The following is a 72,089-nucleotide window of genomic DNA, read 5'->3' on the forward strand; positions in this document are numbered from 1 at the left end:
TCTTAACAACTATAGGGTCTTGCCAAGTGTAGAGGAGACAAAACAACCCACTAGCACATGGAAAGACCGACAGGGTAAAGTTATCATGCACATGTATAATGAGATTTAAAATTATCTATAATGACATAGTGTGAGTTTGTGTAGCCAAAAACAACTAACTAATTGCATGGCCATGAAGGTCCAATAGTGCAAAGTAATCATACATTTGTGTTATGACCCTAATGGGGTTTGTGTAGCCAACACACGATAAGACACATTAAAACCCAAGACTGTAAAAAAGTATTCTTCCTCGTGTATAGTGAGGCCAAACATGACATTTATATGACCTATTTTGGATTTTTATATCCAAAACAACCCACTCACACATGAAAAGCCCGTCAAAGTCCTTTAGTTTAAAGTAAACATACCTTGTATCATGAGGCCCAGAATAACTTGTTGTGAACTAATGATGGGTTGTGGTCCCAAAATAACTCATTAACACATTTCAAACCCCATTAAGACCCAAAAGTGTATAGTAATCATACACATGTATCATGAGCCCCAAAAATGACTTGTAATGACCTAATTAGGTCCTAATGTGGGTTTGTGTAGCCAAAGCTACTAACACATGGCAATGGTATAAACTGATTGTGCACATGTGTAAGACCAGAATGACGTTTGGATATAATATAAGAGATGAAATTTTAGTTATTTTTCATTGTTTTGATAATAATCGAAACATGAGAATCAAAATAAATTGGATTTAATGTTCATGTAATCCAAGAATAGGCAGCTCAAATCAGTTGTAATCCTTTGTTTCATTTCTCCAAGGTCGAATCAGATAAAGAAGATTCAACTGGATTCGGATGCATCATCACTTTTTGTTATATAAAGGTTGAAATATTGTTAGTTTGCTCAAACTGCCGGGGTTAAAGTTGTAACTTTCTTAGTTATCATGTGTCTGATGTTAGTTTGGGCTAAATGTGTAGAGTCTTGTATTTTACAGGGACTGAAAGTGTAAATAATAGGAATCAGGTTGTTAGTAGTCGTTAGGATAAATTTGGGGATATAATCGCTAATTAGGGCTTGGTTTTGTATTCGATTTTCTTTCTGTATTTCTTTTGGTTTTCTTTTCATTCATAATGAAAGATTGATTTCTTGTTTCTTGTTCATAAACATCTTATTTCTTGATTCAATTCATAACAATTGGTATCAGAACTTTCTATGCTCGATCCAAAATTGAATCAGTTTCTTTAATCCGCTGCAATTGATCAAGATGGTCTACCTCGAAGTTCAGTCTTGAAAGTTTGATGGTCGAAACGACTTCAGTTTTATGGCGAGTTAAGAGGCGTGCTCTTCTGGTTCATAATGAGGTAGTAGATGCCCTAAAAGGTGAAGAGAACTTGCCAGAAGATTTGAATGACAACGAAAAGAAGGAGATAATGGAGAAAGCGCATAGCGAGATTGTTCTAAGTCTCGGAGACCATGTGTTGAGTGAAGTATCGAAGGAGACCACCGCAGCAGGGATTTGGACCAAGTTAGAGTCGCTATACATGACCAAATCCTTGGCCAACCGGCTGTATTTGAAGAAAAGGTTATATACCTTCCATATGTCATTTGCAAAGACCTTAGAAAGCCATATAGATGAATTTAACACTTTAATTCTGGATCTTGAAAACATTGAAGTGGAGCTTGATAATGAAGATCAAGCAATAATATTCCTTACATCTCTGCCTTCGTCTTATGAACACTTTGTGGACACCCTCATGTATTGGAAGGGAATCTTTATCCCATGGAGGATGTTCTTGCAGCACTCAATTCAAAAGAAATTGAACAAGAAGAATGAAAATCAAGATGAAGCAGGGGTGGTTTGTTTGTAAGGGGAAGAGCAGGTCAAAGAGATCAGAAATTCGGTGGCTAAGGTAGGTCTAAGTCTAAACCAAAAAAGGGTCATGAGATGTTATATCTGTAACTCAAATAAGCATCTTAAAACGGATTGTCCTTAAAGAAATAAGAAGAAGAAGTTTGACCTAGTTCTTCTAAATCTCAAGGTAATATTTCTGCAGATGAATCTTTAGATGGTTATGATAGTGCATAGGTTTGTGTGGTATCAATGGAAAGGGGTTGTAGTGGCTGGATCTTAGATTCACGGTGTTCTTACCATATGACACCTAATAAAGAATGTTTTAAGAGTTTGAAATTAGAGGATCTTGGTGTAGTTAAACTAGGTGATGACAGACCATGCACCTTTAAGGGACATGGCATAGTAGTTTTAAGATTGGATAATGGTACAGAGGTTGAATTAGCCAATGTTAGGTGTATTCCATCTTTAACCAAGAATCTCATTTTATTAAAGGCTCTATGGTTATGCTTTCTGTTACTAGAGGTGAAAACAACATTTATCTGTTGGAATGGTAGTGCAATAGTTAGATCAGTTTCTGTGACAAGCGGGTAATTCTGTCAACACTGCAAAACTTTGGCATAGGAGGCTTGGTCACATGAGTGAAATAAGCTTGATAGAGTTAAAGAAACAAGAAGTGATTACTGATATGAAGAGTTGTGAAGTTGAGTCTTGTGAAAACTGTATCTTAGGAAACTCTAAGAGGGTAAGTTTTTCAAAAGGAAAACATAAGTCCAAAGGCATTTTGGATTATGTTCATGCAGATTGTTTTGTTGGGACCAACAAAACACAAGTCCTTATGTGGAGCTTCATATTTCTTGTCTATTATAGATGACTATTCAGGAGAGTATGGGTCTATATCTAAAACACAAGTCTAATGCATTTAATATGTTTAAAGATTGGGTAGTATTGGTTGAAAATCAAACTGAGACCAAGGTAAGAAATTAAGAACTGATAATGGCTTAGAGTTCTGTAGTAGAGAGTTCAATAACTATTGCAAATCTAAGGGCACTGTTAGGCATTTGTCAATTCATGGTACTCCTCAACATAATGGTTTGGTTGAGAGAATGAATAGGACCCTGTTAGAAAAGGTACGATGCTTGCTGTTGATGGCCGGTATGCCTAAAGGGTTTTGGCAGAAGCTGTGAATCTGCAGCATACCTTATTAATAGGTCACCTTCTACTGCAATAGATATGATGGTACCTATGGAAAGGTGGACTGGGGAAAAGACAGATTATAGAATTTTAAGAGTTTTTGGTTGTTTGGCTTATTCCCACATAAGTCAAGGGAAATTAGAACCAAGAGCTCTCAAGTGTGTCATGATTGGGTATCCTGATGGAGTAAAAGGGTACAAATTATGGAGAGTGGATGATGGGAGTCCCAAAGTAATCATTATCAGAAATGTTGTTGTTCAAAGATAGTGTTATGTACAAAGAGGTAATTGATGAGGCAACTGATAGTCAAGAAGGTGACAAGGGAGTTCAGTTTGAGGTGGAGCCATTGCCTAGTGTGAATGAACAAGGGAGTTACAAGTGGGTCTGTAAATGATGGAGATAGGGGTGTTTCTGAAAGTTCTGGGAATACCAGTGATGGTTATTGTGTGACCAGGAATAGAGAGAGAAGGAATGTAATTCCTCCTCAAAGGTTTAGGGATTATGAAGACATTTCAGCATTTGCTTTAGCATAGAAGAGGAAGAGAGTTCAACTGAGCCATTGTCTTACTCTGAGGCAATTTACTCAATTGATAAAGAAAGGTGGATAGCTGCTATGCAAGATGAAATGGAATCCCTGCACAAGAACAAGACTTGGAAGCTTGTTGACAAGCCCAAGGATCAAAAAACTTGTGGCTTGTAAGTGGATATTCAAGGTCAAAGAAGGTTTGCCAGGTGAAAAGCCTAGGTACAAAGCTAGGCTGGTGGCAAAAGGGTTTACACAAAGGGGCTGGAATAGATTATAATGAGATCTATTCACTTGTTGTAAGACATGCTTCAATAAGAGTGATACTTGCATTAAAAGCTGTTCAAGGATTAGAGTTGGAACAGCTTGATGTGAAGACAGCTTTTCTTCATGGCAATTTGGAAGAAAAGATATATATGCATCAGCCACAAGGTTTTCAGGTTGAAGGGGAAAAATGGTAAAGTCTGTCTTTTATTAAGATCATTATATGGATTGAAGCAATCCCCTAGACAATGGTACCTAAGATTTGATTAATATATGGTGTCTAATAGATTTAATAGAAGTGAATTTGATAGTTGTGTTTACTTCAAGGAATATGAAGTAGGTAAGTATGTTTATCTACTTTTATATGTAGATGATATGCTAGTAGCTTGTAAAGATAAGCAGGTGATAGTTGGTACTAAGCAGTTATTAATGAAAGAATTTGACATGAAAGAACTTGGTGAAGCCAAGAGAATATTGGTCATGGAGATAACAAGAGATAAAAATCAAGGATTGTTATACTTAACCCAAACTGCTTATGTTAACAAGCTAATGAACAGTTATGCAATTAGTGATAGTAAACGTGTTACTACACCATTGGGCCTGCATTTCAAATTGTCTGAAAGAGATTGTCCTATTTCAGATGTGGAAAAGGAAAATATGCAGAAGTTTCCTTATGCCAAAGTGGTGGGAAGTTTAATGTACCTAATGGTCTGTACAAGACCAGACATAGGATTTGCAGTAAGTATGTTTAGTAGATATATGAAAAATCCTGGTGAAACTCATTGGGAAGCTGTAAAGTGGATAATGAGATATTTGAATGGTACTAAAGAGGTGGGGCTGGTTTTTGGAAAAGGTTCTTTTGATAAGGATGTTATTGGCTTTGCAGATTCAGACTTTGCAAAAGATTTAGATAATGGTAAGTCAATGACTGGATATGCTTTCAAAGTTTGGGGTTCATTAATAAGTTGGAAAGCATCTTTGCAACATATTGTTACTCTTTCTACAACAAAGGCTGAATATGTTGCTCTTACCGAAGCAGTAAAAGAAGCCTTATGGCTTAAAGAGTTTATTTCTGAACTCAGGGGTAAAATGGTCCAAGTCACAGTTTTTTGTGATAATCAAGGTGCAATTCAGTTAACAAAGAATCCAGTGCATCATGAAAGGACTAAGCACATTAATGTGAAGTTTCACTTCATAAGGGATGTGGTAAGATCTAAATTGTTACAAGTGGAAAATATTGATACAATAGACAATGCTGCAGATGTGTTTACCAAGATTCTACCGGGTTCAAAGTTCAATTACTGTTTAGAGCTTCTAAATGTTGAACTAACATGATTAAAAGGTGGAGATTGTTATATAAAGGTTGAAATATGTTAGTTTGCTCAAACTACAGGGGTTAAGTTGTAACTTTCTTAGTTATCATGTGTCTGATGTTAGTTTGGGCTAAATGTGTAGAGTCTTGTATTTTACAGGGACTGAAAGTGTAAATAATAGGAATCAGGTTGTTAGTAGTCGTTAGGATAAATTTGGGGATATAATCTCTAATTAGGGCTTGGTTTTGTATTCGATTTTCTTTCTGTATTTCTTTTGGTTTTCTTTTCATTCATAATGAAAGATTGATTTCTTGTTTCTTGTTCATAAACATCTTATTTCTTGATTCAATTCATAACAACTTTTATATTAATGTGATCCAAAATCTATTATGTTGTTCATAATGAAAGCACGTGTGAAGACAACCTGCTACGTGATTAGAGAATCATAAACCAAAATACTTATTACAGTACAACTTAAAAAGGCAAGTCTGATGCTACTCCGGAGGTTGGCGTATGAATTACATCTTTCACTTCATCTCATTACCGACCATCTATTTCACTTAGTGTCACTCCATTATTTGATGATGGGCAAATTGAAACAGAATCAATTTCACTTCCTTTAAAGAAGAAAGCAGGTTTTTTTGGAGAAGGTAGTGATCCTTCACCAGCCAACATGGAAACCACAACCGCTGTGGAAGGTCTATCTTCCACTCGATGTTGTACACATAATAAACCAATGTGTATTGATCGCAACACTTCATAAGTAGACCATGAATCACCTAATGATGCGTCAGTTAGATCAAGAGACTTGCCTTCTTTGTAAAGTCTCCAAGCCTAAAACGATTAAATTAGTAACCAACAAACATCAGTTCAATTCAACAATAAAATAACCGTATTCAACACACTTACATGTCCAAGAAGGTTAATATCATAGTCATCTTCATGAACAAAACCTCTATTTTTCTTTCCACTCACAATCTCCAACACCAAAACCCCATAGCTAAAAATATCTGACTTTACTGAGAACATGCCATTTGCTGCATACTCTGGAGATATGTATCCCCTGTGTAGAAGGTACATGTAACACCATGAAAATGATAAATAGGAAAAAGACAAATGGAATAAAATAGAACAGAAAGTTAGAGGGATTCTTACAAAGTTCCCACCACTTTTTTTGTATTTGCTTCACTCTCATGTCCTTCAAACATTCTAGCCAAACCAAAGTCTGATATTTTTGGATTCATGTCACGATCAAGCAAAATGTTTCCTGCTTTTAAATCCCTGTGAACCACTCTATGTCGGGAATCTTGATGAAGATAAAGAAGACCTCGAGCAATCCCATGAATAATGTTGAAACGTTGTGGCCAGTTAAGTAATGACCTCCTTAAATCATCTAAAGAATATTAAAAACAAGAAAAAAAAACAAAAAAAAACTTAATTTAGTATATTATTTAAAATGGCTTTTCTTCTCTACTATATAAATTACTTTTGTTGATTTGAAAGAGAACCCAACCAAATATAAACCAGTCTAGGCTTTTATTAGGCATGTATTCATAAACCAGCATTGTCTCCTCGCCTTGAATGCAGTATCCTAAGAGCTTGACCAGATTCCTATGCTGAAGTTTAGCAATGCATAAAACTTCATTCTTGAATTCATCAAGCCCTTGTTTAGATGCCTTTGAAAGACGCTTTACAGCAATCTCTTGTCCTTCTAGCACACCCTGGATGATTTTAGCATTATTAGGCATACTGTTTTTTCACCTGTGTGGTTGATGTTTATAGTCATGCCCTGTTACCTTATACACTGGACCAAACCCCCCTTCTCCAAGCTTGTTGTCGATAGAGAATTTATTGGTTGCCCTAGAAATTGTTGATAAACTAAACACTGGCAACTCTATGCTTCCCTTCCTTCTGCTACATTTTTGATCTTTTTCAAGGACCTTTACTGTTGCATGTAGAAATATAATAGGTTGAGACAAAACTTATTTTTTTTTTAAATCTGATTATGTGCTATTAATTCAAAAATTTTCACCTACCTTCTTGTTCTACATCCGGTCTACCCTTTCTCTTAATCCAAGTGCAGGTTGCTAATATCACAAACAACCCTGCTGATGTTGACAAACTGACTGTAACAATTACACGTCTTTCTCTAGAGAATCTAGAACGAATTCCACGGTTTCCATCATTAACCACAGTTGACGAATTAGCTGTAACAATTAAAAAGTTATTAACAAACAATACACTGTGAAATTTTCAATCCAAAGAACACATGTAAACTCAGTTCATTTAGTTTGTAAAATCCAAAATAAGACCTTTAAGCTTTAAAAGCTTAAATAACAACATAATCAGCTAAAAATGCTTTCGCATAAACATGAAGTGATGTATTAGCTTACCTAATAGTTCTGAGGCTGCCAGTCTAACATAAAGATCTTGCCCATTTAGTTGGTACACTCGCATATCAATCAGATCACCAAACCATAACAAGCATCCAACTCCACCAGCAGTCATGTTTGGATTGGCAAAGGCAGTGCATGAGCAGTTACTTTTGCAAGTCATCTCACATTCTTGAAGGCTTACATTGGTATGAAACAAAGCATTCTGAGTTTCTGGCAATTTCATGCTTGACAACTTTAGAAATCCCTCCTTGGGCGAACAATCCAAAGATGTAGTTCTTCTACAACCACTACTCCAATTATTATAAGGAGTCAATTCTTGTTTATAGTTTCGTTCAAACCCTTTGAAGCACCCACAATTCGAAAAACTGACAGCATTACAGATTCCATATGGGCCGCATAGTCCATAACTATCACAATTATCTGAGGGATATGAGAAATCCTGCGTCCATCCTTGGTTATGCATGTCCAGATGCCAGATCTCATACTTCCCACCCGGGTCAATATCAGCCTTAACATCAAAGAGTTGCTCTTAAAAGTTAATTCAAAATACGTCTCATTCTCGTTGGCAATCATATGAGCGTCAAATATATAAACCGGGGTAGCTTTATAGCTTGGCTGGCCGGCAAACGTTATGCCATTATACGGCCCAAACCTTGTTTGAATAACAGAGCTTTTTCTAATATATACTTGCTGATAGTTACCCTTAACCATTGAATACCTGATTGTATACTCACCTGGGGAAGGATCATCGACACTCCTCCATGATGTCATGTACATCTCTCGTCCTGTTATGAAGTTCTTCCCCAACTTCATTCCTGGTAAGTAGGTATCTCCAGGGTAATCAAAACTTTGCCAAATGAGAATATTGTTGTTGGTTTTACTTTCATGCTTGATTACCAGATTACCCGTATCCAATAGTTGTGCTAGGGGATTGACATTTGTACCAGACGTTGAGGAGTTGGATGACCAAATGATAGCACCGCCACTATTGAAAAGAGACATGATCCCTTGGCTGTCCAACTTGACCATGCCAGAGGAATCAGTAAGTGGTGTTTCCCTGTTAGCAACCCATGCAACCGTATGAGGTGTTGTGTTCTTATACCATATGCCCAGATATCGATATTTGGAACTGCCTGGGCTAAAGAAACCTAGCTCGAATTTTGCATTCGGTGAAACAATGGTGTCACTGTCTAAGAAGTTTTGATTCACAGTTATGGTTTCTAATGATAAACTAGAATTACTTAGCATGAGAAAAAAGAAGGTAATAGAAGGGAGTAATATTATGGTTTGATTCATAGCGATGCACGGATTATTTCAAGTGTCTTCCTCACTACTTGATTGAACATTTATAGGTACATCACATATGTAAAACCAAATATTATTGTCTGGGTAGACGATCCTTCATTAGTTCAACCAGGAATGAGATTTCCCAAATAAATGCAAACTAATAGTTTACTATAAAAGAGACCAAAAATAGCCATCCTTTAATGCTCTCTCAAACCAGAGTCTCCTTCATTAACTCCAATGAATATTCGGGACCAATACACCTAACTCAAATGCCACATAATCAATCAATGTTGTCCTGAGTTACATAAGAAAATTAAAAAAAAATGTTTTTGCCTAATTTCATTGGCAAGTATCAAACCAGGTGTCAAGATCAATGCCCCCTCCCCTCCCACACGTCCGAAGCTCCATAAATATTTTGAAGAATTGGCCAAATCTGAGTCTTCCCTTAACCAGAGGAAACTTTTGAAACTTATCAATCCGACTTAGCTTCTTGTTTGGGGCAAGAGACCCAGGTTTGAATGTTGCAAGTGACTTTCTCTAAATGGGTCAAGCCTCAGGCTTACCCTCTATAATAAACCTTGATTACCATAAGCTAGTTAACGACTAGTAAACCTTTTACAACATACGTAAGATGTGTTGGTGTGTTTATTTATAACAGCGTTTCACAGTGAATATTTTGTTATTTATATTGTTCAACGTCATTTCTTTTCGTGGTTCAACGCTATAACCGCAGCGCACAAGGTGAGTTTATGTTTATATTTTGACTTTGTTTTATAAAGTTTCGAGAACGTTAATGGTTTTTCGTGATTTAACACGCCATAACACACGCACATTAAATACTTGTTTTTATAGTCTTTTTTTTTACCAAAAGAGTGTTGGTATGGAAAATGTTTACCAAAATGATGTTCATTAAAAAATATTTAAATATTTATCAAAATGTGTTGGTGACATGTTTTTTATTTCTCACCAACATTCTTTAGGGTAAAACTCTCTCTCTCTCTCTCTCCCTCTCTCTCTCTCTCTCTCCCAAGACCACCACCATAGCCGCCACCCAAACATGCCCTTTTCTCTCGCCCAGTCACCAAAAGTAGTCGTCAACCCTGGTACGTTGCTCATCCATGGGCAACAGCTTACAGAAACATCGTTTGCAACAGTTTCTTGGACAAATTCGGGAATCGTAAGGTTCAATAACATAGGGCTACACTATACAAAACCTTTAGACTTATGGACACTTTTGATTTTGAAACCTCTATGACCTTTGCGGCCACCAACAGTAGCTCAACTTCGTGTATTAGGCTTCGATGCCTCAGAGGAGGCGGTGGAACTCATATGCAGGGTCCTCTCCGAGATTTTTAGTACCTAGGCCGAGCTGAAATAAAAAGATCCGCAAGCTTTAATTAATAACGAAAAAATTGCGTGCCCCATCCGGTGGTGCGCCTCGCACACCCCTGGGCCGCCCCTGCTTATATATCTGGTTGACCATAAGTCAAAATAAACTACGGATTAAGAGAGATGCTAGGAGTTTGTGGGATTTCACCACCAATTGATGGATTCATAGTAGGAAGATGGAGTGGTTGTTAGAGTTTGGGATGGTAATATGGCACATGTTTAAGACAAGATTAAACTTGTTAATCATGTCGTCTTTAACCTATTTATGGTGGTTCTTGGACTCCCTAAAATTAGAAGTAGGGTATGGTGGCTGTTAGTGGCGGTGATTGCTGCTTATTGTGGTCGGTTGATGGTGGTCAGTGAATCGTGGCTGCAAATTAATAGAGTTTACATCATTTAAAGGGGTTGTGGTGTAAGGCCAAAATGTTGTGACTTGCGATATTAAATTACGAAACCTTATTTACGATCAAGTTAATAATTTATGTTGGCGAGAAACCGAACACGAAACGAGGGCTTTGGTACGCGCGTTTAGCTTCAATGGGGATAAGGCTTCTAGAAGATACGGTGTTGATGAGTGAGTGTAAGTAGGTTGTTTCCAACACCATGTTTATGTGGTTTCCAATTAAACGAGGTGGGTAAAAATTTAATTTTACCCCATCCCCACACTTGAGGTTGACATTGTCCTCAATGTTTAAAATTTTGCAATAAAAATATATTATGGAGGATGGGATTAAAATTGACTGATTACAAATTTTAAAACCGAGCTTAATGTTATGGTCCTAAAAATTATACAACTATACAATTACACTTTTAACAATAAAACTAATAAAACAAAGAGAATTATAAAAACAAAATCACCTGATAAGAAAATAAATAACTCAAGTACACTCGTGCTTACACTAAAGGAACCTGGCTCCTCGATTCACTCAACACAATCTGCAAACTCTCACACGTGTAGAAGCATGCTTCTCACAACTATTAGGATAGGTCTTTTAAACCGTTTTCAAAACAGTTAATTTTAATTACCAATCCGAGTTAAATAAATTTCATAATTAAATTGGTTAAACGAGTAAAAATGTTAAAAAAACCTAACTAACTTTCGTAGGAATCACGATTGCATTTAGCATATGCAACAAGCCCTTTAAACCACCCGGTAGCCCGGGTGGACGAGTGAGGTCTCGTGAGGGTTCATAGGAAACTACACCCACAAAGTTTTAAATACAACATAATATACACATACCTGAATACAAGGTCTTCGGCCAGACTATACCTTATGGTCGTTCATGGTGGTCTCGTAGGGTGCTTGCCTCCTTCCACTCCTAAACTTGTTCCATTCACATCATTAGTTTTATTCCAGACCAGATCATAAAATTTGCAAGTTTCTTTGTAATAGTCATACTCCAACGATTTCTTGGCCTTTTTTCTTCTTCTCCTTCTTAACTTCTTCTTTGCTTTCTCTTCATTTAACATGTCAATCAAAAACATTCTTTCTTTTCTGTTTGATTCTCCTTCTCAGAAGACCCACACTTGTCAGTTTTATGACTAGATAAATTAGAAAACAACTTTAAACTCATTTTGTTTCCCCCAAACCTCATTCTAACAGTTCCCTCAACACAATTTATAATAGCCTTTATTGTAGCTAAGAACGGTCTACCCATAATAACAGTCGTTTGTGTACTCTTTAATCAATCAAGCACGAGGAAATCCACAGGATAATAGAATTCACCAACTTTTACAATCACATCCTTTACAATCCCCTAGGACACTTAGGAATTTGATCAGCCAACACCACTATGGTTTTAACTTTTTGTAGTGGCCCAAAATCATACTGATCATACAAACTCCCCCGGTTAAATACTTACAAAAGATCCAACAAAGCCTTATCTAATTTAAAATCACCTATTTGTATTGAAATAATAGGTGTTTATGGATCTTGAAGTTTCGGGGGAAGGGTACCCATCAAAACGGCGTTCACACTAGCAGTTAGATTAAGTTGTTTATGAAACTTGTGACATCGTTTGTGGGTACTTAACTCTTCTAAACACTCAAAATGATCAGGACTCGCTTTAATTTGTTCAATCAATAGTTTATTTATTTTCACTTTTTCAAATTTTCCCACTTTTCACCCTTAGGTGGTTCCCGTTTACTTAAATTTTTGGGTGCAAGTAAAGCTAAGGGAAATAGAACTTTAACATTCAAATGACTAATTTTAGAAAACATGCTATTCGGATCAATTTTAGACTTTGTAAAACTTTTAACTTTCTGATCATGTTCACCCTCACCCTTAGATTCAATTATATCATTCACCCCACCCTCAACACATTGTGGTGAATGAGTTTCAACAACAGAAATTTCAGAAAGAGGACGAGTACTTACCTCATTTATGTGGACACTCGTTGTGTTAGAGGATTTGTGAGTTGGGCATATATGAGTATCACTACAAAGCTTACCTTGATCTCTTTTGATGATTATCATTTCTTCAGTTAATTATCCAACCTGCTGTGACAATGCCTTAATTTTCTTATCTCTGATCTCGTTGCCTTTCTGAGTATCCATCATTAACTCAATAATTGTATCCAATTTTTCATTGATGGAGTTATTATTCGACCCATGCTGACCCGTTTGCCTATTCCCCTGATTCTCAAAAGATCTTGTTTTCTGATGCGGTGATGCGATTCGTGGGGCTTTCTTTGGTACTATAGGCACAAAATGACTGGAAACTCCTCTAACTTGGGATCTATGATTCGCCATAGACACTTCATTCATATATTCATCCAGGCCCTGTTGTCCTCCATAATTGTTCTGTTGAACACCATTATACTTTTGCTGACCAAACTTGACCCGACTCTGACCTCTTTGATTAAATTGTGGCATTAAAGGCACAAACTCATCAAACTCATCATATTCATATTGGTTTTGGGTTTGAGGATGTGGCAGGTCAAAGTTTGAAAATTGTTGATTTTATGTGAATGGCGGGTATAATGGGCTACCTGGTGGACTTTGATTACTGTAATAACTCATAACCGAACTATACGTATGCTGCCGACACTATAATAAGTTCCTGAACAAGGAAAGGCAAACAATACCAAGTGTAATACCGAACTTAAACAAAAAGAAATAATAAGAAAAATATTTTTGGATTTTTTTTTTATAATTTTAATCAAACAAGCAACGTAACACTAAACGCGCTAGCTCCCCGGCAACGGCGCCATTTTGATGACCATCGTTTTAGTCATTCAAAAACGCAATTAAACTAAACAGTTAGAGTAAGTAGGGTATCGTATCTACGAGGAGCATGTGGTCAATATTACACTTTTTGTGTGAGTTTTAAACTAAAATTAACTAACTTAATGTGGACAAACAATGTCAAGCAAAATTTGAAGATTGATTTTAAAAACAATTTAAAAAAATGCAACCTCGTCTCGGTTTCAGGTTCTAGATTTCACACAAAACTCGTTTCATTAATTTGACACCACATAAACATGGTGTTGGAAAGTCGGTTAAAATAGGTGTTAATCAAAATAGATATTTCTCATCGGATCTAATATAATTCAATTATCATATTTATTAGTGTAAATCGACCTACACTATGTCACCCAACAAGCTACTAGGTTTTGTCATCAACTGATCAAATTGCAAAGCAAGGATTACTAACACATGCAAATTGTTTAAATAAACCAACACATCAATATGTTCATACAACGTTGTTAATGTCAAGAACAAATACAAACATGAATAAAATTGAGAAAAGTGTTAAACCCAAATGAACCGTTCACCCGGAGAAAGTTACAACGAGATTAGCCTTGCATGGTCATGATTATTTCTTCTTGATTTGCGTACTACATGGCCAAAGAGGCAGTTGCTCTCGTCTTGCACTACTTCTGCCCTACTGTCGTATGATGTCCACTCTTTCCCCACCTTGTGCCTTTTTTTCTTGTGAACCTAATACTTATTGAAGCCCACTCCAAAATTGTGTGCATACCATTTGAGCCCAGATTTGTCACATTCGTTAAACGAGCTCACGGCTGTTCACGAGCCGAGCTAAACCGAGCGAAGGCTTGCTCGTTGCTTGGCTCGTTTACAACCGAACCGAACTGAACGGCTGAAATTTGAACCGAGCGAAAACCGAAACAAGCCAAATTCGAATCGAGCATTTTTCGATCGAACATCGAGCGTTTTCGAGCATTATTTATTTCTTTTTCACTTTAAATTTTCAGAACAACTTAGAAGGTTGTCAATACTATATTTTAAAAATAAATTAATAGTTTTTAGACAAACGAATAGATTGTAAATTTTTATTAAACATAAGTTTGAAGTGAGATATAATGATCATTTAAACAAACTTCAAGTATTGTAAAAACTTGAAGCTAACCAATAAAACTATAAAACTGACGAAACATGAAAACTTTAAAGGGGTAAAAATAATTGTAAGCTTATATTTATGTGTTTTGTCTATATATTTGTATATTTGTTTATATATAATTATATCTAAAATAAATTAAAAATATTCGAGCCGAACCGAACCGAACCGAGCAGACCTTTGCTTGTTGTTTGGCTCGTTTACAAACCGAACCGAGCAGAGCGGCTTGTTTTCAATCGAGCGAAAAAACGAGCGAGCATTTACTGAGCAATTTCCGAACGAGCGACGAGCGAGTTCGAGCGACGAGCAGTTTGAACGCCTAAGCCCACCTTAAAATTCTATTTCATTATAGAATATCATTATCATTCTTTTCTTTTCCTTGATTTGCACGTGGACACATAAAATCACTTGAATTCCTTGTTCACCTCAATTTCGTAAGCGTACTGCACAATTAAAACACAAACAATATATTAATCATTCTTTTATAGTAGCACTTAAATAGAATGTGGCTACTTTCATTATTATTATTATTATTATTATTATTATTATTATTATCATATAACCTACCATATATAAACGACTGAATATGATACAATCTAACAAATACATATACTAGAAATGCAATATTATTAACAATTAGTCACAACCAAACACTCATTCATCAGGTGTTATACATTCTAACAAATACATATACTAGAAATGCAATATTAGTGACAACCAAACACTCACTCATCAGGTGTTAGGCGGTAAATAGGGGTTTTATGTATTATTGTATGTGTGTGTTTTTCGTGTAAAACTGTAAATCACCCACCCAAGGGGAGCTCACCTTGGGTGTGGTCGGTTCGTTTGACCTATTAATCTTTTTACCGATTACAGGATCGTTCGTTATCTATATATGTTATCTTTATTTTGTTTGTCCGATCGTATGATTTCACACACCCGTCTCGAACGTTTATAAAATGCAAAATCCGTTCGCCCGTTAGATTTGGTCGTTTCGGACCTACATGTGGAAGTATGAGTTAAAAGTGATTAGAATAATAAATAAGTAAAAAAAAATAAAAGACAATTTTACCTATGACTTAATGATTAAACTTAATAGAGTTAACAATTTAAGTGTAACTGGTAAAAATTGGAAAACCTCGATGGTCTAAATGCATAATAAAAATCATGAATGAAAGTCACATTGTTAACCAAACCTCGTGAAAGATTTTGACATTTTACTCAAAATTGTAATAACAACATTAAATAGTTTTAGTATATTCTATTGCTATAGATGATAAATATGTATATTTTGTGACACTGTACTAGGGAACAATATATAAATCACAAATTAACCATTTATTTATTGCAAGAAACTGAAAAATTCAAACGCATGTGGTGGAGTGTCGTGTCGTGTCACATTTTGCTATTTGGTTCAAACCAAGGACCTTTACCATCTCATGACTTTTTGTACTATTCAAAAGGTCAAATGTGTCAACTGGTGACCTTCCAATACTAGCCTCGATCATGTGTCTATCATTTCAAACTTTTATAAAAGTCTTAAAATTAAAAAATGAAGGTCGTTTAAGTTCGAGCCCAGGCTACTTTATTAAAAAAAAAAAAGGAAAAGAAACAACCTTTTTGACCCGAGCTCACTTAAGTCGGGCTCTATTCGAGGTTTTAGCAAGCCAAACTCAAATAGCTAATGAGTCATTTACACCCTTAAATCACGGTCATGCCCATCTGTCTATTGGTGTATGTTTTTGGAAATGATTATTGAATAGATTTATTGTACTTGGGTAAAATAAAAGTTTAATTTCTTGTGATCATGTAATAAACATTACGTTAAAGATTCTGATTTCATAAGAGACAACAGTGTAGATTAAGATGCTTATAAATAAATAGGCTGTCAAAGAACGGCTAACCACGATATTATAATATAGGAATATTGGATTTTAATAATCCCTAATAAATGACATTGGCCGATAATAATCCATATTCGTTTTATCGCCACTGACGGTCCCAAATTCAAAAAATTTGGCCCCCAATGGTCCCCCGTTAAAAATGACTTAACGGCGTTATAGTTTTTCCTGAATTTCAAACCAATGTTTTAGGGCTTTTGATCGTTAGGAGGATACGAGTCGATCGGTGTAAAACTTAGTTTGAAATAGTGCTTCAAAATGACGAAACAATGTTTCAATTCGGGTGTTTGAACTTACAATTAACCAAAATCAAGTCGTTTGGATCATTGTTTCAAGCTAAGTTTTACACCAATCGACTCGTATCCTCCTAACAATCGAAAGCCCTAAAACACTGGTTTGAAATGCAGAAAAAACTATAACGCCGTTAAGTTATTTTTAACGGGGACCACTGGGGCCAACTTTTTTTAATTTGGGATCGCCAGTGGTGATAAAACGAATAGGGATTATTATCGGCCAATATCATTTAATAGGGATTATTAAAATCCAATATTCCTATAATATATAATCATGTATTGACTGACTGGGTCAACTTTATATCAAGAGTCTACTGAGAAAGAGAAAATTAATGAATAACTAACTTATTGATCAGAGGCCAATGACACAAGTATGGAGAAGCTAAATCTTAACCAGCTTTCACTATGTGCAGGTATTTTAGCCTCCCTCCTCACAGTTTGTGCTGCAGTAGACACCTTAACAGTAAACCAGATCATTAAAAATGGGGATAGCATAGTATCAGCTGGTGATAATTTTGAACTGGGATTTTTCAGCCCCAACAGTTCGAAGGATCGGTACCTGGGGATATGGTACAAGAGGATATCATTTGGTTCAGTTGTATGGGTTGCTAACAAAGGAACTCCAATTAAGGATTTGTCTGGTGCGTTCAAACTTGGTAGTGATGGAAGGTTACTGGTTCTCAGTGATGGGGGTGATACCGTAGTCTGGGCATCTAATTCGGCAAATTCCAGTAGTGTTTATCCGATGGCACAGCTTTTGGATACTGGGAATCTTGTTGTGAGGGATGCACGGATTGTTGACCAGGGAAACATCATTTGGCAAAGTAACCCATCTTATGATGCTTGTGTTCGCTCTGGAATTTGTGGCGCATATGGAACCTGTAGCAATAACAAATATCCTCAGTGTAGCTGTTTAGCAGGTTTCAAACCAAGCCGGCCAAAAGAATGGGAGATAGCAGATTGGTCAGGTGGGTGTCAACGAATACAGCCATTAGATTGCGTTAAGGATGCCTTTAGGAAAATTTCAGGTATCAAATTGCCAGACACACGGAGTTCATGGTACAACTTGAGTATGACACTTGCAGAATGTCAAATGGCCTGCACAACGAATTGCTCTTGTACAGCTTATGCAAATCTGGATATCCAAAGCGGATGCTCGCTATGGTTTGGTGATCTTGAAGACCTAAGAGAGAATAGTGGAGGAAGAGAGCTATATGTAAGAGTGAGCGCCTCTGAATTAGAAGGTAAGGATTGACCTTAAGTAAACAGTTAATGTAGTTGGGCCTGTAAATTATCTTCAACCTTTTGAAGATATATTTTTTAAATTTTTGCAGGTACCCCGAGCTATGAGTCCAGGAACAAGAAGGTAATCAAAGTGGTCTTGTCAACTTCAGTTACTTTGCTTGTGGTGTGCCTGATTCTAGCTTTATATATTTGGAGAAAGAAGAAACGATCTGGCATGCTGAGAAAAGGTTAGGAGTATGAGTCATGTTTGTACTTCTATAAACTGTGAACAGCAGGAGGTTTACTATAAGGAAGGCTAATTATAAATCGCTTTGTAGGTACACAGGCGCAGACGCTCGAGGAAGAGTATACCAATGAAAGCCAGAAGGAACCTGCAGAGTTGCCATCTTTCAGCCTCTTCGGTCCAGTTTACAAGGTAATTAACTTATGTCAGATTGTCAGACCAAGCAGTAGTCTTTCTGTCCCAACTATATGCAGCTAATTCCTCTACATGATCTCCAATATAAATTCAAATTTAAGCAAAGTATTAATCCAAAACGACTTCCTTTCCCGTTAAATTTGCCACTACAATTTGTTAAAACTTTTTGAGCTATGTAATATTGTGGGATTAATCTTACCACCCATATATAATCGTTAGGGTGTGTTAGAAGGACGAGAAATTGCTGTAAAGAGGCTGTCAAAAACTTCAAGCCAAGGGTTTGACGAGTTCAAAAATGAAGTAAGATGTATAGCTAAACTTCAGCATAGAAATCTTGTGAAGCTTCTTGGCTACTGCATTCAAGGAGATGAATTCATGCTAATTTATGAGTACATGCCCAACAAAAGCCTCGATTCATTTATATTTGGTCCGAATCTCTTCATATGTTCTTTATCACAATTTCTTAATTGAACAATTAAGTAACTACCATGTGCACACTTCATGTTTTAGATGATCTTTGTGCAGATGAAGTGAAAAGTTTGATGCTTGATTGGCCTAGTCGCTTCCACATTATCCATGGAATTGCTCGAGGGCTTCTTTATCTGCATCAAGATTCCCGCCTTCGAATTATTCATAGAGATTTGAAAGCTGGAAACATTTTGCTTGATCATGACATGAATCCCAAGATATCTGACTTTGGTCTGGCTAGAAGGTTTCGCGGACAAGAGAATGAAGCAAATACTAACAAAGTAGTCGGGACTCTGTAAGATTTTACAAATTATTTGGACACTTGAATTAATGTCACAATTCTTAAAATTACATAAGCTTATAGGGTCTTTACATCAACTTAGGGGTTACATATCTCCAGAGTATGCAGCAAATGGACTTTTCTCCATAAAATCAGATGTGTTCAGCTTTGGAGTTTTGTTGCTGGAGATAGTGAGTGGGAAGAAAAACAGAGGATTCACTCATCAAGATCATAATGATAATCTTCTTGGACATGTAAGTTTGGCAAACCTGATCATATAATCAGTTGTGCTAATAAGATATTCAAGTGTTTGGTGTTAGAGAATATTGTAGAAGAATAAATTATTAAAGTTTTAGTATAATAATGTTACCATAATTAAGAGATTGTATTTGATTATGTTTCTTTGTATTTATCTAATTGTACACCTATATATAGTTGATCAATAACACATTACACCTAACGGGATTTTCATTATTCTACATGGTATCAAAGCCTTATGGTTCTGGCCTGTTTCTTTTTCTTCTTCTTGTTCTTGTCCTGCCCCGGGGACGTTTGTACATATATAATATATTACTTTCTGGTTGGCGTTCTATCTCAAATTTACGCGCCTACGGGCCATAGTAAACGACACCGCTGCCGCCGGTTTTCTTCCCATTCAATTCCGAGCAAGAACAGTTACCGTAGTTCTTAGTTTTCAACGGTTTACTCTTAGATTTCATGATCAAAAACTTAATTTTTTTTATTATATTTTTTTGGGTGGTCTATTCTTAGTTTTATTTTAATATTTCTTTGATTTTTTTTTCTGTCTATTTTCTTTCTTTTGGTATGGCAATTCTTGCCTTCCTCGTTTTCCGTAATTTGATTTAAAAAAAAAGAGTTCCAACCCTCATCTCCAATCTATTGATTGTTTTTTTCAACTTGAAGTTTTGTGTTTTATTTTTGGTTTTAGCAATTGAAAATTTTTATTTATATTTTATTTAGTTTTAGTTTTTTCTTTTTTTTATTTTCTTTTTTAGTTTTATTCTTCGGAATATATAATTTTTTTCTTTGCCGTCAAGTCGTTGCTTCGGCCGACTCAATCATAGCTCCTGCCATCGCAGTCGAAGCTCCTGTCATCATGCTTAGCCGCCTGGCCACGGTCATGCCACCAGTGATCTTGTTAGATCCTATAACCGATCGAGTTCCCGCTCTATGTGACAGCCGATCGTGTATCTACACAAGCTTTGCGCTCCAGTCTGAGCGTCCGATTTCCTACCGCTCTGACTGCGGGGGAATGTTAGAGAATATTGTAGAAGAATATATTATTAAAGTTTTAGTATAATAGTTTTACCATAATTAAGAGATTGTATTTGATTATGTTTCTTTGTATTTATCTAATTGTACACATATATATAGTTGATCAATAATACATTACACCTAACGGGGTTTTCATTATTCTACATTTGGGTGTTTGAAAATTTAGAATATCTGAATAAAATTATATATTCTTGTTCATAAACCATTATATGAGATTACTCAAATACTGTTTCTCCTTGTGTAACTTATGATTCAGGCATGGAGACTCTAGAGAGCAGGGAAGTCTCTTGAGCTACTTAATGCATCTTTATGCAACTCATCTGTTGACTTTGAAGTACTCCGAACCATACATATCGGTTTGTTATGTGTGCAAGACCAAGCAGAAGATAGACCGACTATGTCATCAGTGATGTCAATGTTGGGCAACGATGGGCCATTGCCACCTCCTAAACAACCTGCATTCTTCACTGAGAAAACACTGGTTGAACTCAACTCCATACCATCAATGGTATCACCGCCATTAGTTGCTTGTGTCACTATTACATTATTAGAAGGTCGTTAGAGGAAAAATAATTAAATCATATGCTATTTGTGTTAGGATTAAACGCACACACGAAACTGAACACACACACGAAAGCAGTAAACGAACACGAGGATTTAACGTGGTTCGGTCTAAACTGACCTACGTCCACGGGTGGCAACTAGGTATATCTTTATTGAGTGACCGAATATTATAAGTACATAATGTTGTTTATATAGAGACTGAACTAGGGTTAGTAAATTATTATGCAAGAAATCTAAACCGGGCCGGGCTTGGGCCCGACCGCCCACACCCGTCTCCTCTTTTGACTTCATATAATAAACCGGGCCAACAAGGCCTACGAACTCAACAATCTCCCACTCGGAGGCCTTGAGTACTCTCGTCTGCACTCCTGATTGTACTTCTGTAATCTAAACATTAAACTTCTTCTAGTTGCCACCGCCTTCTCATCAATTAACCTGAAGGCCCGTTGAAGCTCCCCGGAGCTCCAACACGTCAGTCATGGCTAAAACTGCCCCTGACCCGTTCTCTGTCCCTACCGGCTCCCACTGTAACGAACTACCGGATCCTGAGATAACCTGAGAACAAATACTCTCCATATTCAGCAAGTAATTCATTGGAGAGACTTTTACAGCTGGAATACTGGTTTTCTTAATCGACTGTCGACCTGGAACTGTAACTGAAACACGACCTGTGCTCCCACTGTCATGATGTCCCCCAACTGATTTAACCTTCCTAGCTCGTTCATCCTGAATCTACACTTTGGCTCTGGGTTTGTTACTTGCAAAACGAACCTTCTTCTGCCCACGAGATTCTGTGAACCGGATTTTGTCTTTCACCAAAACTGGATCCACCCCTTTCGATGACATATCGACCATAAACAACGAACCCATTTTCTTGCCACGAGCAACAACGAGATTCCCTTTGACTACTTTCCACTGCCCATTCCCGAACTTAACATCGTGCCCTTGGTCATCCAACTGCCCAACTGATAACAAACGTTTCTTCAAACTTGGAATAACCCTCACGTCTTTCAAAGTCCAAGAAGTACCAGCTGAAGTTATCAAATCAACGTCTCCCATACCCGTAACCTTTAAAATATCATCATTCGCTAGTCGAACCTTTCCAAAATCCCCAAATTTAAGATTCTTCATCGTTTCACTACAGTGAGTGGCATGAAACGATGCACCAGAATCCATCACCCAAGCATCAACGCTACTCTCAACACTACAAACCAAAGCCTCATCACTACTGACCCCGTCATCTGTGTCGTCTTCTGTAACGTTCACCTCTTTCTTACCATTCGGACACTGATTCCTGAAGTGTCCTTTCTCTTTACAACCCCAACATTCAATATCCTTACGAGTCTTAGACTGACTCCTCTTCCTGCTCCCACTGCCTCGCTGTTTTCCCCTACCTCTACCTTCTGTGACTAGCATATTGCCTGATGATTCACCTGAACTTTTGCGTCTTGAATCTTCTCCCAGAATCAGATCTCGAATCCCATCGAAAGTAATATTTGTAGACGAACTACAAACTGCAGTCACTGTTTGCGACCAACTGTCGGGCAAAGAGGATAATAACAAGAGGCCTTGAACTTCATCATCAAACTTAATGTCAACTGACACTAAGCGGGACAAGATCGAATTAAGATTATTGATATGAGTTGTAACTGACCCACCCTCTTTCATTCTTGTTGTCACTAGCTCTCGGATAAGATAGACTTTATTCGCTGCCGAAGGCTTTTCATACATGTTGGATAGCGCCTCCATCATACCACGTGCTGTAGTTTCTTTCATGATGTTAAACGCCACATCTTCCGACAACGACAAAGTAATACAAGCTCTAGCTTTCTTGTCTAACTTCTTCCAATCTGCTTCTGACATCTTTTCTGGTTTTTCATCCTCAAGCACTACATCCAAGTCTTTCTGACAAAGTAGTGCCTCAATCTACATCTTCCACCAACCGAACTTCTGTCCGTCAAACTTCTGTATTGAAAACTTTCCGTCTTCTGCCATAACAATGACTAAAACGAAAAACTGGATAAAAAACAGAGACAGACACAGCAACACGAACCTGAACTTAACGACTGTTCTACTGAACTCTGTTAAAAAATCAACCTATTTTAAACGTGCAGCGGAATAACGAACTAAAAATCAGAAAACTGAAACTTTAAACTGAAACGATAAAACCTGACAAACTCGGTTGGTACTGGTTCTAAGTTTCTTTAACGCTTCTTCTGACTTAACAACTGTTCTTCAAAAATAGGATCTTGATTCGCTCGTTCTTGACTCGACCTTTGCTTAAATGGATCTCGGGCCCAACAAAATAAACAAGCTAGATCTACTAGCCCAAAATTGATGGTCCAAAGCTTAAAAAAATGAATTCTTGGTTTGGGACTTTGATCACGTGCTTCTCCACAAAAAAAAAAAAATAATTCCCAAAGCCTTTACCCACAAAATTCACTCTCTTCTTCTGCTCAAATAATTACCGAAATCAAATCGGAACTCCTCAACCTTCTTCTTCTAAACTAACACCTTGACCATACTATCACAACAAGTTCTAATCTTCTTTGGTCAGTGATTGAACTGCCGAAAACGAACTGATCGACGGCGTGAATAACTACGGTGGTTACTGGTGGTGTATGGCGGTGGACTGAACCCTAGTCGCGATCGTCGGGCTGGGTTTAGTGGCGGCGAAACAGCGGCGACGTATACCCTAACGACAATCGAAAAACCGTAGGCGGCGGCGAAACCCTAGCGCAGTAGGGTGGCGGCGGCTGGATGGTTTGGCGGCGACTCGGCTGGTTCAACGTGTTCTTCGCGTGATCTGAACCTAAGCTCTGATACCACTTGTTAGGATTAAACGCACACACGAAACTGAACACACACACGAAAGCAGTAAACGAACACGAGGATTTAACGTGGTTCGGTCTAAACTGACCTACGTCCACGGGTGGCAACTAGGTATATCTTTATTGAGTGACCGAATATTACAAGTACATAATGTTGTTTATATAGAGACTGAACTAGGGTTAGTAAATTATTATGCAAGAAATCTAAACCGGGCCGGGCTTGGGCCCGACCGCCCACACCCGTCTCCTCTTTTGACTTCATATAATAAACCGGGCCAACAAGGCCTACGAACCCAACAATTTGGATACAAGCTCGATTTAATGAAGAGAATTGAACTACAATCGATTTTTAGCAACACGAAAATAGTTTGTATGCTACAAATTATACTTTCTCAAGATCAAGGTGTCATTGCTGTTGAAAAGCTGTGTTGTCAGTATTTACTCTTTATATACACATTTATGATCTTTATTTTTTTATTTTACGAGTAATATGTATCCTGATAACAAATATATATGCCTCGTAACAAATATGACCCTTGTCAAATGATTTGGAGGGCCAAATAAAATTTAAAATCTCTCTTTAAATGACAATATTAAGAAAATTTGAGTCATTTGGTGATCTTTCTTTAGTGGCACTGTTAATTTTAAACAAATTAGTTTTAGTAACTTTATGTTAAAAAGAATTTCGTTTTCACTAACAGCAATAACGACAATGTTAATTTTCTGCTTTGTGATTCGCTGTTTTTAAAAATCTTACATCATTTGTTAACGTGAGAGATAAAAGAAGAATTTCACGATTAAAAGTGTTTGGATGGAAGGAAATTTAGAATGCGCTAACCATGATTAAAAGTAATTATTGAAAAGTAATTAAGGAGCCTTAGTCTTTGTGTTAATAATGTATGCAAAACAAAGTTCAAGGGTCCAAAGTGTCAATATTTAAAAGATATTACACGGATTCAATAAGGGCAATATGGTCTTTTGGCATCGAGTTTGTGTAGAAGACGCATCTTCAGATAAGGACAATATGGTCTTTCAAATAAGCTTTTTAGGACTAGTTTGTTCCTACAAAAAAAGGATTCAAAAAGCTATTTTTGCTAAAAGAAATTCACAAAAAAAGTACATTATTATGACATTTACACTCTTAATTAGGAGCAATCTTAAATCAACATCAAACCGGCCCGTTGAAATGACTTGTAAGTTGTATTAACCCAACACATTCAGATCCGTCACCCGAGCCACCGACCCACTCATCTTACTATACAGATAACTCAAGTCTTAACAATATGTTGACATTTTGGGGTCAAAATCTAAAGTTGAAAACTCATTTCAAGCCGCGCTTTCTATACATGCTGATAAAAATAAGTAGCTAGCCAAAACCGAACTTCAAGCCAGATTTACCTCTGAAAAAGTACACGGCCATAACCGAATTTGACATCCTCACTGTTTTTCTAAGCTATCCACACTAACAAACGCTTTTGATTGGGGTGGCTCACTTTTTTCTGAAACATTAGTTCCATCTTGTTTCTGCAATAAATATAAAAAGATATACTCAAACTTCATTAAAAATCCAAAAAAGAAATGTTTTACAATTTACATGAAAGAAAACAGGGTATGTATGATTATGTGCAGTAATTTATAACACTACCTTCTTGGTCAGACCTTGAGCCTCCATCAGATCATAAAAGGCGCTCATTAACATTTCTTCCTCGACCTACAAAAAAAGTTAGAAGACCATTAATACTTGACAAAAAAATGATAAAAATAAATTAAAACAAAACACATAGCAGAAAGCCAGAAACATTACTTGAAGTTTATGTAATTCATGTGACATTGATCTATACGCATCCATTACGAGTTCATCCTGCTTCTCCAAGTGTCTACACATAAAAGATAAGTATCATGTAATTATGCTAATAACACAAGAAAGAAATTTAGAAAAGATTACTTTAATATCTCTCCAGTGTGTTTAGAATCCATTTTTTTTTTAAAGATACTCTTTGATACACCAAAATAACGCGTCACCAATCTTAGCCAGCTGTCGGTTGCAGGTTCTGAAAGAATAATGAAGCTTCACGCAATTACAAACGGTCTTATGTCATTGAAGATTAAATCATTTTACAGTCGTATGAAGGTTATGTGACAGAACACTAACAACTTTAAAAAACAGAAATTTGAATCATAGTTTATTGCAAGTTTAGCTATAAGACTTTAAAAAGTACAATTTTTATAGAAAGATTATATCAAGTGGTCAAATTAAACCATAGAAAAAACCTTCAAGATGTTAAAAGGGTAAATTAGGCTAGCAAATTAGTTAAAAATTCTATTTTTAACAGATCATTCGAAACAAACTTAAAAATAATGGTGGTAATTACTTGAAGTAATCAAAACCAGTATTGTTGGTTAGAACTGAAACAGAAACAACGCACCAAATACATACAATATCAATAGGAGAAAGTTGTAAATGAAATCTCAAATAGAAGCTAATCATGAATTAAAATGACATAAAATTGGAGTCAATAGGATTAGTAAATGGTTCAAATTCATGATTCAAAACAGTTGAACTTAATTGAAAAGAAAGAAAGAATAATTAAGGATCGTCTAACCTGATGATTGACGGTGGTAGCGACTGTAGAATTGAGAATACAACAGACAGACATGAGACGAACCCAAGAACGGGTATAATCGGGTCAAAACTCAAAACATATCTAGTAATATTGTTCACGGATTAACATGTTGGGTTGACTGCCAACAAAAAAAAAATGTATGAGAAGGCCTGATTAATAGACAACGTATAAAAAATAGTACACATTCTCTCATCACTCTCAGCAAGTTAATTGTTAATTTTCTAATTATTTTTAAACGTCTATAGATTTTTCTTATGATATCTTTTTATAAAATAAAATTCACCATAACAACAAGTGTTTTTTATCTTTAGTATGAGTATGATCTTGTTATATAAAAGTACAAAAAATTACGTCATTGTGTCTTTTTTTGCTTACCATTGTGTCTTTTTTCGTCATTGTGTTTTTCTGTTTGTCAATGTGTTTTTTTCGTCATTGTGTCTTTCAACCGATCATTGTGTTTTTTTAAATACTTATAACACCGTTGTGTAATAATTTGTAAATATAATAAAAAATACCAATAAATTATCTAATACATAAAACACAATGATGAATACATATTACACAATAATCTGAAACGTAAAACACAATAATAAATACATATAACACAATGGCCTGAAATGTAAGACATAATGGTAAATATATATAACACAATGACTTGAACGTAAAACACAATGGAATCTACATATTACACACAATGACCTGAAACGTAAAACACAATGAAATCTACATATTATACAATGACTTAAACGTAATACACAAAGAACATATTTTCTCAACTTAAGTGAATGTTGAGCACAATGACTAAACAAACTGATAAGTAGAAAGATAAATATTGAGCATAAAGACATCATGACGAACAAAAAAGACACAATGATGTAAGCATTTTTTTAATTTGTATTTTTAATATGAGTACCAATTGAAAAACACAATAACCAAAATCTATAACACAATACATAGAAAAACTCAATTAAAAACACAATGGACAACTAAATAACACAATATAAAAAAACCCACAAACTTTTTTTTGTTTTTGTATAACAATATGATATTCATACTAAAGATAAAAAACGCTTGTTATTATGTTAAAAATAATTTCAAAAAAAATGTCGTATGAAAAAGTTATAAAAATTTTAAAATGATGGTGGAATTGACATGTGGCTTGCATGTGGAAAGAAAATCATTATAAGAGAGGAATGGGCACCTATATGAGTAGAGTGTATGGCTTCCAAATCACATGGCAACACCACTCCATCCCGTGCGGGTAAGGTGCATGGCAAATGTTTGCCACATAATATTGATTCATTGTTTACCATTGAAGAATTAAAATTAACTAATAAAGTTTTAGGGTACTTGTGGGTAGGTTATACCTGCAAGTTTGTGACTTGTGGGTAATTAAGGGTAAAAATGAGGTGGCAGTGCATTATTGACTAATGCAAGGGTAATACCCATGACTACTCATTCCCCTCTAAGTGAGTTGTTACCTTCATGCCATTCTAATCAATTTTTATTCTTAAATTAATCTCCATCATCTAAATTTAATATCAATGGATTAAATTTCTTTTCACCATTCTCATTTTTGTTGTACTTTATATTTTAACTTTACCCTTAACATGTTTAGCCTGTTTATGTAGTATATTCTTTTAAATATTGTTTATGGAAAATTATATTTATTTTAATTTTAAAAAATATGTTTTATGTAGAAAAAATAAGATATAACTTTTATGTTAAGATTTAAAAGTTATAATATAAAATAGCATAGCATTTAACTAAAGGATCAAGTTATTCTATAAAAGGAACAAAATGAGAAGAGTAAGAAGGATTTGTAGTCACATAAAAAAATTCTTAAAAAAAAATTAAAATCATAACTCAAAATTAAATTAAAAAAACTAAAAAAGTAAAACACAAAAATGTTTTCATCGTCTTTCTCGTTCTAAAAAAACAAAAAACAAAAAAACAATTGTGAGTGAAAAAGACCACTGTTTCTTTTTGTTTATCATTGTGTTTATTTTTGTCATTGATTATGTATTTTTTTTATATTATGTTATATTACTCAACATTGTATTATATTTTGTTCGCATTGCGTTAAATTTTGTGACCTATTGTGTTTTTTTTAGTTATAATTGTGTATTTTGTTCATTTTCGTTATTTGTCTTTAATCTCATCATTATGTTTTTTCATCGATTTTTTTTAACGGAAATAACGAGGGAAACATTTTAGTATTTAAATCATTGTGTTTTCTCATCCTTTCTTATGCATGCATGGTTCAAGAACACCACCTAACAAATTCTGATATTATTCTTGTAGAATAAGCGGATGGTATTAACAACATAAATTATACTAAAGTAAAGTTGACTTTATACAAATCCTTGCTCAAAATGATTAAGCTGAGAGCCTGAGATGAAGCCAACATCTTATATATTTAAATACTAGACACCTTACTTAAAACAACAAATTACAATGTTGAATGAAACTATTATATTTACATTGAACTTATTGACTTTGGAGCCTGTGAACTAGTATTTAAAGCAATCTCCATGCACCACATCTAACACACACAACAACCTAACTAATAATCCAAAAAGAGAAACATTAACAAAATCATGAGCTTCTCCGCCACCCTCCTTTATCATCATCTTCTCCTTTTAGTTCTCTTACTTTGTACCCCACATTGTCCTGCTGCAGCTGCTGGTGGATCGTCTGTCCTCCTGCCAAGCATAGGCATTTCAGCCATGCACATGCAGTTACTTCCCAATGACCGTGTCGTAATGTATGATCGTACGGACTTTGGAACCTCCAACATCTCTCTTCCTAATGGCAAATGCCGCCCTAACTCCACCGATTGCTCTGCCCACTCAGTCGAGTATGATGTTGGTTCCAATACCATGCGTCCACTCATTGTGCTCACTAATGTGTGGTGTTCTTCGGGAACATTAATGCTTGACGGCCACATTGGTGAGCACCATGAGTGGACACATGGTATTGGAACCAACATCATACTCAACCGAGTGGGCAGAGCAATCGGTGGACTTAGGGTGGCATTTGCCATTAGGAAGAGAGATGTTGGAGGTTCCAAAGTCCGTACGATCATACATTACAACACGGTCATTGGGAAGTAACTGCATGTGCATGGCTGAAATGCCTATGCTTGGCAGGATCACAGACCATGATCCACTAGCAGCTGCAGCAGGATAAGGTGGGGTACAAAGTAAGAGAACTAAAAGGAGAAGATGGTGATAAAGGAGGGTAGTGGAGAAGCTCATGATTTTGTTAATGTTTTTCTTTTTGGATTATGAATCAGGTTGTTGTGTGTGTTGGATGTGGTGCATGGAGATTGCTTTAAATACTAGTTCACATGCTCCAAAATCACCAAAGTCAATTAGTTCAATGTAAATATAATAGTTTCATTCAACATTGTAATTTGTTGTTTTAAGTAGGCGTGTAGTATTTAAATATATAAGATGTTGGCTTCATCTCAGCTTAATCATTTTTAGCAATGATTTGTATAAAGTCAACTTTACTTAAGTATAATTTATGTTGTTAAAAACATCCGCTTATTCTACAAGAATAATATCAGAATTTGTTAGGGGTGGTGTTATTGTGTTAACATTCTTGAACCATGCATGCATACGAAAAGGATGAGATGCATGTACTTCATTAAAAACAATTAAATTATTTAGACATGCTTAATCAACAATGGTAAAGAAGTGTACTTTTGATTGGGGCGGCTCGTTATTTTCTGAAACATTAGTTCCATCTTGTTTCTGCAATAAATATAAAAAGATATACTCAATCTTCATTAAAAATCCAAAAATGAAATGCTTTGCAATTTGCATGAAGGAAAACAGGGTATGTATGATTAAGTGCAGTAAGTTATAACACTACCTTCTTGGTCAGACCTTAAGCCTCCATGAGTTCATAAAATACGCGCATTAACATTTCTTCCTCGACCTAAGAAAACGTTAAAAGACCATTAATACATGACAAAAAAATGAATAAAAATAAATTATAACAAAACACAGCAGAAACATTACTCGAAGTTTATGTAATTCATGTGACATTGATCTACACGCATCCATTACGAGTTCATCCTGCTTCTCCAAGTGTCTACACATAAAAGATAAATATCATGTAATAATGCTAATAACACAAGGAAAAAAGAAATTCAGAAAACATTATCTTAATATCTCTCCGATGTGTTTAGAATCCATTTTTTTTAAAGATACTCTTCGATACACCGAAATAACGCGTCTCCAGTCTTAGCCGGCTGTCGATTGCAGGTTATGAAAGAAAAATAAAACTTGTCAAAATTACAAACTAAATGATTTTACAGTCTTATGAAGAAGAAAATGTAACATGACAGAACACAGAGCAGTAACAACTTTATATAAAAATAGAAACTTTAATCATAGTCTATTGCAAGTTCAAGTATCGAATGGTCAAATTAAATCATAGAAACAACCTTCAAGATGTTAATAAGGTAAATTATTTTCAAATCTTTTAGGATAATCATATAAACAAACAGATCCAGCCCTAAATAATATGAATAGCTGAAAATTGTAAATGAAATCTTGAATAGAAGCTAAATAATTTTATCATCAATTAAGATCAAATAAAAAATACGATTAGTAAATGGTTCAAGCTCATGATTCAAAACAGTTAAACTTAATTGAAAAGAAAGAATAATTAACCTGATGATTGACGTTGGTAGCGACTGTAGAATTGAGAATATAAGAGACGAACCCAAAAACGGGTATAATCGGATCAAAACTCAAAACATAGCAAGTAATATACGAGATTACGAGGTGTAATGTTAACCCGATTGTTCACGAATTAACATGTTTAGCCTGTTTATATATATTCTTTTAAATATTGTTTACGGGAAATTTTATTTATTTTAATTTTAAAAATATATGTTTTATGTAGAAAAATTAGGATATAACTTTTATGTTAAGATTTAAAAGTTATGATATAAAATAGCATAAAACAAATTTAAGGGCAAGTTATTTTACAAAATGAAACAAAAATGAAAAGAATAAGATGTATTTGTAGCCGTATAAAAAAAACATCTTAAAAAAAAGTTTAAAAACATAACTCAAAATTAAATAAGAAAATAAAAAAGTAAAAACACAAAAATGTTTTCATCGTTTTTCTTGTTCTAAAAAAACACAATTGTGATGAAAAAGATCATTGTGTTTTGTGTTTATTTTCGTCATTGATTATTTTTTTTATATTGTGTTATACTCCTTATTTGTTCGGCATTGTGTTAAATTTTGCGACCTATTGTGCATTTTTTTAGTTATAATTGTGTCTTTTGTTCATTTTCATCATTGTGTCTTTGATCTCGTCATTGTGCCTTTTCGTCGATTTTTTTAACGGAAATGACGAGGAAATATTTTAGTTTTTAAATTTTTTCGTTTATTATTTATATTTCGAAATATTATTTTCTTTTAATTTATTTTTAAGGGTTTTTTATGTGTTCACAAATCTTTCTCAAACTTTTCATTTTTGTCTTTTTTTAATTTTAACTTTACCCTTTAACTAAAATATAAATTGCAGCCTGCTAGCAGAAGGCATAACAGGTTTTACCAGTGGAGAACTAGATATTCAAGTTGAATATAACTTCTATCACTTTTGATGGATTAAGATAACAAAAGATTTGAGTAAAGCCTTGTGTGTAAGGTTGTCGGTCCGAATCTCGAACCCGCCTGAGCTTCGCCCCATCGCGTGTTACGCCAGAGAGTTCATTCTTTGTGGTTGCACAATAACTGTCAAGTGGCAGCCGACGGTATGATTTCCCGAGACAACGCCCAAGCTAAACACTGAATCCAACGCAGCCCTGGTTAAGACAGCATAGTCTTGCAAGAGTGGTGGCCTAAACACAAAAATGTCGTCGTTCCAAAAAATATTGTTTTATATAAATTAGTATTTTTTTAATTGTAATTTTAAAGTATTACTAAGTAAACAATAGTGGTCAATTTTTTGTGCAAAAGTCGTACATATTTGTGTTGTGTTGTGTTGAGTTCATATGCTTGACATTATATTTTGGTTTGTGTTGTGTTTGGGTATTGAATTTTTAAAGTTCTTATCGTATTTGACCTAGTCCCATGAAGATAGAGCCCATTTGGCATCTATATGGGATGGCATATAACATGCCAATCAACCAGGAAGGAAAATCGACATGGAGAAAAATATTAAGCTTTCATGATTTTGTTGATGGTATATTTTAATTGGATATATGAATATAATGTTAATTTGAATTATGGAGAAAACTATTAGGCCTTCACGATTTTGATGATTGTATATTTCATTGTGCTTATCTATACATGAATAAAATAGTAATTTCTGATTTGAATAGGGGAAATGTGATACGATTTTAGTGAATGGTTACTTGCAAGTAAATTTACATGTACATTTTAAGGTCACGAGGTTTTTCAAGGGGTTGAGAACCCTAATTGCTAAAACGTTTGAATGTATGGACTTCAACTTAGGTTCAAGGAGGCTCGCCAATACACTTGAAAGCTATGAGCTTCACCTTGGATTTGGGGAACCTCACAAGCACACTTAAACGCTATGAGTTTTACCTTTGGGTTGAGAAGCCTCATTAATACACTTGAAATCCACAAAGATTATCGTAAAGTTAGCCGAGGCACCTTACACATGTATTTGAAGTTTAAGAGCTTGATCCTAAAGTCAAGGAATCTCATATGTGTATTTCAATTCAGTAAATCTAACTTTTATTTCATTTTTGTTATTTTGTTAACTAATAACCTATTAGTACAAACTCAAGAGACCTGGCAGTTCCCTACTAATCAACAAGATGAGATAAGTTATATATTATTTTAGATTAATAAACCTGTGTAAACAAAATTCAAAACAAAGAGGAATCATATGCTTATCATTACATCACCCTTTAAAAGTTAACTTTTAATTTGTTGATAGAAGGTAAGAACATTTAGAATGAAACTTTTATAACCACATTTTCTATATATTATAGAGAAAAAATATATAGAAAATTTAACAACTAAAACACTATTAGAATCTATATGATAGAGAAATATTTAAAGAAAACTAATAATTTTGATAAAACATAATAAAGAAAGAACTAATTAACATTATTAATAGGTTCTCAATTATAGGATTCTACTGAATAATAAATAATAATAAAGAACTAATGTTAGAGTGATATCCTATAAAAACAAAATAGTTTTTTTGAATGATTGGAATAATGTCACCCTTTGTTAATATTGTAATGTTAAAGTTATATGTATTTAGCTAACAAAAAAAAATCAAAGATATATTTTAGATAAGAAAAAAATAAAAAACTAAAAAAATAATGCAACAAAACAACCCATCCGAACTCATTCGTGACCACAACCTTTGATTCCCTAGAAAAATAAGTAAATAACATCAACCACCCAATTGAACAAAAGAAATCAAACACAAACTAAATTCCAAAACTACCCTCACCTGCCACGCAAGCATTTTGATCTGGATAAACCGTCCACGTGGTCCAATAACAAGCCAGCATCCCATAACACTTAGCCAATAACAATCAGCATTTGGATATTGCATTACACCACCACAAAATCTCCACCATATTACATGCACCACAACCATTATTCATCATCCACCATCGTTACCAACCAAAGTTCTCCATTTCCAGATTCAATTTTAATTCTGGAATGGCTTCTAATACATTAATGAGCTGCGGTATCCCCGCGGTTTGCCGGCCTTCGGTTCTCTCTTCTTCTAAGTCAAGATTTGCTACTGCCTTGCCACTTTCTGGTGTTGCCACCAATGGTTCTAGGATTACTATGACTGCTGACTGGATGCCCGGCCAGCCACGACCACCGTACCTAGACGGTTCTGCCCCCGGGTAATTACTAATTAGCTCTAATGCTTTTATAAGAATATATATTGTTATTAAGTTATAAGTTATAAGATTTTATTGGTTCACTTGGTCAGACCAGATTTAAGAATCGATAGATATATTAGTTAATTCTGAAAATGTGACATAAAATGCAAATACTATATTAAGTGAAAGTTTTATATAAATTGTTATATCTATTAAATAAAGTTAAAATTTATTGTTTTTTCTAAAGAAAAAAATAAAAATGATACAGTTATAAGGTAACTATTCGAAAATAGAATAGATTAAATATGTATAATTAGATTACAACATAATATCTTCATGGAAAAGGGTTTTTCATTTATACGAGGCTAATTTAAATCTTGACACAGAAAAAAAAAACATTTTAAACAAACAATGTTATTAGCAAACATTTGCAAATAAAAATATCATTACTGAACCGGTTTAACAGCGGGTCCGGCTCCCTGGCAATAAATGGTGTATAATGTTATAAGCAAACAATTCCATGAACACATATTACATAGAAATCGGTAAATCTATTAGCGAAACTTCAATACTCGACTGTAAATCGTTAAAAATGAAGGATAGTCGTGTTCTCACTTTAGTGGCTTGTAATCTTTGCATAGAAACTAATATGTAGTCCGAAAATTACTTTCATACGTAACTCTAGGACTCTAAATGTGGTTTTTGCGTGTTACAGGGATTTCGGTTTTGACCCACTTCGTCTCGGTGAGGTCCCAGAGAACCTCGAAAGGTTCAAAGAGTCTGAGCTCATTCACTGCAGATGGGCTATGCTTGCAGTTGTAAGCCATTTATCTGACCAAAATATATATCAACTAAATTGGCATAAATGAACCAAAAATATATATCACTAGTTCATGTGTTTTGACAAATAATTTACAGTAGGCTAATATGCTAATCATGTGACATAAAACCATAGAAAACAAAATATTAACTAGTAAACTGAGGACTAATAATTATAAATTTGCAGCCCGGAATTCTGTTACCAGAAGCCTTAGGATTGGGCAATTGGGTAAAGGCACAAGAATGGGCTGCTGTACCCGGAGGACAAGCTACATACCTTGGGAACCCTGTTCCTTGGGGTACCCTACCCACCATATTGGCTATAGAGTTCATCTCCATTGCCTTTGTAGAGCACCAAAGGAGCATGGAAAAAGACCCCGAAAAGAAGAAGTACCCTGGTGGCGCTTTTGACCCGTTGGGCTACTCAAAAGACCCAAAGGTGTTTGCCGAGTACAAGGTCAAAGAAATCAAAAATGGTAAGGGGGTAAACATAAATGCTCTTTTGATTTGGATTAACGTTAGTGTGTTATGTATGTATTAATGTGTTTTTGGATTTGTTTATGAAATGTAGGACGTTTGGCGTTGTTGGCATTCGTGGGATTTTGCGTGCAACAATCGGCTTACCCTGGCACCGGACCGTTGGAGAACTTGGCAACTCACTTGGCTGACCCATGGCACAACAACATTGGAGATGTCGTTATTCCTAAAGGAATTTTCCCAAACTAAAATACGTTATCAGTATCTGAATTCATTGTAAAATACATGTAACTCTTCGGCTTGTAATGAAATGAACTTATATTAGTGTTGAATTGGTTTTGTCAATCTAAAAATAACTTTTCTTATAAGTAGATGAAAATTGTGAGAATTCAAGTGAGAGTTTGGTGATTATCAGGTAGGCAAGCTACATGTGTAGTTAATTACTAGCCTATGATCATTTACATTGGAATCTCTATCTCCGTATTTAAAAAATAACATTCTTTTTGAATTTATCTCTAAACTTTGACAATAGGTCTTTATTAATGTAATGTTGATTTGCAGCTAACTCAACTTGCTCAGTGTTGTAAATGCATAAACTATAGTTTTGATGTGAACATATATTGTTCCGCCTTTCATTCAAAATCCACCAGATAATGGAAATGATATGAGTAGTCACCTAGAAACATGTATCATCTTAAATCAAACAAGAAGTTTAACATGATAAGATACATTATGCCACAATCACTTTGTGAATGTAGAACTTTATGACACTGATCTATATAGAGACCAGAAGCTGTGAAATCCATGACTATGATCTTTCACTGGGAACTCTTAAGGATTCCAAGGTCTGCAAGACTATTTCAACTATAGACTAATGGAATTGGTACCAGGTATTGAACACGAACTCAAAACCCAGACACGTTAATTTGGCTAAGAACCCAAACACGTATGTTATATTATTGAGAAACTTCACAAAACTCAATTACCCAATTACTGTTACAATCTCTAAACCCCAAAGCACGGGTATTTATAATCTAACCTATCACGTTTAGACTACAATTAGGATTGCTAAATAATAGGACATGATAATTATACTAACAATTAAATCTAAGCACATTTAATTGTTTATATTTATCCACTCCTTAAATCTCATTACTTAACCTTGCACGCCAAGTAACGACCTTGAACCGAAATTCCCAAGAATCACTCCCGGAATTTCGAACTCGAAACCGACAAGTCTTCAACTCCAAGTAATTCTCGCATCTCCTTGAATTTGATTCTCCCAAGAGCCTTCGTCAAGATATCGGCACATTGCTTAACACCACTAACATGCTCGACACTTACTTCTTCACGATCAACACATTCTCGAATGTAGTGAAACCGAGATTTAATGTGTTTGGTCCTTCCATGGAAAACCGGATTCTTCATGAGTGCTATTGCTGATGTATTATCGATACGTAACACCACTGCTTGAATTTCCTTATCGAATAACTCACTTATCAAGTCTCTTAACCAAACTTCCTGACACGCGGCTGCGCTTGCCGCCATGTACTCTGCTTCACACGATGAGAGTGAAACCGTACACTGTTTCTGAGAACACCAAGTAATTGGTGAAGACCCAAGTTAAAACACGTGCCCCGTAGTGCTTCTGCCATCGTCTTGGTCAATGTTAGCTTTCCCAAATCCGACATCTCAAAGATTAAAGCCATCTCGCGCTTAAACTCCATAATTAAGTTTAAATTTGAACCCGTCACGATCAAGTCGTCAACGTACACACCGACTATTAAAAGATCGGTTCCAATTTTCTTTCGGTATACCGCTTGTTCTTCTATGCACCGGTGAAACTTTATATTTAACAAAATACCGTTCAACTTTGTATTCCACGCCCTCGGATCTTGCCTTAAGCCATACAACGCTTTGGATAATTTGTATACTTTGTGTTCTTCACCCTTTTTAACAAAACCAAGTGGTTGAGAAACAAAAACTTGTTCTTTTAACTCGCCATGTAGGAACGCGGATTTAACATCGAGGTGATGCAATTCCCAACCTCCATTCGCAGCGAGAGATAATAATAAACGAACCGTTTCTAGTCTAGCCACTGGTACGAAAACCTCGTCAAAGTTAACTCCGGGTTGCTGAACATAACCCTTTGCCACGAGTCTCGCCTTGTGTTTATTAAGCGAGCCATCCGCGTTTCTTTTAACCTTGAAAACCCACTTTAAACCAATCGCCTTTGCACCACGTGGTAACTCAGTCAACGTCAACGTATTATTTTTATTTATCGAGTCAATATCGATACGCATTGCTTTCACCCACTCAGGTTTCGATTTTGCATCATCAAAACAAACCGGTTCATCATCAGCAAGCAATAACAAATCGTCATCAATTATACTCGAATTTAAGACATAATCATTAAAATGTACCGGGGTAACCGTGGCTCGAGAAATCTCCGGACAGCCAGCTCAGGTGTAACCATGTTGCTTGTACTAGCCGGTCTTGTTGGAGCATTTTCGACTATCGGTTCCTCGTCGTCTTCTTCACCCCCGTCACCACTTGAACTCGTAGAGTTCGACTCAGGGCTCGACCCGATGTTTTCGTTATTAACGGTTCCTTCTCTGGTGTCAATTTCATCACCAAAGTTAACCCAAAACATGCCAGGTGCTCGATTCTCCTCATCGATTGTTTCGGTACTTTTACCCCAATTCCAACTTTGCTTTTCATCAAACACCGTGTCACCCGCTCGACTCACAACAATTTTTCTAGTCGATGGATTGTATAAACGATACGCCGCCAAACCTTTCTCGCTTCCGAGATAAACTAAATGATTCGAACGATCGTCTAACTTCTTAATATTTCCCGCAACTATTTTTGAATACGCAACACATCCAAAAACTTTAAGAAATTTAAGATCCGGTTTCTTTCGCTTTAACATCTCATACGGTGTTTTGTCTTTTAACGCTCGAGTTGGAATTTTATTAATCACGTCGGTTGAAGGCCTCACCGCTTCACCCCACATATAATTCGGAACTTGTTTCGCTTTTAATATGCTCTGAGTCATATCCAATATTGTGCGGTTCCACCTTTCGACAACACCGTTTTGTTGAGGTGTATATGGAGCGGTTAAATGCAGAATAAACCCCTCGTTTTCAGATAACCTATTGAAATCACGAGAAGTAAATTCTCCCCCTCGATCGGTTCGAAACGTCTTGATTTTCTCACTATTTTCCGCTTCCACCATGACTTTAAATCGCTTGAAGGTATCAAACGCTTCACTTTTTTCCTTCAACAAAAAAGTCCACATGAAGCGTGAAAAATCATCTATCAAGACGAACACGTACCTATTTCCGACTATGGTACTAGGAGTAATGGGCCCGCATAAATCTCCATGGATTAGTTCCAACGCTCGGGTTGCTCTAAAAGTCGCCGACTTCAGAAACGGTTTCCTCGTTTGCTTCCCGACTAAGCACGAGTCACAAATTTGATTTTCCTAATCAACTTTTGGCATTCCAATGACCGTATTATTTTTCACCATTTGTTTCATAGACTCGAAATTTAGGTGTCCTAGTCTCGCGTGCCAAAGCCAATTCTCGTTATCAATACGGGTTTGTAAACACACGGGTTTCCCCGTCTTTAATTTAATCGTATAGAGACGATTCTTGGATCGAGTAACTCGCAACAACAATTTTCCTTGATCATCATACATCAACAACTAATCGTCTTTCATACGAATATCACAACCACTTTCCGTTGCTTGCCCAAGACTAATAATATTACTTTGTAAACTAGGAATATAATAAATGTCGGTCAATAATTGTTGCTCCCCCATTTTACCGACTAGCAATATCGACCTTTTCCCGCAAATATCAACATAATACCCATCTCCAAATTTAACTTTGCCACCAACACGCTTATTTAATTCAGAAAAAAAAGATAAATTACCCGTCATATGGTTGCTCGCACCGTCCCAAACACCATAAGTCTTGTTCGTTGGAACCACCCTCGTAATCTTTTGGTATAACCTTCTGTTCATTCAAGTACACTTTTTTTTTGAACGCACTGCACCATATAGAGGGGCGGGTCTTTTTCTTTTGCTTTGGCCAAATGTGCTTGTCTTTCTTTCCTTCTTAAAGGACACCTCGAAACGAAGTGACCAAATTTATCACAACGAAAGCATTGAAGTTCCGGGTAATCCTTTTTAACCATTTGTTTATCCCCTTTGTTGGACCCTCCTTGTGAACCACGGTTCTGACTCCTACGTCCACTACCACGTCCTCGGTTCGAACCTTTACCGCGCCCCGTACTCGATTCGCGTGAAAACTGATTCGAACTCGAAGAGGATTCAGAATTATTAAACAAAAGTTTACCTTCTTCAGAACGCAACACGTGTCCTTTGATATGCTCCTCATAAGTCTTTAACCTCCCGACAACATCCTCAAAACCGACTGTTTTAAGGTCTAACACTTGCTCGAGGGATGCTACAACTTGGATAAACCGGCTAGGTAGGCTTGTGAAGAATTTCTGGACTAGCTTCCTTTCTTCATACGGTTGTCCAAGTGTGGCTGCTTTAGAATAGATCGCGGTCATTCTCGAGGCATACTCGTCAATGGTTTCGGTTTCTTTCATCATCATACCGTCAAATTCACGTATTAACGTATGAGGTCTAGCATCCTTCACACGTTCCGCGCCCATATTTCTTGACTTTATGGCATCCCACATCTCTTTTGCCAATTTAAAATTACCGATTTGAAGTATCTGTTCCTCAGGAATCGACTGGAACAGAAGCGCCTTCGCGATGTTATTTTGCTTCGCGTGGGTCAAACACATCCCAAACTCCATGAATCCCAAAAATAACCTCCATATGAATATTCCATATCGTGTAGTCTGTTTTCGTCAAACGCGGACACTGAAACGACCCAGAGTTCGTCTCCTTTTTCGCTTGGTTCGCGTCACCCATCTTGGTTCTACGTGTATAAGTTTTTTAAAAATCCTTTAGTGTAACTGGTTCAATTTTTCCAGCCTACACAACAAAACCCGGTTCCGAATCTGATCCGAACACGCCTTTCGATTTCAAAGACACAACAATGCCTTTTTTTCAATGAAATTGCAATTGAAATCAAAATAAAAATATTATTGTTGTGCCTTCCTGACCACAAACTCTATTTGTTTGGTGAATTATTAATAAATAATAGAATTTACTTTGCTGAATACTCACGTGAGAGGTTGGACAACCTCCACCTTGATAATTGTACCAACTTTACAATTACCTCAACAAAGGAACAAGATTCTAAATCACCAACCAATTGATATTCTTTTCTTTCGCTGATCAGATTCAAACAATCGTCCACCGATCGAACTATCAAAATCAGAACTCAGGTTATCACTGCTCTGATTTAGCTGAACGAACCTTCGACAATTGCAAGTTTCTGATAACCGGACAAAGTTCCCTCACGTCGCGGGTTTTGATTCCGGTGGCAGGTTCACGTTGATCGATTGCTGCTGCTTCTACCTCACGTCACAGGTTTGGATGCCGCTACTGCCGAATCGATTGAACGCCGGTTGCAGGTTTGATTCCCAACACAGGTCTGATAGTAAAGCTCTGATACCAATTAATGGAATTGGTACCAGGTATTGAACACGAACTCAAAACCCAGACACGTTAATTTGGCTAAGCACCCAAACACGTATGTTATATTATTGAGAAACTTCACAAAACTCAATTAACCAATTACTGTTATATTCTCTATACCCCAAAGCACGGGTATTTATAATCTAACCTATCACGTTTAGACTACAACTAGGATTGCTAAATAATAGGACATGATAATTATACTAACAATTAAATCTAAGCACATTTAATTGTTTATATTTATCCACTCCTTAAATCTCATTATTTAACCTTGCACGCCAAGTAACGACCTTGAACCGAAATTCCCAACATAGACGTGTGTTTGTTACCGTGGATGCAATCGTGTTATCATGTATTCGTCAAGTGAGGAAGCATATTCAATTTCACGATAGTTCTCATCTGTGAAAAAAGCTGGTTGTTTTGGTTCAGGTAGCACACCCTCACTAAGCAACATTAAAAGAACTGACAACATAGTCGGCCTATCTTTTGCATGATGTTGCACACATAATAATCCGACATGTATTGATCTTAGTACTTCCGGGACAACACATGAGGCTTGTAAACATGCACTCATTAGTTGAATGGACTTCTTTTCTTTGTAAAGTCTCCATGCCTACATAAGATTAAAGTTCATATTTGATTATGTACTAAAAGGAACACAGTGTCAAAGAAAAATACATATATTCAGGTTAGGACTTATTCGGGGAAATTAACTTACATGCCCAAGAAGATTGTCACTGTGGTCTTCATGAGAGAATTCTCTGTTTTTCTTCCCGCTAACTATCTCTAATACCAGAACACCAAAACTAAATACATCCGACTTAATTGAGAAACGCCCATGTACAGCGTACTCCGGAGAAATATAACCACTGTAGCATAGTTGATAATAAACATAGCTCACAAACTAGTATTACAATTCTATATTAAATAGTGGATCAGATTTTCTTATATACTTACTATGTCCCGACCACTTTCTTTGTCTTAGCAATGGTATCATGTCCTACAAACTTTCTTGCGAGGCCAAAATCGGATATCTTTGGATTCATGTTACTATCCAGCAATATTACCTGCCTTGAGGTCTCTGTGAATGATTTGAAAGCGGGAATCTTGGTGTAGATAAAGAATACCTCGAGCCATTCCAAGTATTATTTGAAAGCGTTGAGACCAATCAAGCATTAAACTTCTTGTTTCATCTGTGTAATGTTAGATAGTTAGTCCTTGCATGTAGCTAATCTATGAGTCTTTGACAAAACATATACGCTAGATAATATTTAAACATATGACACTAATTATTTGAAGGGAAGTCATGGAGAGAATCAAACCAAATATAAAAGAGTCCAAGCTTTTGTTAGCCATGTACTCATAAATCAAAACCATTTCCTTTCCATGAGAGCAGTATCCAAGAAGCTTCACGAGATTTCGATGCTGAAGCTTGGCAATAGAAATGAGTTCATTCCTGAACTCTTCAAGCCCTTGCTGAGATGTGTCTGAGAGCCGTTTAACGGCTACTTCTTGCCCGTCTTCCAACACACCCTAATAGATAAAAGTTAGTAGTAATTTTTGCTGAACATGCTATTAAAGTCACATCAATAGTCAATAAATTACCTTGTAAACCGGACCAAAGCCACCTTCTCCTATCTAATTGGAGGCACTAAAATTATTTGTGGCCTTTGCTACTTTATTTAGGCTAATGAAAGGTGTATCATCAAGAAGTTGCATCTGCACACTTGTATTCTTCTTATCAAGGGCGTATTCCAAGTCTTCTACAAAATGATAAGAATTTACATCACATGCATTTCTAACAATCATACTCTATTGAACAAAACATTTGTACTGTTACCTTTCTTTTTCATGTGAATCTTTTTCTCTCTCTTTCTACAGGCATAAGCTACCGCACACAGAACTAATGTAGCTGAGAAAACTGATAGAACCATGGTGACCACTCCTTTCCATTTGCTCGAATCGAACTGGTGGTCTTCAATTAACAAACGATAGCAGCCAGTAAGTTCTAGAACATAAGCTAAAATTATAAAGATCAAACGCAATGTCGAAACACGTGTACCTGCTAACTCAGAAGCAACCATTTTTATGTAAATGCTATGATCTTCACCGTACTCTCTGACATCCATCAACTCCGTAAACCATAGCAAACATCCACTTCCGCCATTTCTGATATCTAAATTTGCATAAGCCGTACAAGAAAAATTCCGTCTGCAGGCCATCTAGCACTCTCCAAGGGTCATGCCATGATTATACCATGAAAACCGCGTGTCAGGTAATTTTATTCCTGAAATTTTCTGAAACCCAACCTGATTCCATGAATCCAAAGGCTTTATATGCTGACACCCACTTGACCAGTCAGATGCTTCCCATTCATGTGGAAATTTTGGTTCAAAACCTTGCATACAACTACATGGTGGATGCTTGTTGATGTTACAAAGTCCATAAGAACCGCAATGTTTAAAAGGACAACTAGTATCTCCTCCACTATCTGCATACAACCCACTCCTGTTTTTGATCGATCCAACGCAAAATCACTATCCTTCCGTCCCATGTCAAAACTCTCCTCTCCACAACTGAACTTACAAGTTCATATTTATAATATATTTCCTTCTCGTTAATAACAAACTCGGCTGAGAATATTGGGTTTGGTATTTCAGTAGCAAAGCCACTAAACCAAACAACAGTCCACGGTCCAAGTCTTGATAGTATAACCGAACCTCGCTTCCCCGAATATTTGTGAATATCCATTTGTGTCTATTACATGACTATACACACCACTAGATGGATCATCAGGACTCTTCCAAGATATCATGGACCTCTGTAACCCTCTTACCATGTCCTTCCCAATTTTCATTCCTGGTAGCATCGTGTCACTGGGATAATCAAAACTTTCCCAAACAACATTTCTGTTTTTATCCCATAAAACAAGATTTCCAGTATCCAGAAGCTGTAACAAGAAATCATTACTCCCCACCGATACCGATACTTTTGAATTCGATGACCAGATCACAATGTTATCACCACCAAGAATCACCAGGTTTCCATCTCTACAAACTTTGAACTTGCCAGATGTATGGTGGACTGGGGTCTCCCTGTTAGCAACCCAAACAACTGTACCTGTTGATATATTTTTGTACCATATCCCCAAATACCGTTTCGTGGTGTTTCCGGGGCTAAAGAAACCGAGTTCATACATCTCACTATGCGAAACAATCATTTCGCCATCTTTGAGTTCTTGATTTGTAGATAGGGTATCAAATGCTGCACCATCTGATAATAAGAACAAGGTAGTTAAGAACAACACATAAAATGTTTCAGGCAAAGTCATTTGTGTGTTCAATAGGATGAGGTATTGTAATTAGTTATTGGATGGCTTTCATAACTCATTTAGAGAGGAAAACTATAATGTCAACCACTTGGTACTGGTAACTGCAAGTTGCTCCACCTCCATCCGATCAGACTCTAAGCGCTTTAATCACAATTTATTACTAGCAACGTGTTCCAGAACGAATTTATATAACTCGCCAAAAATAAAAATATGCATGATGAATTTGGATTGAATAACTCACTCTTATTAACCAGAAAAATATAACCTAAAACTGATTACAACCTCCTAACCATAATCACAACTTCGATTAGATTATACACCATGACTTGTACAATTAGAGATGATTTCAGAACTCCTAATTAGACAGTAAATAAAACCCACATGTTTATCTATTAATCTAATTAACTATCATAAATTATATACTAACTCCTTTAATTTATCCCTACCTGATTTTATTATAAAATGACCAAATTCCATAACCCGAAGTAGGCCCCCTCGACCCAACCTGACACCGTCTTGTGTCCGATAGTGTTTCTAAACATGCCAAGTTGCCAACAAAACAAATACTTTAATAATTGACCTTGTTTTGTTCTGATGTCAATATAAAAGCGACAGAGACCGCCTAAAAGCTTTTAGTCCAAAATTGTTGAAACTAGTTAATTATAATCGAATATAAAATATCCATGTTGATTACAAATTATATTCAATAATTCATATTATTACGGTTCAATTTTACATATATTAAATAAAAGGATCCAGTTACAAGAGAGATCTGGATAAGAGGACAACAAGCTGCGCCACCACCCCCTTTTGAATGGCAAACTCGATCCTACTGAAAACAAATTATAGTTCATTTTTCCTAATTCCGCCTTCAACACAGCATGCCTAACAAGAAACATGGTATCCCTAAGCCCAACAAAGGGTGATACTCCAGTAAGGTCTATACAAGCGTGCTCCCCCCTGCCCATCCAAACACAAGAACGTATGCTAGCCGGAGAGTAGATCTCCCTATAAGGGATCTGATAGAAATTCACAGGAGTTTCTTTTTTTTGCCGAGATCTCCGTTCGTTTTAACACATCACAAAGGACATCTTTGACTAAATCATGTCTATATTTAAAACTCGGAAGCTCCTTGCAATGAACGACATGTTCACCAAAATTATCCAAACAAATTTACAGAACACGGGTCATGGCTTATCAACTGGGAACAGCGGGATCATTAAACAATATTTAAGAGTGGCTCGGTACTCCACTGCTGACATGTGGTGCCTTAACCATTCGATGGGGATGACGTTCGAGAAATCTTGAGCATGGGGAGCCTGAAGACATTCTAACACTGCTCTATGGCGAGTTGATAAGTTAAACTCCTCTCCCAAACTTTGGATTATTTTACTATAAAGGGCACTTGCCAAAGCATGTTGGGCTTTTAGGGTTGGGGGAGGGGGGGGGGGGGGTTGTCCTTATTAGCAAACCTGCCAAAATCAAGATCAGGAAGGGAACTATGCAAACATTCCAGCACACACCGATAATACAACTGTAAGCATTAGAAAAATCGACTGTAAGCAAGGCTAGCGACCCATCAGAATGGAATATATTTAGAAACCTATTTGCGCTATAAAGCACCGTCTCCGCCCCACTCAGTTCCCCACCCCGAATTGAAAGTCGCCAAGGTATTTTGCCATATTTTTTCCAACACTCCTCACAGCCACCTTAGATTCTCCAAACCGTGCATGCGACAGTTCTCGACCATTAAAACAATAATAGCATTAATGATTGAATAAAATATGTTAACCGCAGTTCTCGACCATTCAACACCACACCATAACTGATAACCGTCTTGTTCGAAATTGTAATTTGGATTGAATATAAAACTTCAGGATGACTAGTTAAGGTTCCTAATCAGGTCGATTAAAAATCAACTCTGCTGGAATAATGGAATTGACCTATTTGGTATTTCGTCACCGGCCTGACTTGTTGATCAGTCGCTTTTCATTGTTTCGTCAATGGGCATGTAACTTTCACTCATAGCCTTAGATATTAGGACAACTAAATCAAGTTTTGCAACTTATAGAGTTATAACTTAGGTAGTTAGTTTAGAAACTATAGAAACGACATGGATATTATCTTCTTGAATATCATAGCTGGAATCATAACTTCTTGATGTCAATATAATTATGAGTATCAATCATTGAATTAGGTCATAATAATATAATATAGTTTTGAAACTTAAAAAACTACATTATTTTCAAGTTAAAAGAATATATCCAAATGATGTATTATCTTCTTGAATAACGTACTGGGATCAAGATAGATATAGACAATGGCAAATGAGATTTGAATAGGAGCATATGTTGGATTCATAGGTCTATTGTTTAGACCCGTTTTCAGATGAAGTTAAAAATGGAGATGGATATTGTGAAACCGGACCTAAGCTCAACTTGATAAATATTTCTTCTTCTGCAAGTTACAAACCCAATTTATTCTCTATCTATATATCAAGTTATGTGCTTGTAAAAGTGATCCCGAATAAAGAATATCTAGTAGTCATCCAGACGTAGATGAATATAGGCCAAACCAGGTTTAAAACCTCGTGTTCCTTTATTGATTTCGGGTGTTTTTGGTTTCATGTGTGTGCAAGATCCTACCATTACAGTGTTTTATAAAGAAAAACACAAAACAACCATTGGAAATTCATCATTTTGCAATAACCGTCATTTGACTTGACCAAATCGCAAATAAGCATCGGGTAGGGCGGAACCTATGCCATACTTAACGACCACCCCACAAAACGTTTGTCATACTGAGGGCACTACGAGTGCTTCTCTTGAGTACCCTATAACCATCAATCCAATCCTGCACTGTCACTTCATTTTTTCAATCAACTACTATATAATCCCATCTTTAATGGCACCACTCTTTTCAAGTACCCTAAACCATTCTTTTATTTGTTTTAATACAAAATAAGTAATACTTTTAAAAACATGATTGATAGAGTTCCAAGATCTCCCGGGTACTTAGAGGAACACCATATCCCTAAGGATGAAATGTCAAGTCTTGATACAAATTAAAAAGACAATAAGATAAACATGGTAAGCTTGGCACAAGTCCCAATGGCATTAGGACATGTGGTTGTATGGCCATGACACCATTTAAGTGACCATTTAAGAGAGTTTTATTTTTGAAAGAGATCGTTGGAAATTAATTATCAAACTAGGGATTGGAACCCGTGCGTTGCGTTGGGTAAGTGACAAAGAAAAAAACTATAAATGTTTTTGGGCATGTGACCCGAAAAAAATCATAAAATGATTGAAAATGTTAACCTTGCTACTTCCATCAAATAAGATTGTTGCGCCAAGTTGGTGACAACAAAAACTAACCACTAAAATCTGAGAATTGTATAACACGTGAACACTTGATAATCGTATAAGAAAAACTAATTAAATCACACTAGTCAAAATAAAAAGGAAAAGGAAAACTATATAACAAATATATAGCATCGAACCACCCAAAATCGGTAACCGAAACATAAACAACAAACATAAACAGTTAAACCCAAAATCGGTGATTACATAACATACAAGAAGAAAAGAAAAATGCAAATCAAATAGCCTATGGTTCATATATCCAATATGGTTGCAATATAAGTTGTCATGTCAAATAGCGGAGCAACATCACAACCTATACTGAAGTTTTAAGCAACCACCACCATCCAAACAAACGACTGCCTCCAACATATAACCCGATACTCCAATTGGAGATACAAAATGTATATGTATAACACGTAATAAAACAAATTGCAACAATAATGTTTCATTGAATCATAAAAAAATCTAAAATTAAAATGAAATATTGCAGCAAAATGACTACTCAAACCAAACAAAAGTTGAAACAACTTTATAAATTGTAACTTTTTTTCAAATGTTAAGTGCTTACTTTCTAATAAAGGTCCGTCCGGAGTCTCAAGAACAAAAGGGGTTTCGGTGTTGCATTCCAACTGACATCACAACAAAGAAACGAATAGAGTTTGGTGAATTCCCGTTTTGCCAATAATATTACTACGAAGAGAAGAAAATTAGTGCTCCATTTTTTCTTTTGGTGTTGTGTGAAGATAAGAGACGTTCTAGAGATCGAATATGATACATGTTACTCGATTTTATTTTTGTATATATCTTGATTCCATATATTAAGGATTGTTTATTCCAAGAATATGATGATTATTGTATGCCTCCAGAATACCTAGAAAAGACTTTGTATTGATTTATTATTAGTGATAAAGGATTTGATGCGACTTTAGTAGTGCCGTGGTTTTTATTCTCAGTTTTGAGAGGTTTACCATGCTATAATTTTTGTGTCCCTTTTACATTTAAAATATCCTATTTGTTTGCATCCACATTGGTTTATTTGGGTCGGGGAAAGTATAGCCAAACGAAGATTATTTCCGCATTGTTTGTATACCGTTTGTGGCTACGTCGAGTCGTTTTTCCCAACACATCATCATTATCATCATACTCAGTAAATTCCACCAATAGCAAAGCTATGGTAGGGTATGAGAAGAGTAAGATGTAGACAGTCTTGCCTTTACCCCATATGAATAGAGAGGCTGCTTCTTATGGGACCATGTCTAGTTAGTAGTTTTGCATCAAGCCTTGGGCATAAGACACATAACACTCAACCATCGGGACACTGACCGATTGTTGCATGTACCTTTATCTTTCAGATATCAGCGCCACCACATGATGCATGACTAACCTTTCATCACTTTTAGCATCATTTTCACTAAATTAGTATAATAACGCCAAAAGTAGTGCAATTTCACTTTTGCTCATGAGAGGCCACACATATATGCATTATACACGCACACCACAAGCAGTGCCGTATTATTTCATACGTCTAGAGCAAAATTACCTAGCTTTATAAATTTAATTGAAATTAACCCACTTTATTTGAGATAAGTGAATGTTAGCCTAACATATATCAATTGATGAGGTTGGGCTCACTATCATTAAGTGAAACACAAAATAAAAAGAGAAGGCCGCATAGGTTCAACGTCACCATAGACGGATGGAAAGTCGTCGACAAAAGCAGGGCTACACACCTCTCTCTTTGTTTCTCTCTCAAGAAAACCATGGTTGCGACTGCATTCATCGGTAGATATGTATGGTTGCCGGAAATCGATATGCCGATTTGGGGTATGTGAGTGATAATGAGCTGTAAACTAAACATATGCGTAAAGACCACAAACAAAGTTTAGATTACAACATATACAACACCCTTTACAACTCCATATTATTAAAGGAACAGTGTCTTTCAGACAACTTAAAATTTTTAGACAAAAATACAAATCTTGTCCTTTAAACATTGTGAATTTATGGACTAGGTTCTTTAAAAAATTTACTTTCACTCGTTATTTTTTATATGAAAAAGTTCTTTAGTTTTAGTCCTTTAAACTAACCGTCATCCTCCATTTTATGGTTAAGTCTTGACATGTGCCACACATGTGAGGGTAAAAAAGTAATTCACATCCCTTATTATTAATAAACCATAACTTTAATTATATATTATTACAAAGTGAATATAATTAATATAATATTGTTTTTAAAAACATGACCTCTTTCTCCCTCAATTTACTAACTACTCTTTCTCTCTCACTAAAAAACACGACAGACATCCCACCCTCCTGCCACTATGATCACTGTCACACCTTCATGCAACCATTACCTCCGCTTGAACAACAAACCAAGACAATCCCCTCTTCTTCCTACTTGTATGTACCCCGGATCTTGAATCCCCTCTCCTCGACTGGTTTCCTTCATCAAGACACCCCACCATAACCCACTTCCTCGAACCAAAAATAAAGGTTCACTTTTGATTGTCTATGCTGTGAAATTTATATAACCACATGACCAAATGTGGGTTTGGTTTGTTAACAGAAACATGTAGTGATAGGATATAAACAGCCAAACAGGGCCGATCAACTACAATAAGTGAATAAGACTTTCAATCGTTTTAATCGCCAGAAAACCTGAATAAGTGCATCTGTTTTGATTTAAATGTGGCGGTATAGAGTTGAAACTGATCATAAAACCTAGAATCTTAGAGTTGGTGGTCAGAGAGAGTGACAATCCCGATTATGGGAAGTGAGAGATATATAGATGAAGATGAATAAGAGAGAAAAGGGGCCATGGTGTTTTTCCTCATCTATAAAAAAATTTAAAATTATATATATTTGCAATTTACTTTTATGCCCTCAAATGACTAACTGTAACACTTCTTGTAAGGCCCCGGTCCCAGTGCCCTACTTTTAATGTCAGATTTATTCAATAACACAGTTCTTACAAATCAGAGTTAATTTAAACTTTTCACGGAAACGTGAACTTCAACTATTCGTTACAAAACATTTGATCTTTTCTTTAAAACCATAACATGAAACATCATATTAAAACATCATTTCTTCCATCTTCAGATGCCAGCCGTTCAATCCATGCCATGTGCCATCCTGGCTCTTTAGTATGTTCACCTGCGTGCATACTAAAAGTCAGCTACGCTGAGTGAGTTCTAGTTAATCAAGCAAGTTATCATACAACCATTACATGCAATTATATACGTGTCCAAAGACACGTGGTCCTCTGTCTAACCTGTTCACCTTATCACTTAACCTCTTCATTGCCCCTTACGTCTTAGCCATTTTTTTACGGAAGCACATAGAGGCTTGCCCTCCCACGCACTCACGTTATGCCACTTAATAACGAAGGCACGTATAGGCTTACCCTACCACGCACTCACATTATGCCACTTTAATAACGAAGGCACGTATAGGCTTACAATAGCACGTACTATCGTCATGCCACTAACACCCTTACTAGACCTTTGTCACTTCTATCACACTCTACCTCTACTTGTCTACAATACACTTTCTCTCATTACATCATTTACATAATAATCAAGTTACATCATAACATTTACACACTAATAACCACTTGGAGATCATTCCCATTGGTGGTACGCGCAATATCCGAAGATCGTTCACGCACCGACAAACGTTCATAAATAACAATCATATCTTTAAACTACCCCCTGACGGTACATGCAATATCTAAAGATCGTTCACACACCGTCTGTAGGTTCCCAGCCGGATCTACACGAGATATCGCGTACTACGTAGGTGCGGAATCCCTACGCAAGACGATACGAGTATAGAAAACAATACGAGCTAACACACGATACAATAACCAAACACACGTTGTATTCCAACCGTAAACACGTGATACAATGATCACCGAATACAAAACTCTCTGACTCGAATACACAAACTGTTAATCTATCCAATAAGTCGTAACAAACAACTTATATAGACACGACAACTTCGCCTGGTATGTTCAGGCGAAGTTGTCCCTAACTTCGCTTGACTAACAAGTTCGGCCATATAAGCGAACTTGTTAGTAACTTCGCTTACATACAAAACTCAAATCTAACTAACACGATTACAGACACTCGACACTGAACTACTGACATCATGCACCTACAGACTCCCCCTTGGCAGTAGCTTCATCTCTTTAGCTTCAAACACGTGTCTTGTAATCTTCAATCTTCTATCTTCAAGCATGCACTCCTTCTCGAACACAAACCGAGACAACTCTTTGATATTTCCTCGCTTCGTCTTTCCAAGCAGGAATATAAAATATCTTCTTGTCATTCAACACCTGCAAATCAGCTTGCGATAAGTTTACAAGTGCATCGGATCGTACACTCTAAGCAGATCTTGTTCATCTTCGTCTTCCATCACTGCCTCAGCTGTCTCACAATCTACAAACCACCACTTCAGGTCTTTAAGCACATCCTTGGGCATTAGCTTCATCGGTACTTCTTTCAAACACCGGATCGGTTTATACTTCATGATCATCCAAGGCTTTCCATCAGCTCTCAAACCTCTATCCTTGTCTTCAACAAGTTTTCCCTTTTGTGGCTTCAACAGCTCAAATTTCTTCTCTTTTATACTCTCTTTCCACACAATTTTCCCAATGACTCTAGCCATATTATCGTCACTTCTGTTTATCAATCCCAATCTGGCTAAGTCTTTCACTTCACATTCTGGCAGTGTATTCAATGATCTTAACATCCTTCTAAAGTACTGAACACCGTCATACCTTTTAATCACGAAGAGCCTCAACTGCTCATCATATATCCAGCAAATAATCCCTTTCTTCGCTTCAGCATAACCTTTAATGTTGTAACTCTTCTTAAACATTGTAGGGACCGCCGGTTTCTTCGTTTTGACGAACCACTGAGCATAGCCTTCCTTCCACCTAGGCTGCTCTTCCCATTCAGACTCATCATTCCCAATCTGTTGACTCATATCTACGTTCTCGAATTGCGGTATCTCATGCTCCACATTCTCCTCTACTATCTCTTCCTCTTCTATCTCTGTATCAATCACAATCTCTTCACCAATCTTCTCTATCACATCACTCGGTAGTATATCATCATCATCAACCAAAACATCATCCATCTCCTCTACGTCCACCACCACCACATCATCACCACCAGCTGCAGATGTCGACTCCCCCTGAGTTGTGGAAGTTCCAAGAGCTTTATCAGTTCTTGGCAACTCACCACCTGCATCTTTCGATGCATTGGGATCATCGTCTCTATTATTTCGTCTCTTGGTCCTCAACTCGTCGCCTTTACAGCTCGTCTCCCCCTGAGATGCCAAGAACTCCTTGAAAGCATCTATGATTTTTCCATGTTGTACCAGGAGGGACGACTGCATCTGATTCTCTGTAACTAGGCGCTGAATAGCCTGGGTCTGGATAAGATTAATCCTTGACTGCTCTGCCACGACCCGTTCCAGTGCTGCTATTCGTTCAGAGTCTGATAGGGTTGCATCGAAATCGAACCTCATATGCGATAAATCTTGAGTGTACTGAGGAGGGATTTCCAATGTCACCGGGACCTCAGAAGTAGAGATAGACGTAACCGCAGGTGGTATCGTCACCGATAGCCCTGCAGTGGCCACAACAGTCGACTCTATAAATTGTGCCACGACCTCCGATGGAGTAACGGTCGGAGGCGGCAATGAAACGATCTCAGGAGTCGAAAGTTGGAAAGTAGTGGGTGGGAGGCCAAAAGTAGAAGAGGTAGCCACCACGGGAACACCCGTAGCGCTTGGCCTTGTAACCTGTAGGGATGAGGGAACCATTGTCATACCGGATAGTGCTGGTGGAGTGAAACGTACCACCCTAGAGCTCTCACCGGCTCCTGATCCTGCACCTATCCATTCCCGTCTTGACCTCCGGATCAATTGTTGTACCTCTTCCTCAAAGTCTGACTCGTCATCATCATCTGTTCTCTTTCTTTTCCCATGTAGTCTTTCTCGAGTCACCATAATCCTTCTCGCCTCTGCCACTTCATCATCAGAATCTGAGCCAGCCACCGTTGTAGCTGCCCTAGTAACATGCACAGTCGAGGCACGTTCAACAGAGACCTGAACGTTCTCCTCTGGATCCACCCGATCCATATCAAAGAAGCCTTGACCACCAAATTCTGTATCAAGGTCCACGTTCTCCTCCGGTGACACAACAGGAGCAGCAGGTATAGCTTGAGGTGCTCCTGCCTGTTGTGGTGCCGGGTCCCTAAACTCATCCCCACGAGCAGGCACATACCCCGGGTTGATTAAGTACCCAAAGAGTGGAGTATGGCGAGGACGAAGCTCAGGTTTGCTCCTCGCACTGGAGGATCGACACTGGGCGAAGATCCGTTTGTTCACACTCTCAACATATCGGATCGGACGGCGCTGAGGAAGTGTTGGAGTAACATGATTCAAGATCATTTGAAGGAATCTTGGATACATGATGAATCGCTCACGCGCCATCGCTCTTCGTTGACGATCAATCTCATAAAAGACCATCTGACTAAAGCTGAATCGCTTGTTGTATGTCAGAGCAGTCATTGCTGACTGCATGGTCGCGCCCATGCCATCAGTGCCCGCCTTTCTCCCTGACATGCATACTATCATAACATGCATGAGAAAGCGCCACTGGTTAAACAGAAATCCCTTCCTTCTCTGCGAATCCCCTAAGGGACCAGAATAACCCATCCTCAAAAATGCTCCATCGCGGAAATGAGCTACAAACTCTGTCGGGTCATCCCTTGTCTCGTTTCCAAACTGCAGAGCCGCCCGGATATGTTCAGAAGAGAACTGAACCATCTGACCGTTGACTGTTGCGCGCATCACCGGGGGTTCGACTCTTCAGTCGTATTCCATGGTCTGCCAGAAATCCTCAATGTTGGGTAAGGATATCGGCAGAGTTGTTGTAATGGCGTGGAATATCCTCGAGCGTAAAAGGAATGTGATGATTTCGCGGAAATCATCAACTCCGCTCGCTTCCGGGTCTAAGGTGATATACATGTTGTGACCCGGGAAGAACTGTCTTTGTTGATCACCTCCGTCATCACCGCCTGCACCACCTGCTCCAGCAACAACAGCCATATCTGCAACAAACATGTTAAGTTAGATAAACGTCAAAGCGAATCACAAGTTCGCCTGTTACCATGAGCGAAGTTGTGATCAATTCTGTATAGGCGAAGTTAAAGTTGGGGCGAAGTTGGGAAACAACTTCGCTTCAACTTGAACTTCGTCTGAAAATAGTTAAGTAAAATGGTCCAGGCGAAGTTACGGATAACTTCGCCTAATCACAACATCGCCTCATAAACTGTTTCAAAATCAATAATCAGGCGAAGTTAAACCTCAGGCGAAGTTACGGATAACTTCGCCTAAACTGTAACTTCGCCGAATTTGAATCGGCAACAGTTAGGGATTTTGAACGACGTGTAGATGATGATTTCGGAGATCGAGGACTCCGAAATACATAATTTTATGAAGTTTTAGACGTTCAAGTAGTTTACTATCACATAAAAACAGGTTTGAAATCGGGTGTTTAAGGTTTCGAAAGACGAGGTCGATAATCGAGTCGAAACGACCGATGATCAACCTCAAAAACATTGATAATATGATAATCTAACCCTACACACCTTTAATTTGATCTGAATCGAGGTAAGGTTAAAACACAGAAGATCGATAAAACTGATCGTTAACTTCGCTTCGGTTGACAGAGAGTAAGTTCGCTGGTATTTTGGAAAATAATAAATCGTTTGACCTTAAAACTTCTTTATATAGGGTCAAGGTTAGTACAGGCGAAGTTATCGATAACTTCGCCTATTCCAGGCGAAGTTATCAACAAGTTCGCCTGTATTTACAAAACAAACCCTTATACTTTTAATAATTTTCAATAAAGTTTTAAAAACATCCTTTAAAGCGTTAAATGATACGATCAAGACCAAGTAACCAGGTATAAAATCAAACAATTACAAAAGTAACAAAAATTTGAAAAATTAAAGTACACGGGATCAAATTTCAGTCTCGACAGGGACTACCATGTTTTAGAAAAGATCCGAACAGGAATCATACCAATTTCGTGACTGTCACACAGATCCGTGTTCAGCTGTATTATGACATAAAGAAACAGGTTGTAAGCAGGTAATCTACTTAAAATGGTTTTCATCGTTTCTGTGATACGAGTTAGGTTCAATTAAGCTCAAAACTTAAGTGGGCAACAACTCAGAGATTATGATACCTCCTATCTATTATCAATGCGTATTTGGCTTTCCCCAAGTCACCCCGAATTGACCTCAACCCGTAGTGTCTGATTAAGTAGTGATTACTCTTCGATTTTAGACTTTGCTTCCTGTTCAGCTTCTTGTGTCTTGATTGATAATCATTATCATTATGAACTCTAGAAATTTTTATTTTTATTTTTATTTTTATTTTTATTTTATTTATTTATTTATTTTTTTTAATCTAACATATATATACACAACTTCAAGTAGAAAATAACTGCAAGTCCCGAATCTGGATCACTGCAGCGTCTTGACACGCTATCTTCACGGGAATCAGAACACTCACGGGCTCGTGTATGACTGGGTAATCGCTTTTCTGCCTATCATTCGGAAAGATATGTATGAAGACATGCACAACTCTTAAGGAGTTTCCACAAAAAATCGAGTAGATTTAGTTAGTATCACTTCTACTTTTACGCACCATAGAAAGCTACCATGACATACAATGACTGTCCTAAAGTCTTTTAGGCCTAATAACTTCACTAGTTAAGCACACAGAATCAGTATATCTATCATTTTCCAAGGTTAGATCAATTTTCTGTTAAACATAGCAAAGGTACTTCTTACGAAGTAGTAGACTTGAAAAATAATTTAATCTCCCAAAAAGAAAAATTTAACTTCTATCGCCCCGACCAAATCAAAGTCTTCAGGTTAACGGCTATCCCGAAGATCCAATGGATCAGCTGGACCGACCACATACTAGTATGTGTCCTTCTAACTAAGTATGATCGACTAATTTTCAGCGAAAGAATGAAAACTCATCATAAACCGTCCCGGTCACTTTCAGTCATCTGGTTAATGGCTATCCTCAAATTCTACAAGTAGAAATGTGGACCAAACATATCCGAAGACATGTCCTTCAAACTGAGGCAACCGACATAATTCTAAGCGATAATGATGTTTTTTTTTTTAACACAAACATATGACATGGTTACTCGGGATTGATCATCCCATTCAGCTCAACAAGGTTTTGAAATCTAGTTTTGTCAAACGCTTTCGTGAACAAGTCAGCGAAATTATCTAACGTGTCAACCTTTTCGAGCTCAATCAGCTTCTTCTCAGCACAATCCCGTATAAAATGATGACGTATGTCAATATGTTTAGTTTTACTGTGCTTCACGGGATTATTGTTAGTTACTGAGATAGCAGCAGTGTTATCAATGCAAATAGGAGTAAGTGAGAAATTCAGACCATAATCGCGCAACTGTTGTTGAATCCAAAGAACCTGGGAGCAGCAGTTGGATGCTGCCATGTATTCTGCTTCACAGGTTGAAATTGCGACTGAGGTCTGCTTCTTGCATTGCCACGACACTAGTCTGCCACCAAGAAACTGACATCCACCAGTTGTAGACTTCCGACTCTGATTGCACCCTCCATAATCAGAATCTGTGTAAGCGACTAGCTCCAAGTCTCCTCCTCTCGAGTACCACAACCCCAACTTCGGCTTGCCTTTGAGATACCGCAGTATCCTCTTCGCACCCTTCAAATGAGATTCTTTTGGGTTTACCTGAAAGCGTGCACAAAGACAAACAGCAAACATTATATCAGGCCTAGAAGCAGTTAAGTACATTAAAGAACCTATAATAGCCCGATATTGGGTTGGGTCCACGTCTGCATCGTTATCTGAATCAGCACCCAATTTGTGATTGACGCAGACCGGAGTATCATATGGAGTGCTGTCCTCCATCTTGAAGCGTTTGAGAACATCATGGACATACTTTGTCTGATGAATGAACATCCCGTCTTTCTTCTGATCAACCTGCAATCCTAAAAAGAAAGTTAGTTCACCCATAGCACTCATTTCAAATCTCTTCTTCATGACGGCCTCAAACTCCTGACACATGGCGACCTTTGATGCAGCAAAGATAATGTCGTCCACGTAGACTTGCACCAGCAGAAAGTCGCTACCCTTTCTCTTGAAGAACAATGTGCTATCAATTTTACCTCTTTCAAACTCAATCTCAAGCAAGTAATCTGATAAGGTTGAATACCAGGCACGAGGTGCCTGATGTAGTCCATACAGCGCTTGTTGGTACATGTGTGTCAGTAGTTCATAGTCTAGCATTTGTAATCGAGTCTGTAATGCAATTATGTTTTGATTATGTTTATTTGTGTAATACGCGAAGTTGTCAACAAGTTCACTATGGCGAACTTGTTGAATCAGCGAAGTTATTGACAACTTCGCCTATGGCGAAGTTGTCGTGTTTATATACTGTTTCTGCGAAACAGTTTAGAGTTGTTCGTTTAGGGTTTTCGTTTCAGTTTTCAGTAACCGAGTTACGTGTCATAGTCTGTAACAGTGACCTCGGGTCACGTGTTTGTTATCAATATAACGTGGTTGGTTTATTGCTTGTGTGTTCGATCTCTACATACTCTACACTCGTATCTACCTACGCAGGGATTCCGCACCTGCGTTGTTAGAGACATCCCGTGTACGATCCGTCCAGGAACCTACAATTGGTATCAGAGCCATCGGCTCGATTGTGAGGTTCGGGATTTCACGCGGGTGTAGAAAACGTCTCGTTTGACCTATTCGCGGGACGTGTTTTTGTTGGGATTGTGTTTTGCTCGTGCTTGACAGTCATTTTCAAGCCATTGCATTGATCGGAAACTGCTGGATTGACGAAAACAGATCTGAACAGTTTCCTTGTTCATCGGGCGAAGTTACCGTTCTTCGGGCGAAGTTACCATTCTTCAGGCGAAGTTGCCGTCACTGGAATTAGGGTTTCGGCGAAGATATAAGGTTTAGCGAAGTTAACCACAACTTCGCTTACCTCATAAGTTCGCCTTAGCGAAGTTATCCGCAACTTCGCTTTCCACCCAAGTTCGCTTACCTCCTAAGTTCGCTCATTCTAAGCGAAGTTATTTTTAACTTCGCCAAGTCTAGCGAATTTAAGAACTCAGCGAAGTTCTCTTTTCAGCGAAGTTAACTTTCAAGCGAAGTTATTCTTAACTTCGCCTACTGAGCTGTTTTAATATTTTTTTTTTTGTATTTTCAGGTTTTTCAGGTTTTCGCAAGGATGTCGTCAATTAACATCTCCGATTTGGTCAAGATGGAAGTAGAAGCGGGGTCTGCCACTAAGGCCCCGAGGCTGATGAAAGGAACTGACTTCGTGGCATGGAAGGACAGATTCATCCAATACATCAAATACCAGGATGCCAAAATGTGGGTGTGCATCCAGGATGGATATATCCCTCCAACTGCGCAATACGAAGGTCGCGATGTGGTTAAGAAGTACAGCAAAATGGAGGACGAAGAGAAGAAAATGTACGAGGCCGAAAGCAAGGCCCATGCTGCGATAACAATGGCACTTCCTCAAGAGGTTCTCCATACGTTCCGAAAGTACACCTCTGCGAGAGAGCTTTGGGATGCTCTTGAAAATAGATTCGAGGGGAATGTGGGTATCCGTGCATCAAAGATCAAACTCTTAAAAACCCAGTTCTCCGTCTTCAAATTTTTGAAGAATGAATCACTGGATGATATTATCACCAGATACTATCATCTAATGACAGAGCTCAGCAATTATTCAATTGCTTACCGAGAAGAAGAGATCGTTGAAAAGCTTCTCGATGCTCTCCCACCGAAGTGGGAAATGTACACCGTTCTTATGAGGGAAGACAGAGACTTTCCAAATTGTGATCTTGAAACGGCAGTAAACAAGCTCAGAACTTATGAGCTTAATATGGTTCGAAAAGAAACACCAACAGATCAGATACAAGACCCTGGTATGTATGGTGCAAAGGTTAACTCAGGCTCAAGTTCGAGGCCTGAATCTGCTGCTTATTACTCAAAAGGTGAGTCAGGTTCTGACTCTTCTCATGAAGGAAACGTTTCTGTAAACTCGAATGGTGATGTCTGTTTCGTTGCTGGAGGATCAAGTACTTCAAAGCCTCAAGCATCCTCAAGTGGTTTTTCTGCAAATGCCTCAAGCAATAATTATTCCAAGATGCCTATGAGCGTAAAATCTGCTGAAGAGCAGTTTGCAGTCTATGCATCATTTATTGCTTCCTATGAAAACTACATCCAGGGGAAGATTGTGGACCCTGCTGCTCTTGATGAGGATTACGACCAGATCGATGCTGATGATCTGGAGGAGATGGATTTGCAATGGCAAATGGCAATGATTGTGAGGCGTGTAAAACGGTTTATGAACAAAACTGGGAGAAAGTTTGTTGGTGGTAGGCCCGGGTTCGACAAATCCAAGGTAAGGTGCTATAATTGTCAACAGTACGGGCACTTTGCCAAGGAATGCAGAAATGAGAGGGTTGAACGAGGACAAGGTCGGCCTACACAACACTCTGGAGTTAACAGAGAGATTAACGCCATGTTGACCAGAGAAGCAGGTGAGTACAACTGGAACTCACATTCAAGTGGTTCTGGTGAGCAAGCGAACATGGCTGAGGCTGAAGTTAAAGAATGTGAGAAGGTTGATGGAATTGAGAAAGCTACTGAAGAAGAAACAGCTTTCATGGCAGATGACAAGAATAATCGCTCCGAGGTAAGTACTAAGGATATTTGTACTAGTTGTGAGAATTTGTCTGAGCAACTTAAAACGATAACTGATCAGTATGTCCATTTAGATGCTGACTTTAAAACTATTAAAGAAGATCACTATTTTACGAAAGCAAGAGAAACGAGTTATAAAATTAAAATAAAAGCATGTGAAAAAGACGTTCAAAGCTTAAAAATTAAACTTGCTGAGAAAATTGAAATAATTGATCTTAGTTATGAAGTTTTAGAGGAAAAAACAAAATTGATTGCTGATCGAGATAAACAGATTGCTGACCACCAGGTGAAGGTGGTGGAACTGAACCGCAAACTTGAGCAGTTCAGGAATTCCTCGGCCATCCTTGATCACCTCGTGAGTGATCCAGGTACCTCTGCAAAGAGGGGAGGAATCGGATATAATGAAGTTCCACCACCCTTTAACCACAACTATACTTATAATCCGAGTGTTCAGAAATCTGTTGATTTCGAAGTTCCTCAGACAACTCCAATCAAGATTACAAGTGTAAAACCAAGTGTTAGCTGTGAAGAAACAAGTTCGAAAGTTTCTAATGTGAATATTTCTGTTTCGAGTCCAGTCTCATCGGATTCGGATAAGTTGTCCGAATCTGATCAGACAAAAGAGAAGGTAGGGTTACCCACCGATGGAGATAAAAATAAAGTTTCTAAAAAGAGTTCTCCACTCAATCCGTACGTCCCACCTTATGTGAGACGAACGGCTGGTAACACTGCCTCTACATCCAAACCAACATTTGACAAGAAATTGGAGCGTCGGTGTTGCTTTAGATGTAACAAATTAGGGCATTTAGTTGCAGATTGCCCTCTGGAGCCGAGATTCAGAGGTGTGAAGCCAAATAAAACTGAGTATAAGCGTCATTTTGTTACTGCTAAAAATGAAAACTTTAAAAAATGCCAAAATGTAACGAATTCAAGTTTTCATAAAAACCAACCTCAGTTTTACAACCAAACCTCAAGATATAACACTTTCATTTCTCAAAGGTTTGGAAGGCATTACACTCAATCTGCAGGGAGATTCCCTAACAGGACTTACAGAAATTATCCTGATGCTAACTTGAGAAAGCCAGGGTACGGGACGTATCGATCCAAGACCAATTGGTCTTGGGTCCCAAGATTCTAACTCTTTGTTTTATTGTGCAGGAACAGTTGAACAGGGCTGCCAACAATCTTTGGATTGTAGATAGCGGCTGTTCCCGGCACATGACGGGCAACAAACACTTGTTGCAAGATTTAAAACCTGTTCAGGGAGCAAGAGTTAGTTTTGCTGGTGAGAGCGGTGGTAGGATTACCGGTAGAGGAACTGTGTCGAATGGGAGAATGACACTTGAGAATGTAAATTTTGTGGAGGAATTAAAACACAATCTGCTGAGTGTGTCGCAGATTTGTGATAAAGATTACACTGTCCATTTCACGAAGAATGAAGCGATAGTATTGAAGCCTGGTTTTCAGATACCAGACGAATGGATAGTAATGAAAGCTCCACGTGAAACGAATACATATGTGATGGATATGAGGTCTACTGAAATGGCCACTGGAGAATCTTGTTTAATGACAAAAGCAAGCGAATCAGAATCAGAATTATGGCACAGGAGAATGGGACATATTCATCTTCGGAAGATGAACTTCATTGTCAAGAATGGGCTTGTGATGGGTGTTCCCTTAAAAAGTTTTAACTTTGAAGACAAATGTATAGCATGCAAGAAGGGAAAGCAACACAAGAAATCCCATCTCACCAAGAAGATTAACTCAATTGCCGGTACTCTAGAACTACTTCATATGGATCTCTTCGGTCCCGTGAATGTACAAAGTCTAGGAGGTACCTCTTACTGCTTGGTGATCACTGATGACTACTCGCGATACTCGTGGGTATATTTTCTGAAAACGAAAGACGAGACGGCTCAAATGCTGAAGAATCTAATTACAAAAGTTGAGAACGTCATGAGTAAATCAGTTAAATTCATCAGAAGTGACAATGGGACAGAGTTCAAGAACTTTGAAATGGAAATTTTCTGTCTTCAGAAGGGAATTGAACATCAATACAGCGCTCCGTATACTCCGCAACAGAATGGAGTGGCTGAAAGGAAGAACCGAACGTTAATTGAAGGAGCCAGAACTATGCTGGCAGACTCGAAGCTTCCTGTGATGTTCTGGGCTGAAGCAGTTGCTACAGCATGCTATGTTCTAAATAGGGTGTTAACAGTTAAGAAACTTGAAAAAACTTGTTACGAGCTTATGCACGGAAGGAAGCCCAACTTGTGCGGTCTTGAACCATTTGGGTCTCCTTGTTCGATTTTGAAGACTAATTCGAAATTTGGTGAAGTAGCCGATGAGGGAATCCTAGTCGGTTATGTTGTTGGGACTCCCAACAGACGGGTCTTCAATACGTCGACTTGCAAGGTGGAGGTGGTTTGTAACACCGACATTACTAGTTACCAACTGCCAAAACCAAGCAATGGACCTGCTGAGCTTTTCGACTATGTTAAACTTTTTAAGTCGTTTAACGTACCTGATTTGGAAATTTCTGAAGAAGACGAAAGAGCTGTGACGAAGATGATACTTGATGAGGAAGAGAATATATTGCAACATCAGATTTTTGAGAAATCTCAACCTTCCACATCAAACACGATCGATACCCCTGCGGCCTCAACTGAAGATGAATTTATTAATCCTTTTCACTCTCAGCCAGAAACAACCATAGATGAGATCTCTTCAAACTTGGAAGACAATTTACATGTCGGTGCTGTTCCGACCACGAGAATTCACAAAGATCACCCATTGGAGAACGTTATAGGTGATGTGTCCTCCAGTGTACAAACCAGAAGTAGCTTGAATGAGCACACCTGTGTTTATACAAGCATAAAAGAAACGGGTATAATGAATGAATGTTTGTACTCCTGCTTTATAAGCCAAATTGAACCAAAGAATTATCAAATGGCTTTAAAGGACAGCTCGTGGGTCGAGGCCATGCAAGAAGAGTTGGCTCAGTTCGAGAAAATGGAAGTTTGGACCTTGGTTGAAAAACCAAGAAATGTGCATGCTATAGGCACAAAATGGGTGTTCAAGTGTAAGAGAGATGATAAGAGAATTATCGTAAGAAATAAGGCGAGGCTGGTTGTTAAAGGTTTTAATCAGCAAGAGGGTATTGATTACAATGAGGTGTTTGCTCCTGTTGCCCGGTTAGAAGCGATTCGATTGTTTTTGGCGTTTGCTGCATTTAAAAAGATGAAGGTATTTCAGTTGGATGTGAAGAGCGCGTTTCTAAACGGGAAAGTTGATGAGGTTGTGTATGTTGAGCAACCTCCGGGTTTTCCTGACCCAGACTTTCCTGATCACGTATACAGGTTGAGCAAGGCGTTATATGGGTTACATCAGGCACCTCGTGCCTGGTATTCAACGTTATCGGACTACTTGCTGGAAAATGGTTTTGAAAGGGGATTGATTGACAGTACGTTGTTTGTGAAGAGAGAAGGATGTGACTTCCTACTGGTTCAAGTCTACGTGGATGATATCATTTTTGCTGCATCAAGAGTATCCATGTGTCAGGATTTTGAAGCTGTCATGAAGAAACGATTCGAGATGAGTGCTATGGGTGAACTAACTTTCTTTCTAGGATTGCAGGTTGATCAGAAGAAGGACGGTATGTTCATTCATCAAACGAAGTACGTTCATGATGTGCTGAAAAGATTCAAGATGGAGGACAGTTCTCCATATGATACTCCAATCTGCGTCAATCACAAATTGGGTGCTGAATCAGATGGTGACGCAGATGTGGACCCAACTCTGTATCGGGCGATAATAGGTTCATTAATGTATTTAACTGCTTCTAGGCCTGATATAATGTTTGCTGTTTGTCTTTGTGCACGTTTTCAGGCAAATCCGAAAGAATCTCATTTGAAAGGTGCAAAGAGGATACTACGGTATCTCAAGGGCAAGCCGAAGCTGGGGTTGTGGTACCCGAAGGGAGGAGACGTTGAACTGGTGGCATATACAGATTCTGATTATGGGGGATGCAATCAGAGTCGGAAGTCAACCACAGGAGGCTGTCAGTTTCTTGGAGGAAGATTAGTTTCCTGGCAGTGCAAGAAACAGACATCAGTTGCAATTTCAACATGCGAAGCTGAATACATGGCAGCATCCAACTGCTGCTCTCAGGTTTTGTGGATTCAGCAACAATTACGCGACTATGGTCTGAATTTCTTACTCACTCCTATTTTAATTGATAACACTGCCGCCATCTCAGTAATTAACAATCCCGTGAAGCACAGTAAAACTAAGCATATTGACATTCGTCATCACTTCATACGGGATTGTGCTGAGAAGAAACTGATCAAGATCGAAAAGGTTGATACACTTGAAAATTTTGCTGATCTGTTTACAAAAGCGTTTGATAAATCTAGATTTCAAAACCTAATTGAGCTGAACGGGATGATCAATCCCGAGTAACCATGCCTTTGTGTTTATTTAAAAAAAAAAAAAAAAAAATGATGTGTCATTATTGCTTAAAATTAGTCGGTTACCTCAGTTTGATGGACATATCCTCGGATATGTTTTGGTCCTCGTTTCGACTTAGAGAATGAGGATAGCCATTAACCGGAAGACTGAAAGTGACCGGGGCAGTTATGACCTGTGTTCTTTCAGTTGCTGAAAATTAGTCGGTCATTCTTAGTAAGAAGGACACATACTTGTATGTGGTCGGTCCAGTTGATCCATTGGATCTTCAGGATTGCCGTTTACCTGAAGACTTTGATGTGATCGGGGCGATTGAAATCAAAAATTTTATTGGGAAATGAAATTATTTTTCAAGTCTAATACTTCGTAAGAAGTTCTTTGCTGTGTTTAACAGAAAATTGATCCAACCTTGGAAAATGATATATATACTGATTGTGTGTGCTTAACTAGTGAAGTTATTAGGCTTAAAAGGCTTTAGAACAGTCATTGTATGTCATGGTAAATTTTTATGGTGCGTAATAGTGTATGTGATACTAACTTAAACTACTCGAATTTACGTGGAAACTCCTTAAGAGTTTTGAATGTCTTCACACATATCTTTCCGAATGATAGGCAGAAAAGCGACTACCCAGTCATACACGAGCCCGTGAGTGTTCTGATTCCCGTGAAGGAAGCATTTCAAGACACTGCAGTGATCCAGATTCGGGACTTGCAGTAGTTTAGTACTCCGAAGTTAATAAGAATGTTAAGTTAAAAAAAAAAAAAAAAAAAAAAAAAAAAAAAAAAAAAAACAACTTATACATGTATATTTTTAGTACTTATGAGATACAGAAACAATCAAGACTCTCTCAAGTCTGGAGTAAGAAGAGAACGGGAAGCAGACAACGAGCATCTACAAGTAACTCAGACACTATGGGTCGAAGTCAATTCGGGGTGACTTGGGTATAGCCAAATACGCTTTGAGAATAGATAGAAGACATCATTATCTCTGACTTGTTGCCAACTTAAATTTTTGAGCTTAACTGAACCTTAATCCGTATCACAGAAACGATGAAAACCATTTAAGTTATTTACATGCTTGCAACCTGTTTCTCTATGTCATAATACAGCTAAACACGGATCCGAGTGACAGTCATATAGTTAGTATGATTCCTGTTGGGATCTTTTCTAAAACATAGTGGTCCCTGACTAGACTGAAATTTGATCTCTTAATTCGTTAAAATTTTTATAAGTTTTTCTATTTTTGTAGTTGTGTTATTGTTAAACTGGTTACTTGGACATGATTTTTTTTGTTTAACTCTTTTTGGAAACTTCTAATGTTAAGTGCAAGATTTTTCAAACTTAAAGGGCTGATTTTGAAATTACGGGCGAAGTTGTTGAATTAGGCGAAGTTGTGCTTAACTTCGCCTAGGCGAAGTTAAACGTAACTTCACCTGAACCAAGTCAGCCCTATATAAGGACTTTGAAACAGTAACAGTAACATATATTTCTTATTTCCGGCGAACATATAATCTATACCAGATTATCGGCGATCTTGTTTTACCATTCGTTTTCGATCTTGTGTTTCTAGCTTCTACTATACTCGTGGTATGTGTTGTCAATATCATCCAAACATACTCGTTCTTTATAGTTTTACCCGGTTCGAGACCTCGGGTCGTCGAACCTTCAAAACCATGATTTTCACCTTTGTGTTACGTGTTCATGGACGTCCTTTACGTCTCAATATCATTAATCTATGTTGTTCTTCACTGATGGATCATCAAATCGGTCCGAAAACATCGGATCTAATCCCTTGAATCTGAACAGTCGCCGTTTCAGATTCAGGCGAAGTTAAGGTTTAGGCGAAGTTATCCACAACTTCGCCAGGAGATTAATTTCGCCTGTGGCGAAGTTATCCGTAACTTCGCCTTGAACTCAAGTTCGCCTGTGGCGATGTTGTGTTAAGGCGAAGTTATCATCAACTTCGCCTATACCATTTTACTTAACAGTTTTAGACGAAATTACAGTTGAAGCGAAGTTGTTCCTAACTTCGCCTCACCTATAAGTTCGCCTGTACTGGTTTAATCACAACTTCGCACGTGGTACATAGCGAACTTGTGAGTTGCTTAACTGTTCTCTAACTTGTTTTGTTTTGTGCCGATATGGCTGCTGTTGGAGGTGCTGGTGGTGACGACGGTGATGATCAAAGACAATTCTTTCCAGCACATAACCAGTACATCACTTTGGATCCAGACGCACGAGGCGTAGAAGACTACAGGGAGATTATCACGTTTCTCCTGCGATCAAGGGTCTTTCACGCGCTCACAAATACACTGCCTATTTCTCTGCCTAACATTGAAGACTTTTGGCAGACAGTGTACTACGATTGCAGGCCTGAGCCTCCGGTGATGCGAGCAACCGTAAATGGTCACAACATACAGTTTTCCTCGGAAGACATACGGTTGGCTCTGCAGTTCGGTGAAGAAACAAGAGATGACCCAACGGAGTTCGTAGCTCCTTTCCGTGATGGAGCTTATTTGAGGATGGGTTATTCGGGTCCGCTGGGGGACTCGCAGAGGAGGAAAGGGTTTCTGCTGGATCAGTGGCGCTTCCTGATGCATGTGTTGATAGTATGCATGTCCGGCAGGAAGGCAGGAACAGATGGGATGGGCGCGACGATGCAGTCGGCCATGATAGCGCTGACTTACAACCGCAGATATTCTTTTAGTCAGCTAATATTCTACGAGATCGATCGTCAGCGAAGGGCTGTGGCGCGCGAGCGATTCACTATGTATCCTCGTTTCTTACAGATGATTTTAAATCATGTCGCTCCGTCGCTACCGCAGAGACGCCCAATAAGATACGTCGAATGCGTGACGAAACGTATCTTTGCTCAGTGCCGCACCTCGAGCAGTCGTAGCAAGCCTGAGCTGCGTCCCAGGCATACTCCCTTATTCGGATATCTCATCAATCCGGGGTATGTTCCTGCAGGAGGGGACGAGTTCAGAGACCCGCAACCACATCAGGCGGCAGCACCACATGCTGTATCAGCTGCGCCTGTTGTATCTACTGTTGCCTCTGCTGCTGTGCCAGCTACTGTATCTACTGCTGTGTCTACTGCTGAAGATGTTGATCTTAATGCTGCCTTTGGCGTACATGGTGTGTTTGATATGGATGTCTCGGGTCCTCAGTTGGTGGATGTTACTAGAGCAGTTACTTCGGTAGCTGACTCCGATCTAGACGAAACGTTTGCTGAAGCGAGACGACTTATGGTGTCTCGGGAGAGAGTTACGGGAAAGAGGCCGAGAACGGTAGACGAGGATGAGGACGAAGTTGATGAAGAGGAGGCAGTGCAAATAGTGCTCAGACGTTCAAGAAGAGAACAGAGAGGTAGGGGTTCGGGAGCTGGAGAATCTTCAAGGCTGGTACGTTTTGCTCCACCTGCCTTGTCTGGCATGTCTCTTATTCCTACTACAGCACAGGTTACTGCTGTCGAGACGTCGGCCCCAGCAGTTGTGTCTCTACCACCCCAACCGCTTACTACACCGGTGGTGGTTGCACGATTTGTGGAGTCGACCGTCACTACTACTGCAGGGTTACCAAGTGTACCACCTGCGGTCACTTCTGCTGCTGATGTCCCGCCAACTCAAACGCCTACTTCAGATTCCGAGAGGATTACATCACTAGAGCAGATTGTTGCTGATCAGACAAAGACTATTCAGAGCCTAGTGGAATCCAATCGACTACAAGCAGCCCTCCTGGTTGAACACGGTAAAATTATAGATGCCTTCAAGGCATTCTTGGCATCTCAGGGGGAGAAGACGTGTAGGGGTGATGAGTTGAGGACGAAACGGAGAGAAGATCATGACGATGATCCCAATGCACCGGAAGGTGCAGGTGGTGAGCTGCCAAGAACCTCTCAGGCTCTTGGGGCTTCCACAGCTGAGGGGGAGTCTACAAATGCAGCTGGTGACGATGTTGTAGCTGGTGATGATGATGCTGATGTTGAAGATGTTATCGACGCATTGAAAGAGTTAGACGAGGAGGATGATGAGTTTATGATTGAAGATGATGTGTTGCCAGTAGATGAGATCGAGAGGATTGGAGAGCAGATTACGGTTGAAAATGTGTTGGAGGAAGGTGAGATTGTAGATGACTCCGTCGAACATGAGATTCCGGAGGTTGAGAGACCAGAGATGGGTGATGAGAATGTAGAGGAAGATGCTGAGTGGGAGGAACAACCGAAGTGGAAGGAGGGTTGTGCCCACTGGTTCGTAAAGACGAAGAAGCCGGCGGTCCCTAAGATGTTCAGAAAAAGTTACAATATTAAGGGATACGCGGAAGCCAAGAAAGGTATTATCTGCTGGTTATACGACGAGCAGCTGCGGCTCTTCGTGATCAAGAGATACGATGGCATTCAGTACTTCCAGAGAAAGTTGAGATCTCTAAACACACTGCCAGAATGTGAAGTAAAAGATTTAGCCAGATTGGGATTGGTAAACAGAAGTGAAGACAACATGGCTAGAATCATTGCGAAGATCGTGTGGAAAGAGTGCGTTAAAGAGAAAAAGTTTGAGCTACTGAAACCACAAAAAGGGAAACTTGTCGAAGACAAGGATAGAGGTCTGAGAGTTGATGGAAAACCTTGGATGGTTATGAAATACAAACCGATCCGGTGCCTTAAAGAAGTACCGATGAAGTTCATGCCCAAGGACGTGCTCAAAGATCTAAAATGGTGGTACGTAGATTGCGAGACAGCTGAGGCGGTAATGGAAGATGAGGATGAACAAGAAGTACTTCGGGTTTACGACCCGATGCATCTTGTTAATCTATCGAAGGCTGATCTGAAAGTGCTCAACGAGAAGAAGATCTTCTACATTCCTGCTTGGAAGGATCAAGCTAGGAAATATCAACGGGTGGTGTCGGTATGTGTTAGAGAAGGAGCGCACGCGTAGAGATGCAAGATTACAAGACTCAAGATTTGAAGATCAAGATATGAAGCTACTGCCAAGGGGGAGTCTGTTGGTACATGTGTGTCAGTAGTTCATAGTCTAGCATTTGTAATCGAGTCTGTAATGCAATTATGTTTTGATTATGTTTATTTGTGTAATACGCGAAGTTGTCAACAAGTTCGCTATGGCGAACTTGTTGAATCAGCGAAGTTATTGACAACTTCGCCTATGGCGAAGTTGTCGTGTTTATATACTGTTTCTGCGAAACAGTTTAGAGTTGTTCGTTTAGGGTTTTCGTTTCAGTTTTCAGTAACCGAGTTACGTGTCATAGTCTGTAACAGTGACCTCGGGTCACGTGTTTGTTATCAATATAACGTGGTTGGTTTATTGCTTGTGTGTTCGATCTCTACATACTCTACACTCGTATCTACCTACGCAGGGATTCCGCACCTGCGTTGTTAGAGACATCCCGTGTACGATCCGTCCAGGAACCTACAGCGCTTTACTTAGCTTGTACACGTGATCGGGAAAGTCAGGGTCAGGAAAACCCGGAGGTTGCTCAACATACACAACCTCATCGACTTTACCGTTTAGAAACGCACTCTTCACATCCAACTGAAAGACCTTCATCTCCTTATGAGCAGCAAATGCCAAAAACAAACGAATGGCTTCCAATCTTGCTACAGGAGCAAACACCTCATTGTAATCAATCCCCTCTTGTTGATTAAAGCCTTTAACAACCAGCCTCGCCTTGTTCCTGATAACAATCCCTTTCTCATCTCTCTTACAATTGAAGACCCATTTTGTGCCTATCGCATGCACATTCCTTGGTTTTGCAACCAAGTTCCATACTTCCATTTTCTTAAACTGAGCTAACTCTTCTTGCATGGCTTCGACCCACGAGCTGTCCTTAAGAGCCATTTGATAGTTCTTTGGTTCAATCTGGCTGATAAAGCAGGTGTACAAGCACTCGTTGATTATGCCTGATTCTTTAATGCTTGTGTAAACACAGGTGTGCTCATTCAAGCTTTGTCTTGTTTGTACACCGGCGGACAGATCACCTATCACATTCTCCAAAGGATGATCTTTGTGAATTCTCGTAGTCGAAACCGAGCTGACATTCAGATTATCTTCCAAGTTCGAAGATAGCTCATCAATGGGTGATTGATGTTGAGAGTGAAACGGATTGATGAATTCCTCTTCAGTAGAGGCAGCAGGGGTATTGATAGCATTTGACGAGGAAGGCTGACATTCATCATACAGTATGATGGTCGTTGCACCAAAGTGTCTTCCTCATCGCATATCATCTTCGTAGCAATTCTTTCCTCAACATCTGCAAAATCCAGATAAGGTATGTTAAAAGATTTAAAAAGTCTATCATAGTCGAAAACCCCCAGCGGGTCCCGAGCTTGGTTTTGGTGATTTGTAACTTGTGATATCAGTGTTACACACCACCTCAACCTTGTTGTTCGATGTATTAAAGACCCGTCTGTTGGGAGTCCCAACAACGTATCCGACTAAGATTCCTTCGTCGGCTACTTCACCAAATTTAGAATTGGTTTTTAATATCGAACATGGGGACCCGAATGGTTCAAGACCACTCAAGTTGGGCTTTCTCCCATGCATAAGTTCATAACAGGTTTTATTTAATCTTTTAACAGTTAACACTCTATTAAGGATACAAGAGGCTGTTGCAACAGCTTCAGCCCAGAAACACCACGGGAAGTTTCGAATCAGCCAGCATGGTTCTGGCTCCTTCAATTAAGGTTCTGTTCTTCCTCTCAGCCACTCCATTTTGTTGTGGAGTATACGGTGCGCTGTATTGATGTTTCTATCCCCTTCTGTAAGCAGAAGATCTCCATCTCATAGTTCTTGAACTCAGTTCCATTGTCACTCCTGATGAATTTAACACCCGTT

The 72,089-nt window shown here is 37.9% G+C and overlaps 2 protein-coding genes, 2 long non-coding RNA genes and 3 pseudogenes across 8 annotated transcripts; 3 read left to right on the top strand and 4 right to left on the bottom strand.

Annotated features, from left to right (window-relative positions):
* Positions 1–5,499: 5,499 nt before the first annotated feature.
* LOC143603703 (G-type lectin S-receptor-like serine/threonine-protein kinase At4g27290) lies at positions 5,500–9,531 on the bottom strand (annotated as a pseudogene). Its single transcript, XR_013148114.1, has 7 exons — positions 7,528–9,531; positions 7,171–7,341; positions 6,931–7,079; positions 6,648–6,855; positions 6,290–6,527; positions 6,044–6,197; positions 5,500–5,968 (listed from the first exon to the last, which is right to left on the bottom strand). The product of XR_013148114.1 is annotated as a G-type lectin S-receptor-like serine/threonine-protein kinase At4g27290 (transcript).
* Positions 9,532–17,767: 8,236 nt separating this feature from the next.
* Positions 17,768–18,403, top strand: LOC143603705 (uncharacterized). The gene is made up of 3 exons (XR_013148116.1): positions 17,768–18,004; positions 18,095–18,232; positions 18,323–18,403. It is a non-coding gene; the product is annotated as an uncharacterized LOC143603705 (long non-coding RNA).
* A 508-nt stretch (positions 18,404–18,911) lies between these two features.
* LOC143603707 (G-type lectin S-receptor-like serine/threonine-protein kinase SD1-1) lies at positions 18,912–21,040 on the top strand (annotated as a pseudogene). The gene is made up of 3 exons (XR_013148117.1): positions 18,912–19,186; positions 19,275–19,425; positions 20,724–21,040. The product of XR_013148117.1 is annotated as a G-type lectin S-receptor-like serine/threonine-protein kinase SD1-1 (transcript).
* Positions 20,859–30,945, bottom strand: LOC143603708 (uncharacterized). Of its 2 annotated transcripts, XR_013148119.1 has the most exons (9): positions 30,518–30,945; positions 30,369–30,434; positions 30,197–30,247; positions 26,466–26,604; positions 25,808–25,913; positions 25,667–25,739; positions 25,508–25,573; positions 25,261–25,386; positions 20,859–21,003 (listed from the first exon to the last, which is right to left on the bottom strand). It is a non-coding gene; the product is annotated as an uncharacterized LOC143603708 (long non-coding RNA). The 2 variants fall into 2 exon arrangements; XR_013148118.1 differs by lacking the exon at positions 20,859–21,003 and having other exon boundaries at positions 24,871–25,386.
* Positions 30,946–34,066: 3,121 nt separating this feature from the next.
* LOC143603709 (chlorophyll a-b binding protein 6A, chloroplastic) lies at positions 34,067–35,969 on the top strand. The gene is made up of 4 exons (XM_077080432.1): positions 34,067–34,362; positions 35,057–35,159; positions 35,348–35,636; positions 35,732–35,969. The coding sequence occupies exons 1-4, from the start codon at positions 34,169–34,171 to the stop codon at positions 35,884–35,886; spliced, it is 741 nt and encodes a 246-aa protein (XP_076936547.1). The 5' UTR covers positions 34,067–34,168; the 3' UTR covers positions 35,887–35,969.
* A 3,694-nt stretch (positions 35,970–39,663) lies between these two features.
* LOC143603702 (uncharacterized) lies at positions 39,664–40,473 on the bottom strand. The gene has a single exon (XM_077080431.1). It carries the CDS (start codon positions 40,471–40,473, stop codon positions 39,664–39,666), a length of 810 nt encoding a protein of 269 aa, XP_076936546.1.
* A 1,107-nt stretch (positions 40,474–41,580) lies between these two features.
* On the bottom strand, positions 41,581–44,757 carry LOC143603704 (G-type lectin S-receptor-like serine/threonine-protein kinase At4g27290; annotated as a pseudogene). Its single transcript, XR_013148115.1, has 7 exons — positions 43,326–44,757; positions 43,104–43,238; positions 42,869–43,026; positions 42,586–42,796; positions 42,221–42,456; positions 41,982–42,132; positions 41,581–41,876 (listed from the first exon to the last, which is right to left on the bottom strand). The product of XR_013148115.1 is annotated as a G-type lectin S-receptor-like serine/threonine-protein kinase At4g27290 (transcript).
* Between the last annotated feature and the right edge of the window lie 27,332 nt (positions 44,758–72,089).

This window comes from Bidens hawaiensis, unplaced genomic scaffold (genome assembly GCF_021521415.1).
Source record: "Bidens hawaiensis isolate Kalapana, Puna unplaced genomic scaffold, B.hawaiensis_p1.1 tig00062461_1, whole genome shotgun sequence".
Taxonomy (NCBI): domain Eukaryota; kingdom Viridiplantae; phylum Streptophyta; class Magnoliopsida; order Asterales; family Asteraceae; genus Bidens; species Bidens hawaiensis.

What these genes read in the sequence shown, in the direction of transcription:
- LOC143603709 (XM_077080432.1), top strand. Translation starts at nt 34,169, where the DNA reads ATGGCTTCTAATACATTAATGAGCTGCGGTATCCCCGCGGTTTGCCGG. An exon ending in GATGGGCTATGCTTGCAGTT is followed by an intron (nt 35,160 to 35,347) that starts GTAAGCCATTTA and finishes ATAAATTTGCAG; the next exon opens with CCCGGAATTCTGTTACCAGA. An exon ending in GGTCAAAGAAATCAAAAATG is followed by an intron (nt 35,637 to 35,731) that starts GTAAGGGGGTAA and finishes TATGAAATGTAG; the next exon opens with GACGTTTGGCGTTGTTGGCA.
- LOC143603702 (XM_077080431.1), bottom strand. Translation starts at nt 40,473, where the DNA reads ATGGAGTTTGGGATGTGTTTGACCCACGCGAAGCAAAATAACATCGCG.